The sequence below is a fragment of the Vigna unguiculata genome, chromosome 7, assembly GCF_037176805.1.
Source record: "Vigna unguiculata cultivar grain cowpea cultivar isolate G323 ecotype 2 chromosome 7, ASM3717680v1, whole genome shotgun sequence".
NCBI lineage: Eukaryota > Viridiplantae > Streptophyta > Magnoliopsida > Fabales > Fabaceae > Vigna > Vigna unguiculata.
Genome location: NC_140798.1, coordinates 15,056,450 through 15,128,538, shown reverse-complemented (window position 1 = coordinate 15,128,538; position 72,089 = coordinate 15,056,450). Strand labels below are relative to the sequence as shown.

At 29.8% G+C, this 72,089-nt stretch overlaps 2 protein-coding genes across 3 annotated transcripts; one reads left to right on the top strand and one right to left on the bottom strand.

The window, feature by feature from the left end:
- Window positions 1-44,383: 44,383 nt before the first annotated feature.
- On the bottom strand, window positions 44,384-45,587 carry LOC114192507 (uncharacterized). The gene has a single exon (XM_028082249.2). The coding sequence runs from the start codon at window positions 45,186-45,188 to the stop codon at window positions 44,733-44,735; it is 456 nt and encodes a 151-aa protein (XP_027938050.2). The 5' UTR covers window positions 45,189-45,587; the 3' UTR covers window positions 44,384-44,732.
- Window positions 45,588-61,396: 15,809 nt separating this feature from the next.
- Window positions 61,397-66,743, top strand: NPGR2 (no pollen germination related 2). Of its 2 annotated transcripts, none has more exons than XM_028080821.2 (6): window positions 61,397-61,688; window positions 62,254-62,538; window positions 62,861-63,113; window positions 63,474-64,678; window positions 65,749-65,902; window positions 66,147-66,743. In XM_028080821.2, exons 2-6 carry the CDS (start codon window positions 62,338-62,340, stop codon window positions 66,464-66,466), a joined length of 2,133 nt encoding a protein of 710 aa, XP_027936622.2. In that variant the 5' UTR covers window positions 61,397-61,688; window positions 62,254-62,337; the 3' UTR covers window positions 66,467-66,743. The 2 variants fall into 2 exon arrangements, with proteins under 2 accessions (XP_027936622.2, XP_027936624.2); XM_028080823.2 differs by having other exon boundaries at window positions 61,406-61,688; window positions 62,219-62,538.
- Window positions 66,744-72,089: the final 5,346 nt, after the last annotated feature.

Here is a 72,089-nt window from a genome sequence, read left to right as displayed (position 1 = left end):
GCACTTTTGATTAAGTTTATTCTTTGACTTCAACACTCACCAAAAAGGAAATTTGTTATGGTTCTAAGCATTTATTGTATGCATGCCCTTTCTCAGTTTCAACAAGGTTAAAGTTTTTAGTTACAGTAAAATTTCTCTCAATAAATAAATGAATTGGTAAAATCTTTAACCTAACATCCATTGCGATTTGAAATTTGAACTTTAAACCTTTATTGCAAATCTTTTGTCGCAATCTCAAGTTGTTTATAATTTAAAGTATGGTTTTCGTTATTGTTCTTACCAGATTTGGCTAGTGGTCTCCTAGGTAGGGGAGGGATCACACTTGGTTTGATAACCTTAGGTTTTAATACTACAAAAATGGGGTTAGAATTACATTAAAGAGTACTTCTAGGAACGCTAAAGAAAAGAACATAACTTATAGAGAATTAAGGATACAGTTGAGTGAAAGAAGTCAAGTTTAATCCCAACATCATTTATCTTTGTTATTTATCAAACTTATTTTCAAAATTGCCAAACCTTTATCACTATTTTATTACAAACTTAAATAGATCATAATATTTTTCTATCAAACCAAATTCCTGTGGATGCAACCTTGTTGTGCTACAACTGAACCAGTGCACTTGCTGGATAATTTACACCCTTAATAGGAGGTCAACAAGTACTTAGAGTGTTGTTCAAGTAAGTCAATGGTTGAACACTCGTAACATAGTTGTTATGCTATAACTGAACCAATGCACATGTTGGATAAATTACACCTTTAGTGGGATTTCAACAAGCACTTGGAGTTTTTTCCATGCAAGTCCATGGTTAAACACTCGTAAGGTACTTGGAGTTTTCCAAGTCCATGTTGGACACTCGTCTAGGAGTTTTTTTCAAGTAAGTCCATGGTCAAACACTTATACGATACTTAGAGTGTTTTCCATGTAAGTCCATGGTCAGACACTCGTAAGATACTTGGAGTGTTTTCCAAATAAGTTCATGGTTGGACACTCTAAGGTATTTAGTATGTTTTCCCAATAGGTTCATGGTTGGAAACTCGTAATGTACTTGGATTTTCTAAATAGGTCCATGGTCGTACACAATTGGGCTCAGATCTACTGAGTATCCTCCAGACTAGGTCTACTTTTTGGAATACTTATGTGTTATAATGTAAAACCCGAGAAAAATAAATAAATAATTAAGAATTAAAGAATGGAGATTGGAACAGAAAAGTAAGTATATGAAATTGATGACTCATGATATGGATATGGAAGCAACATGTAGCTTAGTTGGTTAGAGCTCTTTGTTGGGTTTGGGGGGTCCTTTATGCAATTGGTGTGTTTTTGATTTAATTAATTTTAATTAATGTTATATGTGTGTCTTGTGCATGTTTGTGATATTTATTGTGTGTATGTTCAATAGGAAAATTTTAATAGTTTGTTTGGTTTGGAGTTTTGTTTAGAACTTGGTGGTTTTGTGTTTAAACCTTGGTTAAAGCAAAATTATGATTTTTTATTTTTTAGCTTTAATGGCATTTTTCGATAGGTGAAAAGTTGAAGGTAGGTTTAATGAATCTAGATGTAGAGAAGTTGTTTAATTGGGTTTAAATGGAAAGCCATTTTCATTTTTCTGCCTGCTGGCATTGTAGTATCACATGATGTTTCATATTGGTTATGACAATTGATGTTTTTTACGATGTTTATTGTGTGTATGTTTAACAAGAAAAATGAGATAGTTTGTTTGGTTTGGAGTGTTGTTTAGAACTTGGTGGTTGTGTGTTTAAACCTTAGTTAGAGCAAAATTATGATAATTTATTTTTTAGCTTTAATGACATTTTTGGGTAGATGAAGAGTTAAAGGTAGGTTCAATGAATCTAGATACAAACAAGTTTTTAATTGGGTTTAAATGGAAAACAATTTTCATTTTTTAGCTGTTATCATTGTAGTATTGTGACGCCCCGACTACTATACTAAATAATTATTATTTGATAAAAAGATAAGGAATTATTATTTTTTTCATAAGATTATCCTTGAGAGAACATTAATAATAACATAACTTCATATTCATATATATAGTTTACATCTATGTAATTGTTCATGAAATATTACAAAAATATATATATTTGTAAATATTAAGAGTCCTACATCAGAATAAAAGATTGTCTATATTTTTAATATCTCCTAAAGACATTAATAGAAATTATCCATGAGTCAATCTTCAGAAGATCCACCAATAATATCTCTAACAACTCTCATTGAGCAGGTCCCTCTTCTGCTCATGCAACAGATACATATGAAAGAAAAATATGAAAGGAGTGAGGTCTTTATAAGCCTTAAATATCAATCTTAATAAACTCAACAAACAATACAGATACCGGGGGCCTAGATTTGGACCTATAACCACAAAACTTGATCTTGTTTTACCAGACATATGGATCCATATTCCACTTCTAATGATCCAATATGAACATCAAAAGTTACTTTGGGAAGTGATTAGGTAGTTGAGTATTTCTCATAAAATATTGGTACAATCATAATTATTTCTTTCTCGAGAATATTAGCCATTCATCGGCTCACAAAAGAGATATATACTCACTACCTATCCAGATATTCACCTACTTGGTAAAACTTCCTTAGACCCCACCATGGTCCCTGCCTTTCATCCCGTAGTGTACCAAACTGTGACTTCCCAAATACAACCACTCTAACACTGGTTTAATCTCAACTTATTGAAACCAGACTTAACTCTTACTTAACTGACATACTCTTGGATATTTTCAAAGTTCATAAAATGTGATGACTATCAATTCATGTCATTGTATAAACTATACACAAAGAATATAAAACAACGATAAAATGTACATGCAATTTTCTTCTATCCAAGCTCACCGAATAAAATAATATTTACTTTCACTTCACATTTATTTATTTTTAATTATAAAATAATGATAAAATAAGAATCAAAGCAAGAACATTAAATAAATAATTAGATAAGGATTAGAAAGTTATAAATAAATATAGTAACAAAATATAAATTAAACAAGACCAGTGCGTAACTGGAGATAAAAATAAATAAAATAAATAAATAGGACCAGTACATAACTGGAGATAAATAAAAAATAAAATAAATAAATAGGACTAGTGCGTAACTAGAGATAAATTAAATAAATAAATAAATAGGATCAGTGCGTAACTGGAGATAAATTAAATAAACTAAATAAATAAGACCAGTGCATAACTGGAGATAAATTAAATAAAATAAATAAACAGGATCAATACATAATTGGAGATTAAATTAAATAAATAAATAAATAAGATCAGTGCATAATTGAAGATTAAATAAAATAAATATAAAAGGATAATAAATAAAAATAAGTTAAATGAAAGTAAATAGAATAATATATAAGTCAAAATAAATAAAAGTTTAATATAAAACCCATGAGTTTATCAAGATTAATATAAAAAGAGCTTAACCTCACTCCCCCTTACGTTATTGATTGAAGGGCACACTAATAATCTTTCAAGAAGACTAAGATCTCCTTGAATCTTTGCTCTAAACTTTCTTTCCCTCTCTTCTTTCTCTTCCTCTTTCTCTCTCTTCTTTCTCTTTCTCTCCTTTCTTTCTCTTTCTCCTTTTCTTTCTCCTTTCTTTCTTTTACCTTCACATAACCTCATTCCATCTATATATATATATATATATATATATATATATATATATATATATATATATATATATATATATATATATATATAAGCAAGCCATGTGCTTATCCTTTTTTTTTCAAAAATCATGATTACATGCATTAATGAAGAGATAATCCTTATCTCTTCATCTTATCTTTTTTTTCTTCTTTTCTTCTTATCTTTTCTTCTTATCTCTTCTTTTTCTTTTTCTTTTTTTTTCTTTTCTATATTTTTTTTATCTCTTTTAGAAGATTCTTCATATATATTTTTTCTTACACACACCTATTTAAGAAAAATATTTTTACCTAATATTTATATATATATATATATATACATATTTTATTTATTTTGTTTTGTTCTTATTGTTATATTTAATAAGTAAAAACTACATGATGATAAAATATATTTTTATTGTTTAAACTACATTTAGATAAAATATGAAACATTAGTAAAACCATAAGATTTTCTAATTGTTTTATTTAAAATAAATAATACAGTTTATTAAAAATAGGGATGTTACAAGTATCACATGATGTTTCATGTGGGTTATGACAATTGATGTTTTCTATGATGGGTTTGAGGTTTGGTTGATCATGTATAGGTTTGGAGGCATGACAATTACTATTATTTTGGTGAAAGCATGATGCATATGAATGTTCTTGTGAATACATTGCTTCCTCAATCTTTAATTGAACCAGCATTTCTATCTCTCGCTTTGTAAAGCACCACTTTGCAATGTAAAATTCTCCTTACTCATATGGAATTATGTGGAAAAAGTAATAAATAAAATACTGAGTAGATACTAGAGTGGTAAGTTATTGTGGATGCTGGAATCATTCTGAATTATGAATATGAATTGCAAATAGCCTAGGGCTCCAAAAACAATGTATTATTAGTCAAATTAAAGATATTGAAGTCTAGTTTCCAACCCAAAAAGAATCAACTCAATTGAACATATGTAGAAAACAATGTGAGTAAAACCGTAAAATATATTTTTGTGTGATGTTGACACTATTTCGCAAATCTGTTTGAAATTTTCCAAATTAAACTGCAACTTCTACAAAACTTCAAAAATTATGTTCTAGTAATTGAATTAAAGATAATTGAGTATATGATCTAAGAAAAAAAAGAATCAAATCATTTGGAGATTTTCTGAAAAAGTTATAAGCAAAATAGTAAGAAAATGTCAAGGTTTCCATAATGCAATTTTAACTAACTTACATTCTATGACATTGCTTGTAGCTTTCGTTTTATGATATTGCTTGTAAAATTGAGTTTGATTGCATGATTTGATGTTATGGAATGTGAATTTCATGTATTTGGTTTTGGAATACATAAGTTTAAGTCAGTGCATGTGGGATTTCGGATGTATTTTAGATGCTGGTACTGTATCAGAAATTTGATGTTGTTGTTTTAAAAATAAAAAAATGTTGTTGTCGTCGTAAAAATATTGTTGTTTTGTATTATTTGGTGCAGAATTATGGTTGGTTTTTGTTTAATTGTGTTCAAAAATTTTTGGGAGTTATATGTTAAAATCCTGAAGTGCAAAGAAATAATGCTTAAGTTATGTTATGATGATGATTGTATGATGTCGATGTATTGAGATACATGTGATGATGAGGCCTTCAGGTGCCTATGTGATTGTTGATCATGAATGTGGATAATCATGTGATTATTGATTGATGCATGATCATGATAAGACAATGTTATACTTGGATGCGAATGTAATGAAAGGTAACTCTGAGTAATTGTACTGGAGGAGCACTTCATCAGGGCTCTCGATAAGAGTAATAGGAGATTGCATATCTCGTTGGAATCTCAATATGAGTAATGAGAAATTGCATATTTTGTTGGGGTTCGTGATATGAATAATGGAAAGTTGCGTACTTTTTGGGGGCTTTAGATATGAGTAATGGGAAATTGCGTATTTTTTCGAGGCTCGTGATATGAGTAGTGGGAAGTTGTATAATTCGTCGCGACTCCTAAGAGAGTAATAGGAAGTGGCATCCTTGGTAAGTTCGTGTGAAAGTTACAACTCATGGTTCCTTATGCTGGGTTGCATAAACTGTTGATATTAGGGAGGTTTGGTCATGTTGTACCATGACATGTGAATATGTTTTGGTAATCTCTACGTAGTTGTACCGACAATGTACTTTGTCGGGGCTCTCCAAGAGAGTAATCAGAAGTGGCACCATTAGTAAGTTGCATACGAGAACTTTGAATCAATTCTTTGATGAATTCTTGACCCCAACCAAAGATGGAGGTACATATTTAAGAAGACTAAGTGTGTTTACAAGGAAGTTCCATAATTCTTCATCCCTTTCATTATTTTTCATTATGTTTGAATTTCCCTAAGTTGACTTGCTTGACTTAACCTTGGTTAACTTGTTGACCTTTGACTAAGGTTGACTAGTTTATTAGAGTTGACTTAACCTACGTCAACGTGTTAATCTTTGTTTATGTGTTTTGTCAATTTAATTAAGGTTAAGTATGGTCGATGATATGGCGCATGCAAGGTGGAAAGTAGAGATGACTTGGCACCTAGAGGGAGGAGAGAGGAAAGCATAAAGTAAAAAGCATAAAGCAAGTGTACCTTTGTACCAATTGGTCTCCTTAGTCTTTAACACCTTTTTGGCCTTTTTGGAGACATATGACATACATTCCTTGGTCTCCTTTAGAGCTTGGACAAAATTTCCTTTGCATACACCATAGTTAGCTCCTTTTGTCTCATTTTGTAACCTAATTTTAACCTAGTTTCTATAAGCTAGGGTTAGGTATTTGTAGACATACCCTTGTACAATTTTGGTTATTGCTTAGAGGCCATTAAACTCTTCTATATAAGGGGTGCTCTTAGACTTGTAGAAGGGTTGATCATTTTGAGTTATACACTAAGTGTTTCAACCATTTTTCCATGAGGTCTTTCTCCAATTGAGTGAAGGCTCTCCTTTGCCTTATCTTGCATAACAAGTGGCAGCTCCATCACTCATCTTTAGGGTTAGCCATATGGCCCCCCTATGAATGGCGTGCTTCACTTCTATCCATATCATCTTCTATGCTTTCCATTTTTTTAGCTTGTTCTTCTTGTTTTCTATTTGGTTTTAAGGTTATGCTATCCATTTTGTTTTGCTTCCTAAATCAATCCATTACTCTCCTTCTCTTTGAGCCTTTTGAAATGCACATTCACATCTAGATAACTTGTTATATTAATGTCCAATGGGAATCTTAACAAGGTTTTCTTAAGCAATTCATCACGATATTAAAAAATATAAAATGAACCAACTCACTTCTTCATCATTTAGTATCTAGAGCCTAGGTTATCTTGAATATAGTGTTTTTCATGTGCTAACAATTGTGTTCTTGGGTTTTTTCTCTTGGTGGATCTCTCAGCATTTTGATGTTGAAGTTGGTGTGCAAAAAATTTTCCCACTTGACATGAGGTTTAAGTATTTAAATCTCATCTTCTTGATGCATGTTTCTTAGTGAAGTGAGGACATGAAATTTGGTGCCTATTTTGTGTTTGGCAGAGAGTTATCTATGTTGTTACCATGCCAAATTTTCTTCACATGTGAAAGTGTCTTTAAATGTGCTTAGCTTTGATTTTGAGTCTATTGTCATATGTTCATTTGAAGTTTTCTTGTTGTTGTTCAAAGTATTTGAATATTGTATGAACTTCATATCTTGTTTGGTGTATGCTCCATGGAATTGATTTGTGGCCTAAAAATTAAGAAACTAAGTGTCCAAACCACCTTAAACACCTTCTTATCATCTTTGTTGAGCTAGTTGTGAAAGAAAAAAATTTCAAATTACTCCTTGGTGAACTAAAATCTGAAAATTTGTTGTGTTATGATCCTAATGATGGAGATGTGACAATGAGCAAGGACAAGGATCCACTTGAAGAACTTAGAGGACCTATGACAAAGGCTAGAGCTAGGAAAGCAAAAGAAGTTACGCAGCAAGTGTTGTCCATAATATTTGAATACAAGCCTAAATTTCAAGGAGAAAATACTAAGGATTTTAATTGCATCATGGCCCAAATGGAGGACTAATATACCAATTTGTGGTCCATAGAGGATCAAGCACAAGCTGATATTAGTGGTAGGATTTTTGGAGTATGCCAATACTTGGTGGCGTAAAGTGTAACATCCTGGTCGGATATTACTAATTTAAATAAAATAAAATAGAAAAAAAAATACAAACTCGCGTTTATTATAACTTACCTTCCCAAAACGCGGGAAATTTAAAACATTTATTACATCTCCAAGCAATTCAAAATCCACAAAAGGAAAATAAATTCCACTACGAGTTCCATGTCTGTAAAAAAAATAAAGGTTTATAAAATCATGAAAATCCGCAAAATATTAAGTTTCCATGAAAAGCTTTCCCATGCTAGCTCTTCTCCGACAATATGCTTCACCAGCACCACCTGCAACATCATCTGCTCCCGTGTAACGAATTACATGATCATCGCCAAACACAAGCAGATAGGGTGATCTAACAGGTAAATTTATAGACAATTCAAAAATATATGCATACATCCATCAAAAGAACTCTATCCTTTAATTCCATGCCACATGGCCACAACCATGTTATCCATGTTCTACGTCTTTAGATTATAATCTCAAGCTACCCTTTGTTGGCTCCACCTACAAGCCACAACTTGTAGAACACGTGCAGGAAACCTGCTATGGACCACACTTTGTAACACCAGGTGGAATTTCCAATACGAACCATAATTCGTATTTGTCCCAAGACTAACAAACTCGTCGGCTAACGCCGAGAAGGGCAATCTTTTTGGATCCATCCATACGAGTCACAACTCGCACACTCACACCAATAACACTTGCCAATCCGAGCCACAACTCAAGGAATGATCGTGTTCATCCGCTATCCCGAGCCACAACTCAAGGAATGCCCACGTGTTTACCCTCTATCCCAAGCCACAACTCAAGGGATATCATTCTGAGTCATAACTCAAGGAATGTCATAACAAAGTTCATCCTTAAGATATCACTCAAAGCCTTGTAGACCACGCACATCCAAAGAAACAAACCACAAGTCGTGTAAAACTCTAAGTCTCATTATGCTCCTGAAACTATTATTCCAAGCACACCATACAAATACTTGACCATGGACCCAGGATATATCATGCTTCCACGAACCTGCCCGCTCGTGGTCCAACTTCTACAAACCTCCCCGCTCGTATCCTCACACGAGAGAATCATTAATATGAACCTCCTCGCTCATATTCATCATGCGTTCATCACCAATCATGAACCTACCCGCTCATGACACTGTCAAGCATCTCCTAGTCCAAGTCCAACATCATAAACACACAAAACACAAGCCAAAAGAACGCATTGTCCTCTAAGTTATTGCCTGACGCTGCGTAAGCACCGCCATGCGACATTCTGATGTAAACCACCTAGCGTTGTGTTTCTCCCAGAGCTTACCCGCACCCACTATCGCCTAGCGACTTACCTCGTGCCACTAGGCGCGTCAATGCTACTGGTTTTTGGCACTCCAGAACAGGTTCTAATGAACCTACTCACCCCACACGCAATCCAGAACACCAACAACATGTTGATAAATATACCAAAACTCAACGCATATTCCACAAGTCATAAGAATCAAGCACGTATATTTTTACACAAGGATTCATGCATTTATACCATGCCAATACTTGATTTAATACGAACCATTCATGTTATAAGGAACTCAAAATCAGAACCCAATATGCACCCAACTCATAAGCTTTACAAAATAACTCAAACATTAGTTATAACATTCTCTTGAATCTCACATACAAATTGATGAGTGCATATTTTTGCCCTCATTTAATGTTTAATTCTGGATTTTTAGTTGAATTTTATTCTTAAAAGATTGATTTAATTGAGATTTCTTATAATTGGGTTTATTAAGCATGAGATACAAAAAGATGTTAAAAATAGCTTTTTAGTTGCATAAATGTTCTTTGGATATTTTGAGGTGTGTTAGTGCAATTGTAGCTAAGTTGAGCTCATGGAGGTGTAGAAATAAATTGCTTAAAACTTCATGACACCTTAAACATAAATCCAAGAATAAGAAATTACCAAATTACAAAAATCCAAGTCAAGCAATGCATGAAGACGATAAGAAAAGCTTGAAAAAGTGAAGAAGTTTGGCTAAGCCAAGAAGAAGGAACATGCAACAAAAATTGGACCTTGCGGTTTTCTCTATCTTTTTCCAGAACAAGGGCTTTGATAATTTATAAATATTTATGATAAAAGATAATTTGCGAAAATATATCTTTAGATATTTTATTTGATATTTTTAAATAATTGTCTTATTTAATTATATCATAAAATATAAAAAGATAATAATTACCAATCTTTTTAAATATGGAAAGATCTTCTTGAATCTTTAGATCTCCACAACAAACAAATATATCTTGAAGATATTGGATTATTTAGAATATAATTGGAGGAGATTACAAGAGGGGCATAATTGGAAATTGGATCGAAATTAATTTGCTGAATAATTGATTAAAGATTTTTGATTAATTATCTTTGATATATCTCAAAATTATCAACAAAGAAAATCTTCCAAATATTTTACAAACTCATAAAATTTGTTAATTATTTTAGAGATATTATATCAAAAGATAAAAGATTCCAGCAACAGAAGATTCAAGTCCAATCAAAGCCTATATAAAGAGACCAAAGGAAAGCAGAAAAAGCTCGGCACTTCGGAATTTAGGAACCCTTAGGGGAGCCTAATTTCTTTCTCTCTCCTTTCTTCTTCTGTTTTTATTTTATTTTGTATTTCATGGAGTGTTAAACTTCTTGGGTTGATTCCATTGTAATTTCATTATGGATTCTGAGGTTAGAATGAAATAATTTCTTTATTCTTTTTGTTATTGTTGAGGTTTTAATTCATCTATGTCTTTTATCTTTAAATCACGTGAAAAGTAATGGTTTTTACATCATAGCTAATTAGTGATATGCTTTAATCTATATGCATATCAATCATATGAGTTCAAATGTTTTTAATTTTAGTTGAGAATTTACTTTGATTAAATTTAGAAACTTTCATGTGATTAAATGAGTTTTTACCAATAATTAAGAATGTACTTTGATTAGAGGTGAAAACTTTAACTAGAATTAATCAAGAATGTATTTTGGTTAATTAGCTTTTTGCTTGATTTTAGAGGTAAAAGAATGAACATGATTAAGGATAGTAATATTTAATTGAGAATGTACTTTGGTTAAATTTACTATAATTAGTCTACAAAGTTCTTGATTTTGATTGAGAATTTATTTTGGTTAATATTGAGAACGCCAACAAATTAATTGAGAATTTATATTGATTAATTTGTAAATCTACAACAATAATTAATTGAGCAATAATCTTTAGATAACTGATGATGGATCTATTTTGAAAAAGCAATGGAATCAATATATTTTTCTTTATCATTGTTTTTTTTATCTTTTTATCTTTTTAAAATTTTATTTCTTTATTCCTTATTTTATTTAATTAACCATTTTGTATAGTTTTTATAACAATTAATTTGTTAAAAATCAATTTCGTGTTCGTTGGAAGACGACTTTGGGTTACTTTACCCTTTCTATTTTGTTGGCTACTTTCTTAACAATACTGAAGTTGTTATAGATAAATAGTATTAATTTAATCGCGTCAACGACAGCGATATCACAAACCCAAATTTAACCTTGTCACATGGCAATAATTTCTTACTTACGAATCCCACAATAGAAATCTATTCATTTTACAATAATTTCCCATGCATTATGTCAAGCCCACAATTTATCATCCCTACATGATCATGCACTTTAAAGACTTCCAAACCAACAATCATGCATAAAATATATCTCTAGCTACAGGCGTCCAAATAACATCTCCACCGTTCAAAGTAAAGAACATCATGTTATGGATCACTTGTCAAAATTTCACCTAAATCGGACGGTTAACGAACCAAGAAATACAGATTTACTAAAACTACACAGACTACAAAACCAGTGGCGCCCAACACCCAGAAATTAGGGACCTGGTGCCTAGCGGTTCCTGTTGCACGAAAATATGAAAAACAACATTTTTCATGAAAATAACACCAGCACACGTCACCTGACGGTAGCTCTTCACTGTCAGGCAATTCTTAACAGAATCCCAAAAATTGGGTTCTTTTAATATGAGTCACCTGGCGACTTTGAAGGCCCGACAGGCGGTTTCTGAAAAACATCCAGAAACTTATCATAGTCCAGAAAATCACGTACACAATAAATTCATGCTTATCATACAATTCAAAATTATGAATTTAAAATCAAGAAACACGATGAACAACTCCTCTAACATGGATTCCTTGCTCAATTACCAAAACCTTGGTCTTTTGTGTTAGCAACGTGCCCTCCTCCTTGACTCCTTCTAGTCTTCTTCTTCAATGTGCTTCCAATCTCCCTCCCAACTGTTTGTTTTCAATGCTAGTTGTGTGCTTGTACCAAAAGGACACTATATCTCTCTAATCTGCCTATTACCCTCCCTTTACACCTTAATTTTAATTCCCTTCATAGCCAAAACGAAAATTGACATTAAAATGGTTTTAATGGTTATTCAATGACTGTTTTAGATGCCTTCCCAGCTCTTGCAATTGATCTCCCAAACGGTTAGGGTTTTCTGACCCTTCACGTTCATGCCAAAAAGAGTTTTGGCAAAAATTTCCAAAAACTTATCACAGTCCATAAAATCACGCACACAATACATTCATGTTTATCATAAAATTCAAAATTATGAATTTAAAATCAAGCAACGCGATGAACAACTCCCCTGACCTGGATTCCTTGCTTAATTGCCAAAACCTTAGTCTTTTGTGTTTGCAACATGCCCTCCTCCTTGACTCCTTCTAGTCTTATTCTTTAATGTGCTTCCAATCTCCCTCCCAACTCTATGTTTTCAGTGCTAGTTGTGTGCTTGTACCAAAAGGACACTCTATCTCTCTAATCTCCCTATTACCCTCCCTTTACACCTTAATTTTAATTCCCTTCATGGCCAAAACGAAAATTGACATTAAAATGGTTTTAATGGTTATTCAATAACTGTTTTAAGATGCCTTCCCAACCCTTGTCGCTGATCTCCCAAACGGCTAGGGTTTTCTGACCCTTCACGTTCATGCCAAAAAGAGTTTTGGCAAAAAGAAACCTATTTCACGTAGGCCAAGGTTCAAACACACAACTAGTCAATGTACAATCATTTAACCAATTCATGTTTCATGATAATTCTTATAAATGTATGATTATATTATCATTCATCATGATAAATCATTTTATCAAAATAATACATAATTAAAATACACTCAATTTGGCATACACAAGACTTGAACCCAAGTCCTCTCAACACATACAAGTACTCCCAATCATTTAAGAGAGTATTTTTCCACATTATAAAAGTCAGCAGTAATTGTCATAAAGGCTTCCACCACCCGCATTTATTAATTATTTATGTATTTATTTAATTAAATTTCTTGGTTCTTACATAAAGTTTGTAAGAATTATGACCAAGGGTCACCCGCGACTTCTTGGATGGACATTAAAACTCTTATGCGCGTTAGATTTGTTTCTCCCTCCTATAGGAAGGAACGTTTTTTGAAGCTTCAAAGGCTTCACCAAGGTCATATATGTGTGAGTGTGTACTTTAAAGAATTAGAGTCTTAAATGCTTAGGGTTGGAATCAAATAAACTAACAAAGAGAAAAGAAGGTTTGTGAGTGGTCCTAGGAGAAACATACAAGACCAAATAGAGTTGTATGAGTACTCCACTCTTGAAAATGTTTTTACGCTTGCCCTTAGGATTGAAATTCAATTGAAAATAAAAAGTAGGGCAAAGAAGAATTACTCACCCAACCACTACTATGGCCACTCATGGAAGGAAAAGAAGAAAAAGAAACATGATACATCCCCTTCTAAGTTTCACCAAGAACCACCAAGAAAAAGTAAGTCACAAAGTGGTCATACTCAGTATTCCACTTCTCCAAGATCAAGTTTCATTAAATGTTATAAATGTTTAGGGTATAAACACATTGCTTTGAATTGTTCAATCAAAAGAACCATGATCTTAAAGAAGAGTAATGATGTTGTTTGCATCTCATACCAGTGGAGATACAAGGTCAACAAAAACATGGCATTGAACTCTATTCCTAAATAGTTGTTCAACTAACAACATTCATGGCACCTTACTAGAACAAGGATCCATGTCAACCTACATCATCTTCTTAGCAATTTGTCTCGTAGTTACCTAAGGCAATGAAGTGATAAATCTACTTGATTTGCTCTTTTTGCTGCCAAATTTGGAGTTCGCCATCATCCTAAAAAATAACAATCTTAGTAATTCATTTAAAAAAAATTTAAATACATTATAATAATAAAAGCATGAAAAAAAATAAATGAACACCTATTAAGAAGTTATTATTTCCTATATTCCTTCACTATGATCACTTTAATTTGCATGTAATTCGTCCACTTCATTGTCCACATTGATAGGTGAGAAAGACAATGTTTCGTGCATATTTAGAGAGTTGTCATCATGAGTTTCGAGTAACTTCTTTCTTTCATAACAACTTACCATTTATCATTACATGGACTAGTCATGTAGAGTATTTATCTTGCTTGATATGTCATAACAAATGATTCATCTTTATCACCCACTTTATTTAGATCCACCAAAGTAAACTCGTACTTCCTCACACAGATATTATCATCTACTCATCTACACTTGGATACTAGGACTTTAAATGTCACATAATCAATTTCACACATTGATGTATCTGATTTAGATAACAAATGCAAGGACAATAATATGCTTCATTGATAGGTTTTCCATTTTTGGTAAGTAAATTGCAAAATCTCACTAACTTCCTTCTTATACTCTACATTAACATGATGTTCATTCATTCAACTTTGTTCCATAACTATGTACGTTAAAAACTCCATCATCAACCATGAAATATGAAATTCTCACTTCTATAATTGAAGGTGAGGCTCTATCCATTTGGAAAAGTATTTGTCATAATTCGGTAATACATACAATAAAATCTATTATCCTGAATTTGATAAAATTTTGGCAACATTTTATGTTGGTCTCTGAAGTACTTAAAATGAAAATGGTCACAACACACTATCAAGTATGCATTTAGAGAATCACACAAAATATTTTGAATCAAAATATTATCAAATTTAAGCATATTACAATTTGTATGCATTAATAAGTTATGAAAAATAATTTTCCTAAATTGTCCAATTGGGCAATCATTTAATACAAATATTACTCCTTGACCACTTGCACTAAATCTCATACAGAAACTAAGTGTCGCCCAATATGTACATGAATAGTACTTAATGTAAATAACGTTAGTAGAACAAAACATACATACAGTATCACTTAAATATTATATGGTACATTTTACTTCTATGATCAATCTAAACTATATCTTTCCATATAATTTTCTTAAAATATATTATATAAATAACCTATAATTTAATCTTTTAAAAAAAATCAAACTAATGACTTAATAATTAACTCCTGGAGACTAAAATAATTAATTAGTCCTCGTAGTTTTACTATTTCTAAATTTTAAATTTTAATTTTAAACACTTAATAACACTAATACTTTGTATTAAATTAATTTTAGCAAATTAACTTTAATATTAAGAATTTCAAATTTAAACATTTGAATAACACATGGTTTCGATATCGACATTATTGTGATCGAGAATCTCCAAAATAACTGTGATATCAATTTGAAAAACAAAATGAACGTTTAAATCACTAACCTGAGTGAAGAATGTTAACTATAATTTAATCAGAAAAAAAGTTCATTAGTCCAAACCATTCACATAGATGGAAGAAAAACAAACATTGAGTGAGTAATGCATAGTCAAGAATAGGGGTCACAATGTGGGTTGACTCAGCCCATTTAGACCCGACTCACATTTGACCTCCACAATGCAGACTGGCCCGCATCACCTCGCATAAGAGTGGGCCTGCTAGCTAGCCCACTTTTTTTTTATTTTTTTATTTTTATGATAAGATTTTTAATGTTAAAAAAGTTGGAAAACTTTAAGAAGTTCACAAAATTAAGCAAAAACTTTGGAAGTTGGATGATAAATTGATAATTCAATATTTTTATCATATTCATATTTTTACTTTGACATACACGATGTATTTTTTCAAATTTTAGCATATTAAAAAATACATAATACTTGTCTTTTCCAGTTATACAATAATTTGGAACGAAATGCAAGAGTTTAGAAAAAAAAGTAATTAATATACACAAGTGTAAGTTTTTTTTTTATGCAAGATTGTAGATCAATTTGTGTAGACTGCGAACTTTTGCAGGTCAAGCCACTGCAGGTTCACTATCGTGACTCGTCCCATGGTATTTTTACGAATCTGTATACCAACACGACATACCATGCCCATATTACCACCCATAGTTGCAATCATTATGATTACTTACGGTTAGTGTGGGAGAAGAGCAAAATCATCATTTTCATGAAAAAAGTGAAGAAAAATAAACACTTGTGTAGAGATATAATAATATTTACGTCATAATCTACAGTTTTTTATGTACAAATTTTGTTTTTAATTACAAAAATATTATCGTGTTTCTTTTAACGTTGTGTACTTCAAAGTCGAAGATTAATTTTGTAACGTATTTTTTTCTTTTCCACCATCCGTAAATGATATATACATTAAATTAAAATGAACATGACAACAATGTACATACATCGGAAACAAGATAAAAAAAAATCCTACAATTTAACTGCTAGTACAAACTAAAATATTTTTCTTCTTCTATAGACTTGTGGTGGACCATTTTATCATTAAAAAGACTTTATTATCCATATATTAACCCAATATAAATGATAAATGAACTCTAATTACAATTCGAAAATATGTACTTATAAAAATCACTGCAATTTTGTTCTCCTATATTAGTGTTTGCTTCCATATTGAATAAATACAAATAAACTTACTCAACCCTTCTTTATTTAAATAACTAAGATAAACTAATTTTACACAAAAACAAGTTTATCCAATAAAGTCCATCAACTAAGATTTATTTGTTGTTAATTAGGAAAAACAATAATACTTTAGCACCTCTTAAAAGAAATACACTCACTTTATAACTCATTTTAGTAATATAATGATATATATTTAAATTTTAAATTAAAAAAAATAAAATAAATATATTTAAAATATTATTATTTTAAGTTGTGAAAGATATATATTTTCTATTAAGTGAGTATCAAGATATTATTACTCATTAATAGTTATATTTATTATTGCATTAAAGCAAATATTATGAATACTTAAAAACACCAAATAGTTTTTCTTTGTTTTTTTTTTTGCTTAATTACTGTTTTGATATCTTAATATGTTGGTTTGGTTCATTTTGGTCTCCTTTTTATTTTTATTTTTTCAATTTGGTCCTCTAATCTTTTAGAAAAGGTTCAATTTAGTCTTTCTTGTTAAGTTGACGTTAACATCGTGTCCGTACATGTCACGTGTTATTTTGTATAATTTTTAATTTTTATTTATTTATTTTTCAATCTTTTTTAACATTTTTTTAAAATTAAACTGTCACGTTTCACATCATGGTTGGGACACAGGTCAATTTGATTTTTTTTTAATTTTAAAAAAAAACTGTCATGTGATAGGTCACGATGTGTCACGTGTCAATTTAACTGTGAATGTTCTCAAATTAGTCCCTTAATTGGTCCTTTTATTTAAAATTTTGATTCAATTTAGTCCTCTTATATCTTAAAATGATTCAATTTTGTCTTATCGAATTTGAGACCAATTAGTAATTAACCTTAATTACATCTTATATATGCATGTTAACATAATTTTTGATCATTTATAGATCAAATTACTCTACCTAACTATTCAAATTATTTTACTTTTTTACATGTATAAAAAATTTCAAGTGTAAAAGATTACAAGTGAAAAAGATGTAAGAAATAAAATAACATGAGTATTTTGGGAGTGATTTGATATATAAATGAAAAAAAATAATTAATATGAATATATAAGTTGTAATTAAGCTTAATTATTAATTTGGTCTCAATTTGGAGATGATAAAATTGAATCATTTTAAAATGTAGGGAACTAAATTGAATCAAAATATAAATAAATGGACTAAATTGAAAACAACCATGAGCAACTTGACACGTGTCACAATCATGACCTGCTACATGATAGTTTTTTTTTAATTAAAAAAATCTCAAGTTAACACATAGCACAACCATGACGTGACACATGATAGTTTAATTTTTAAAAAGAAACTAGTATACTGTACGCACAAGACGTATTTTTTTTATTTTGTATATTAAAATAATAAAATAGTGAAAATATCATGTAATGAAATATTATGAAAATGAAGTTATATTGTTGTAAATGTTGTTATTAAAGTAATGAAATAGTAAATCTAAATGATGCAGTAATAATTTCAGTTTTAAATATAATAAATAGAATTGATATCACACTATAATATATTTTACAAAATAATTATAATAGACTATGATCCATGCGAACATTTATTTTTTGTTTTTTTTATTTAATTTTTTTTTTAGAATAATAATATAAATGTTATTATATTTATTTAACCATTAAAAATACTAATAATAATATTAATATAAATTATGAATTATAAATTATAAAAATTTTAAAACATTAACACTCTATTTAGCAATAGTATTTAGTATAACAACGTTTTATATAATTAAAAAAAACACTTATAATAATAACACCATTATGAATAGTAATAATAATAATAATAATAAAAATAATAATGATACCAATAATAATAATAATATTTATGCTATAAATATTAATATTAATGCTAACACTAAATCTATTGTCAACTATAATAATCCATAATTACATATAAAGATATACATTAACAACAAAATAAATAAAAATGATAAATAATTGAAATATGATCACGTAATAAGTTAATTTAATATATGTGTTTAACTATAATGATAATAATAATAATAATAATAATAATAATAATAATAATATCATTATAATAATATCTCGTAGTGATAAAAAGAATAATAATAATATAATAACTATATATATATATATATATATATATATATAAGGAGATATACATTTGTTGTGTCCTTTTTTTTTTATACAATTTTATCCTCTTAATTATTATTTGTTAAATTAAAATAATTATTCATAATAAAAACGATTTGTCCATTTTATTATTTTAATAATTTTAGTAACTATTTTTTTAATTCAAATAATTACATAGATATAAAAATAAAATGAACAACAAAACAAATAAAAAGTGCAAGTAATTGAGATATGATCTCGTAGTAAATAAATATAAAATATGTGTTTAACTATAATAATAATTATAATAACAATAATAATAATAACACTAAAATAATATTGTGTAGTGATAAAATAATAATAATAATAATAATATTATTATTATTATTATTATTAATAATACAACTACGTATATAAAGAGATAAACATCTTTGGTCCTTTTCTGTTTTTTCAATTTTATCCTCTTAATTGTTATATTTTGAACTTAAATAATTATTTAAAATAAAAAATTTATTTTTCAGTTTTATTATTTTACTAATTTTGGTAACTATTATTTTGAATTGAAATAATTATTCAAATGTAAAGATAAATAAACAACAAAACAAATAAAAAGGTCAAGTAATTGAAACATGATTCATAGATAATAAGTAAAAGTAAAATGTGTATGTAACCTTAACAATAAAAAATAATAATAATAATAAATATTATAATAATTATAGTTCTAATTAATAATAATAGTACTAATAATAATAATAGTAATATAGTAATAGAAATAATTGTAGTTAATAATGATAATAATAATACTTGTTAGTAATATTGATCATAATAATTATAGTTGATAACAACAATTATAGTTAATTATTATTATTATTAGAGCTTATAATAATAATAATAATAATAATAATAATAATTAGAGTTATAATTGATAATAATAACAATAATATAAAAATAAAATAATAAATATCATGAAAATTAGGTTATATGGTTGTAAATATTACTATGAAATAAAGTTGGAAATTCAGTTTTAAATATAATAAATAAAATTAATATCACAATACGATGAAGTTAATAGATTTTACAAAATAATTATAATAGTATATGATGTTTTTTATTTATTTTAAATATATTTAGAATAATAATATAATTGTTATTATATTTATTTAACCATTAAAAATAATAATAATAATATTAATATAAATTATAAATTATAAATTATAAAATTTTTAAAAGATTAAAAATCTATTTAGTAAAAATATTTAGTATAATAATGTTTTTTATAATTTAAAAAAGCACTTATACTAATAACATCACTATAAATAATAATAATAATAACAATGATACTAATAATAACAAACAAAATGATAATAATAATAATTTTTATGCTATAAATACCAAGGCTAATTTTGACATACTAATAATCTATAATTATATACAAAGATATACATCAACAATAAAATAATTAAGAAGGACAACTAATTGAAATATGATCTCGTAGTAAATAAAATTAAGATGCGTGTCTAACTATAATAATAATAATATCATTATAATAATATCCTATAGTGATAATAATAATAATAATAATAATAATACCATTATAATAATATTTCATAGTGATAATAATAATAATAATAATAATAATAATAATAATACACTAACTAAATATATAAAGAGATATACATTTTTTATGTCTTTTTTTTTACAATTTTATTCTATTAATTATCATTTATTAAATTTAAATAATTATTCATAATAAAAAAATATTTGTCAGTTTTATCACTCTACTAATTTTACTAACTATTTTTTTTCAATTCAAAAAATACCAAGATATATAGATAAAATAAATAACAAAACAAATACAAATAGCAAGTAATTGAAATATGATCCTGTAGTAAATAAAAGTAAATTACGTATCTGACTATAATAATAATAATAATAATAATAATAATAATAATAATAATAATAATAATAATAATGATAATAATATCACTATAATAATATCGCATAATGATAAAAAAAAAATACTATTACTACTACTAATAATAATATTAATATTAATACAACTATATATATATATATATATATATATATATATATATATATATATATATATATATATATATATATATAAAGAGATAAACATTTTTGTTGTCCTTTTTATTTTATCAATTTTATCCTCTTAATTATTATATTTTAAATTTAAATAATTGTTTATAATTAAAAAAAATATTTTTCAGTTTTATTATTTTACTAATTTTAGTAACTATTTTTTTAAATTGAAATAATTGTTCAAATGTAAAGATAAATGAACAACAAAACAAATAAAAATGACAAGTTATAGAAACATGATTCCTACATGGTAAATAAAAGTAAAATGTATATCTAATAATAATAATAAAAACAATAATAATAATAATAAATATTATAATAATTATAGTTTTTATTATTAATAATAATATTAGTAATATAATAATAGAAATAATTATATTTAATAATAATGATAATAATATTTATAGTTGATAGTAATAATGATTATTAATTATAGTTGATAATAATAACCCGTGACGGATCTTAACCAATAATTTTGGAGCAGCCAAAACAATGTATAGTAAAAAATTTTGAACTCATCAATAATTTATTCGGAATAAAAATCTTCAGTCTTTAGCTATTTCTTTTTGAATGTAAATAATCATATTGTGTTCAAGAAATCCATCTTTCATCTTATTCTGAATTTTGTTTTGATAATCTTCGCTCTAGAAAATGAAACATTAATAGTTAAATAAAATGAATTAGGCAATCAACCAAGTAAAATATCTTTAATTTGTTTGTTGTTGTCAAAGATTGACATAATTCAATAATGATCGACAAATCCTTCAAATTTGAATGGGTATGAACATCGACAATGAAATGTTGGAGTGAAATTTTATACTAATCATATATTTATCAATATATCTATTTTTTTTAAGACAAAAAAATAATTTATCATAATCTAATAAAAATTGAGACATAATTACTAACAAAAATATATAATAGTAATAATATTATATATTACAAATAAGAGTAATAAATTTACTACTAATAATGTTAATAATACTAATAGTAATAATATATAATAGTAACATATAATAATAATAATAACAATTATTATTATTATAATACTAATATTTGTTATAATTTTACTACTATCACTATGAATAATATTTACAATAATAATATTATTAATAATTAGAAATACTAATATTTATAAAAATATTACAAATAATAATATTATTTATAGTTAATATTATAGTTAAAATCATAAATAAATGAAAAAATAATAAAAACAAATTAAATTTTGTAGAATTTAAATCCGAGTCCTTTTGTACCAGAATTTTAAAATAATGAAAAAACTAATTTTTATGACGCGTGTCAATAAAAGAAAATAGATAATATAGTAATTTTGGTAGTATATTCTTTTTTTTCTTAATATGTAATAGATTAAAAAAAGTTCAAAAAATTTAAAAATAAAAAATAAAAAATAAAAAAAATTGAGAAATTCCACAAGATGAGACATGTACTGTAAGGCTGCTCCCTTATTTTTAAGGGCTGCCCTACAACAGTTGGGCTTAAAGGCTGGCCTATAGGATAAAAGCCTTTTCGTGTTGCCCTAATTCACACTTCTTTTTCACTTTCAGGAAACTTAGTCGTCATCTTCCCCTCGCGCCTAAAATTTAGCTCTGCTAGGGTTTAGCTCCCGCTCGTTCATACTAGCTCAAGAGTTCGCTTCATTTCATGTAAGTTGGTCTTGAACCTTGCTTTCCTTTCCGAGTTGTCTTTCATGGGTTCAGTTAAAGTTCACATGGTAACCCTATTATACTTCTGTACCACTGTTTTTCCAGCTCCTAACCCTCTACTCGGAGCTGTTGTGCTCTACGTTGCTTGTCAAAGCCTGTGTTAAACCCTTCCAGGTATGGGAAGCTAGAATCCCTCCAAAATGTCTGAAATATTTGTGGTTGATGGTGTTGGTCTTGCGTTTGATTGCATTTTGAGCACTATTATAAACGTATAAAATGATTGGATCACTGTTTGGTATGCTATGTTATCAGCTGTAGGAGAATACAGTGGCGAGAACTATTAAACTCGCCTAAGCGGGCATGTCTCGCCTATGCGAGGTTAGCAGGAGCTCGCCTAAGTATTTTTGGCACGAAGGGTCGCCCAGGCGACCCACTGGAATTTTGAGCGAGCGACGTCTCGCTTAGGCGAGGAGAGTCTCGCCTGAGCGAGAACACGCGTAAAATCTCTGTACTGGAAGTCGAGCTCTTGCCTAGGCGAGGGAAGCTCGCCTGAGCGAGGGTCCTCCTCGCCTGGGCGAGATCCTGCTGCCTGAGCGAGAAGCTGGGCGAGAAGGTGGCTAGCCTTGAAGTTTTCCTTGATTTAAAATGTGATTATGTGCTTGGATGGTTATTACCTTTAAGAATATGAGCTGAATGACTTTTATGAATGGGATGGTATAAGAGTTATGATTTATGCGTTTTAACATGATGTGAGTATGATATATGTATGAGATGATTCATGAAATTGAGATGATAAGTTTGACATGAGTTCGGCATGAGACATGAAAGAGGTTGGTATTGATATGGCATGGTAATGATATGAGACAGAGTTCCATATTCTGGTTTCGAGAATAATGAGTTGGCATGGTTTGGTTGGGAATACGAAAGAGGTGAATTATGAGAAATTGTATGAGACGTATATGTACATATATTGTGTGTATGCATGCCGAATCTGTTTGATTGATTTAGAAAGTTTGGTCCGTGTTAGTGCGTAAGTCCTTGGGATCTCTAGGTGAGATTCCCAGGGTCGTGCTTCAGTGGTCGGGACGTAATCCCATGGCCCCTGTTAGTGAGTGTCCATGGTGGTGCCCCATCTGTATAACTAGGTAAGGATTCAAGGTAAGGTTGCATCCTGACACTCTAAGGAGTCAGTTAGTCTCACTTAGAGCGAACTGACTCCTGTGGTGAGAGTAGCAGGAGGCCCGAAATTCATTAAGGGCTAACCTTGTGGTGAGGGAAAATTTATTCATTATAACACTTGTAACACATAGCTCGGGGGTGAGCAGCTCGAGGGGTGAGCAGAGGTATCCACCACAAGTGCAAGCATCCGCTGAATCCGACCAGGTTACATGTATCCGGATGAGCCGAGTCGAGTCGTAGTGTATTGCTTGGGAGGTCGTGACATGTTTGTGTGATGTATGCATAATGGGCTGTGAATATGTATCTGACTTCATTGATGAAATGTTTTTGGCTCTAGCTTACCCTGTTTGTTGTATGGTTGTCTTGTATGTGGCTCTTCTTTCTTGCGATGATCATCAATTTGATTGATGGGAGCAGATGGGCGAGGTTCTCGCGGTCAACAAGGAAATGACGATTCCACTGCTTAGCCATCTAGACTGGACTTTATTTTCTTCTTGGACCTTCTTTAGGGCTATGGCCCATATATTGTTTTATGCTTTACTACTCTATTCTTATTTGTTAGACTTTTATCTGGTTTCCCGTTGGTATCGTGGTGTGTCCAGGTTGTTGTAGGGATTGTGTTAAGGACCCTAAATTACGCTACAGTATTATCTTTGTATGACGTTTCCTTTAATTTCGTTTAATAATTAAATAGAACATTACATGTACAGATATAATTTTATCAATTTTATCAACTTAACGACAAGTACTAAATGGAAGTTTTTTAATAAATTAAAAAATCAAAATAAACCGAATAATAATAAAAAAACAAAAATAAATCAAATCAACAAGAACCAAAATAATCACCCTTTGTAATTTTTCTTTAGGCATCTACGGATGCCCTGAGTAATATTTATTAAAAGATGCGATAATCATTTAAAGGCTTGAAAACTTTTTCTGCACATAACTTTATCTTTCTGTTTATATTTTCTCTTTATCTTTCTGTTTATACTTTCCCTTGCTGAGATTAAAATTTATGAGAGAATATCTAACCGGCTTTGCCAGATTTATATTCTCATAAACTTTACCTCTGTTATGTTTATATCTGTTATGTTTATATTTCCCCCTCTCTTATTTCCCTTCCTCTTATTTCTTTCTGGTATTAGAGCGAGAAATCCTTGGATACCTTTTTGAATATACGTGTGATTGAAGTGGCTTGTATTCGCTAGGATACCCTTTGTAGATCGGGCATGTTAAGGCTAGTAGAGCCAACAGAACTATAAGTCCCTGATGATCTTCCTTTGTGGGTTGAGGAATACTTTGCATATTGCGGCACTCTTTACACTTATGTTTTCTTGTACATGACAAAATTTTATGTTTTAAATCTGACAGAAACAATCAAACACTGCGCGTATTCTGGGTTATATTGCTTGTAGTGGGCATATAACTACGGAGTATATATTAAGAGGAGTGCTAACAGCACTTGGGTATAACAACCCCTTAGCTCGCAGTTGAGGTACACGAAGTCAGAGATCAAAAAAAAAAAAAAAGAGTTTTTGAGCCTTATGATTATTTATATTCTTTTATAAGTATTACTCTACAGTGTATTCCGTAGATTCCTGCCTTTTTATCTCCTACTACTGCTTTTCCGCTTTGCCTGCTTACTACTGCTTTTACTACTGCTTTACTCCAGTTACACTGCTTTCTTACTTTTTCAGTATAAAATTTCTTTAATGGATAACATACAGCCATTTTTAGGCTCAGACTACAAATCAGCTTTAACAGCTGTTGAAAAAATTACAAACTCTCCTCCTATAGGTTATAAAAAGCCTACTTCAGAAGTAGACTCTGTACACACAGTCCTTATAGGACAAAATAACACTATAATAGCTCTTCTAGAAGAAGTTTCTAGAAAATTGAATCATATGATTGATTCTACTAAAAAGACGAACTTGTCCGAAGACTTAGATGGTCTTATAAAGCAAATATCAAAACTATCCTTAGGGACAAACACACCTATAAAAACAACTTCTAAAAATTCACAGAAATTTATAAAAGTCACAACTAAAAAAGATTCAAAAGCTGCAAGTACCAACGCAGCACCTGCCACAAACAATAATGATAGTTTATAATGATAACACAACCCAATACTTCTACACAAACACAAACTGATGATATTAATATGAATAGTACAACAAATAGCACACAAACACAAGGATTCCCTGGAATCCCCAGAAGATTAAGAGAACACCAGACTAGGAGTCAAAATCTTATACAACACCCAGGAATTTTAGACAGATTCTTAAATAGACAAAGAACTACTAATATTAGAAGATTAGAAGATTTAGTAGATATACAACAAAATACAGATATAGGATCTAACTCAAGGATAGATTCCCTAAATCCTAGACAATTATACAATATAGGATGGTTGAGCTCTGAACGAACCAGCCTTTACAGGTATAGGAGAATAGAAGATTTTCATCTTCCTGACAACACCTATGAGATAATCCCACTAATATCTCCACAAACAGGGAGACAATTACAAAACCAACAAGGAAGATATGTCCACATGGGATTAATTACCATAGGAGTCAGATCCTTAGCCAGACATATGATTGGAGCTAGAGCTTTGATAGTTCTACACGATTCAAGATTTCAAAATAATGATTCACAAAGTGTAATAGGGATTTTAGAGGTAGACTTAAATCAACCTTTTTCCCTTATTTATCTTGCTCCAAATTTCACATTAACTTTACAGGATTTTATAAATCACATAAACTTAGAAGTACAAACAATAGGTTTTGGACCCTCAACCCACAAAGGAAGATCATCAGGGACTTATAGTTCTGTTGGCTCTACTAGCCTTAACATGCCCGATCTATAAAGGGTATCCTAGCGAATACAAGCCACTTCAATCACACGTATATTCAAAAAGGTATCCAAGGATTTCTCGCTCTGATACCAGAAAGAAATAAGAGGGAGGGAAATAAGAGAGGGGGAAATATAAACATAACAGATATAAACATAACAGAGGTAAAGTTTATGAGAATATAAATCTGGCAAAGCCGGTTAGATATTCTCTCATAAATTTTAATCTCAGTAAGGGAAAGTATAAACAGAAAGATAAAGAGAAAATATAAACAGAAAGATAAAGTTATGTGCAGAAAAAGTTTTCAAGCCTTTAAATGATTATCGCATCTTTTAATAAATATTACTCAGGGCATCCGTAGATGCCTAAAGAAAAATTACTCCATAAAAACTTACTTAGATTCCAGTGGGAGGGGGGAGAGATCTGAAATTCCTCGTTTATTTATGGTTGAATATACAGTAGCAGAGGGAGGAAAGTTGAGAGAGGAGAGAGAGAACTAGAGAGAAGGCAGAGGAAAGAGTAAGAGAGATTAAGAGAGATTAAGAGAGAGGGAGGGGTTCTGAGTTTTCTTGCCCAGCATAAGGGTCTTACAGACTCTTTTATAGAAAAATGTTTGACTTGTAACCTGTTGAATCGGTTTTAAATGACCGATTACTTGTAGTGTCGGTCATGTGATAACTGTGTTGTTTTACCCTTCAGTCTATTACTCAGGTAAGAGTAAAATTACTGTGTCACAGGTAAAACTTTCTTTATTGTCCTTTTCTGGAGACCATAGTGGATGTTAAGTCTTCATGGTCTTCTTCAAGGATTTGATCCGAGTCTTCATTGTCTGAAGGGAAAGAAGATCCAGGTGTTCCTTGTCCATGGCTTCCTGTTTCTTCGTAGATTTCTCTGTATATCCTTTCTTTTTCAAATCTTTTTACCAGTATTGGACTGGCTTCAATAGGGAAAGGATGAAATTTATTTCCCATAAACTTTTTCCAATACATCTTGGTGTTTATGGTCTCTTTCAAAAGGATATATTCTGAGTTATCCTTCCTAGAGAAATTCCAGTTTGATCCTTCAACATATGCCTTCCAGAGCTGGTATTGGTAAAGCTTTTCTTTGTTTAAAGAAAGTCCTTTCAAGGTTCCGTGTTGCAGATGGACATGAGCCTCAGGATTTGACTCTGTGTATAGTTTTATCACATGGGTTGTCATGCTGTCAGGGTTCATGGCGCTCTTGGGAGAAGAGGTAATTTGTAGGCAGATGGTGGTCATATATTCTGCTTGTATCTCATTTACTACCGAATTTATTTCTTGGGTAAGAGAGTTAAACTTTTCGGTAGGGGGGATAATAAGTGTCTGGAGACATCCTGCCTCTAATAATAAGGAAGGACATATGACCACGTCTCTGTATAGTTGGTTTTTGAAGGTCTTTAAATCAATTTGGGCCTTCCTAAAGATAAACTTGATCTGGCAAGTACATTTTGTGGACACTGTTTTACAATAGTCGGAGGATTCTTGACACGGTGTCTTTGTATCAAAATATGTTTGGGGTTTAACAAACAAACCGTTGTAATTTTGTGTTTCAGAGTGTACCTCAAACAAGAATTCTTGTATGACATCGAATTTTGCAAGGAAAATGTTTGGGTTTATTTGTGGTGAAAAACTGCAAGAGGCAGCATAGGTATGTGTTTGGGTCTTGGGTTCGAATGCCATCCCAGTCTTTATTTTTTCTTCATCAATAGTTCCTAGTTTTAAAGCCATTTGAGCTTCTTCTAGGGAATTAAAACCTTTGTATGTAGACCAGAATTGGTCTTGTTTTGCCTCAGAGAGGTCTTTGTATGAAGTATAAACTCCTTTGTTTGGCCCTGTGATCAAGGCATAATGTGTAAATCCCTTCCCAGAGGGAGAGGATGGTGAAGTTAACAAAACTCCTTTGTTATCTGCATTGCAGAAATTGTATAATGCACTAATGATGCTTTGTTTCACCTTAGTGACTTGTTGTTCATTCTGAACTGTGTATTTTGGAATATTCCAAATGTTGTCAATTAAAACATTTAATTTGACATTTGTGTTGTCTCTACCGGGGAAATGGTAGGTATTTGTAAGTATTGGCAACTCTTGTTTGCCATATTTTGTGTATTGGTCCACCACAAAAGGGGATTTTACTGTTTTAGGACCTGGAGGTCCCTTCTTGGTATTTTGTATAAATTCCATTCTAGGATTTTTGTACCTGCAATAAGACAAAAGTGGTTAGGCAATAAAATGTCTAAATGTTTGAAGGTGTTGTTCTAGGACCATGATTTTGGCTTTATACGAGGCAAGTGTATAAGCGTATTGAAAGGGGTTGTGTGGGAATAATTCATTCCTTCTTCGCCTTAACTTGGCTAATTTTCTTTTGAATCTTTTTATTAGTCTAGATATTTCGATGGCAGGATTAGGGCTAAAATTAGGACTAGTTCCTCTTGGTGGTAATGGTTGTATTCTGATCCTGACCCGGAATCCGGGAGGGATCTCAGGATCTTCAATGTGTATCATATCCATGTATACGATTGTATAGAAGATTCTTTTGAGTCTTATTTCTGTATGATGTACCTGGAAAGGATATCAGTAAACATATTGTCAGATCCTTTGATATGTTCAAAATTTATTATTTTTCCGGAGTTTATATAGTCTCTGAAAAGTAGCCATCGTCTGTGAGGCTTTTTGTCATTATTTATTTGGTTTTTTCCATAGGAAACAATTGCTTCGCAATCAGTTCTAATGGTTATTTCTGGTTTATTTATTAAAAATAATTTAAATGCTTCTAAAGCATGTATGATTGCATTGACCTCATAATCGGTGCTAGTTTGGTAAACTTGTGGTTTTACAGTATATTTTCCAGAAGCATATCTGCATATTTGTTCATCCTTTTTAGACAGATATTTATTTTTCTTTCTTTTTAGGATGACTCCCCATCCTGCTTCACAACCATCACATTCGACTACTAAATAATCTGAATCTAATGGTAATTGTAGAGTAGGTAATTTATTTACCTTTTGTTTTATGTTTTGAACCAATTTTATATCTTCAGAATTAAACTTTCTTTCTCCTTTTAGGGAAGTTTTATTGTATAAAGGGGCAGTGTATTTTCCCAAATCTGGGATAAAATTTCTAGCATAATTTAGAAGTCCTAAAAAGGATCTTAGTGTTTTTATATCTTCCATTTTGTCAGGAAAATCTTGTATTTTTTTAGAAATATGTGGTTGGAGTTTGATAGTTCCATTACCTATTTCTGTTCCAAGGAATTCAATGAAATTTTTACAAATTTCCATTTTTCCTTTTGATATAATTAAACCATATCTTTCAAGTTTGTATAGCACTTGTTTTAGATGTAGATAATGGTCTTCTTTTGTTTTGGAAAAAATAAGTATATCGTCTATATAAACACACGTAAAAGTTTTGAAGTCATTAAAAATGTTATCCATTTTTCTTTGAAAAATTGCTGGAGCATTTTTAAGACCAAAAGGCATGACATGCCATTCGTATAATCCTTCAGAACAGGAGAATGCTGTCCATTTTATGGATTATGGTTCCATTTTAACTTGATGAAATCCACTTTTGAGATCGAATTTTGAAAACCACTTTGCGTTCTGAATTCGGTTTATAAGGATTTCTTTAGATGGAATCGTATATCCATCTTCAACTGTATTATCATTCAAACGTTTATAGTTGTAAACCATTCTGGATTTACCTCTTTTTTGTTCAAAAGATTTATTTACTATGAAAGCAGGACTCCTGTGAGGGCTTTCACTTGGAGCTATTACTTTTAATTTCAGAAGGTGGTCGATATGCATCCGACATTCTTCTTGTTCCCAGTTATTGAACTGTATATCCTTAGTTTTTATAATTAAATCTGGGTTAATTATATTTAATTTACAAGTAATGGGATCACGATCCCAAAATTTTGTGGGATCTTCTCCTATTATACTGGTTTTATTTAACCTATCTAAAATTTGTTGGATATTATCAAAAGTAATTGTTTTGGATATTTTTATGGATGAAAAAGAGTCCATAGTGTCATCTAGACAGTAATCTATGGATTCTAAATCTTCTTTCATACAATCACATTTTTCTGAGGATTTATTGTTTGTACATGAACACTCATCAGGGGATGGTTTTGTATAGCTGTCTCCACTAATTATGGGTGACATTTGTGTTTTGTCGCTAATAATGACATAATCTTTGTTTATAGTGATAGTTCTATTATGGCCTAGAATAAAATCTAACCCAATAATCATGCTTTGTTTTGAAGGAACTAAATTTTCTACACGCATGGTTCTAAGGTGTATTTTTTGGCCAAATAGGTCACAATTTGTACTAAATTGAAGAGAAATATTGTTTATTTCTTCATCATTTATCATTACTATTCCAGACATAGTTCTTGTTTTTTGTATATGTTTACTTTTAGTAATCATATATGGAGGTACTTTTGTTTTGCAGACGACTGTCTCAGAGCATCCTGTGTCTAAGAGGGCCTGTATGATTTCTTCTTTAGCAGGGTTTTTGTTTTGTTTTGGGAAATTTAATTTTACTAATACTTTAACAGATATTAGTTGTTTTTCATTACAAACTAATGGGATACATTCTGTTGTTCCCATCATGTTATTTTGTATGTTGCCTGATCCAGAATCTTGGATTATTTGTTCTAGACGAAGGATTTTTTCTTCTAGGTTATTTACCCTGGTTTCTAAAATTGAAGTCCTAGTATCAATTATATTTTTATCCTTTATGTTTTCTTTTTGTTCTAAAAAGATTGGTATTTCTTGTATTTTTAAATGTGTTGTAATACATTTTATACAAAAATTTTTGTAACATAAAGGACAATGAGCCCTTTGTGATTTATGAAAATATCTATCACAGTACTGGCAGGGAATGGATGTTGGTCCTGAAAAGTATTGTAATGTATGAGGACAAATATTTGTTTCAGTTATGTTCATTAGATAATATCCAGAATCATCTAATATTTCGCCTAGTTCGTTATATTTGTCATTTAATTCGAAATTGTATTCTTTAGGGTAAAGTTGGATAAATTCATTATTTGTGAAATCATTTATTAAATCATAATTTTTGGGTTGTTTTTCTAAATTAATTTCATCATTGAATTCTGTTATACTAACTACTGATAATATTTCAGAATCAGTAGATACATCTTCGTCGATCGGAAGAAGATTCATGTGGCAAGATTTGATTAGCTCTGCTTCTTTTGTGTAAAGATTTGCTATGTTTGGACAATCTCTTGAGAAATGTCCAGTTTGGTTACAAGCATAACATTTTAATGCTTGTTTGTAATTTTTATTTTCTCTAAATTTTCTGACGTGCCTGTCAGGGTTTAGAGTAGGTTTCCTAGAATTTGAGGATCTTACTGTATAAGTTTTTCTAGAATTTGAAGGTTTTTGTATAGAGGATTGGGTCCTTTGACTGTAAGATTGGTTATATTTAGGTCTTCTTTTGGGAATATATTTTCTGTTAGGTCTGTTTTGATGGTACTGTTGTGGAGTGTATATCTGTTTACAAATTCCAGAATCGGAATTTTTTAGCTGTTTTTGTATTGCAATATGTGTGCAGGTGTCTTCCATTATTTTCATAATGTGTTGTATTCTTATTGAGAGGTTATTTAACATGGGAGTTACCTCATCGTTTTTCCAGGATTCTCTAATTTTCTGACCTAATTTTCCTGGAAGTTTGAGGAACATTTTTTCTCCAATACTTATATCATGAAAGCATCCAGCTATGGAGGCATACATGAGATAATCTTGTAAAAATTCTTTAATCTTTCCAAAATACGTTATAGACAACCTTTCTAGATGTCCTAGGTAAATTCGTTGTCTGAGTGTATTCCCATCATTTGCAGATTGGGAGGTGAGTAATCTTTGTATTAGAGAACAAAAATTATAGATATTAGGACCGGGTTCGATCACTAATGTATTTAATTCTGTTGGGTATTTTTGTTTAAAAGATTCCCAACATGCTCTTGCTATATCACCTAAATAGGTTTCACCTTTGGCAATCATTTCTTGTGAAGATTGGACTTCTTTTTCGTAATGGATACCGTAATCACGGATTACAGTAGCAGTTCATTGTTCAATGTATGTTGGTAATAACTGAGGGTCAATTCCTCCTATATTTAATAAAAGATTTGGTAATGGGAAATTTGGTTCTATTGGGAGTCTTTTTCCCTGTGTTGTATATTGATTATCTGTAAGAATAACACTTGTTGGAGATTCTCTGGGTATGAACCCAGTAGAATAGCTTTGTGTACCAACATGTTCTAACTGATAACTGTTGGGGTTTACTGATCCTATACTTTCATTGACAAGGCCTATTGTAGATAGAGGTTCTGATTTTACTGAAGAATTATCTTCTTCTTCTAAATACAGACTATCAAGAAATTCATTTATGATATTGTTTGTTTCATCATAAATATCTTCAGAATTTGTGTTTGTAGAGGGATTCATAGATCCTTGTCTATACATGGCTATAATTTCTTGATGATGATTCCACTCTTCGTCAGTCATTTCATCATCTTTATCTTCTTCGTATTGTAAGATATTCATCATGGAAATGTGTTCGTTGTCAGGTATGGCTGAGGTGCTATACCTATTTTCAACTAACCTATCTTGTTCTAAGTCAATTTGTGGTATATTTGTGTAATCTACAAAACTTAGACTAAGTCTTCTAGACCTGTTATGTAAAATGGCAGATGAAGGGGCTGTAATTGGGTTATTTTCTTCTCTGGGTAAATGTGTTTGCCATAAATGTCCTTCATTTCTTCTTGTGAAGGCTTGAGCTGGCAAGAACTGTGTACCATAAGAGCTAATGGCTTCTTCTAATGGTCTAGTGTTTATTCTATACATAGAAGAAATTTGGTTACTTATCCTTCCTATGAAGGTTATGTCTAAATGTAGATTTTCACCCATCCAATTGGGTCCAAAACCTATTGTTTGTACTTCTAAGTTTATGTGATTTATAAAATCCTGTAAAGTTAATGTGAAATTTGGAGCAAGATAAATAAGGGAAAAAGGTTGATTTAAGTCTACCTCTAAAATCCCTATTACACTTTGTGAATCATTATTTTGAAATCTTGAATCGTGTAGAACTATCAAAGCTCTAGCTCCAATCATATGTCTGGCTAAGGATCTGACTCCTATGGTAATTAATCCCATGTGGACATATCTTCCTTGTTGGTTTTGTAATTGTCTCCCTGTTTGTGGAGATATTAGTGGGATTATCTCATAGGTGTTGTCAGGAAGATGAAAATCTTCTATTCTCCTATACCTGTAAAGGCTGGTTCGTTCAGAGCTCAACCATCCTATATTGTATAATTGTCTAGGATTTAGGGAATCTATCCTTGAGTTAGATCCTATATCTGTATTTTGTTGTATATCTACTAAATCTTCTAATCTTCTAATATTAGTAGTTCTTTGTCTATTTAAGAATCTGTCTAAAATTCCTGGGTGTTGTATAAGATTTTGACTCCTAGTCTGGTGTTCTCTTAATCTTTTGGGGATTCCAGGGAATCTTTGTGTTTGTGTGCTATTTGTTGTACTATTCATATTAATATCATCAGTTTGTGTTTGTGTAGAAGTATTGGGTTGTGTTATCATTATAAACTATCATTATTGTTTGTGGCAGGTGCTGCGTTGGTACTTGCAGCTTTTGAATCTTTTTTAGTTGTGACTTTTATAAATTTCTGTGAATTTTTAGAAGTTGTTTTTATAGGTGTGTTTGTCCCTAAGGATAGTTTTGATATTTGCTTTATAAGACCATCTAAGTCTTCGGACAAGTTCGTCTTTTTAGTAGAATCAATCATATGATTCAATTTTCTAGAAACTTCTTCTAGAAGAGCTATTATAGTGTTATTTTGTCCTATAAGGACTGTGTGTACAGAGTCTACTTCTGAAGTAGGCTTTTTATAACCTATAGGAGGAGAGTTTGTAATTTTTTCAACAGCTGTTAAAGCTGATTTGTAGTCTGAGCCTAAAAATGGCTGTATGTTATCCATTAAAGAAATTTTATACTGAAAAAGTAAGAAAGCAGTGTAACTGGAGTAAAGCAGTAGTAAAAGCAGTAGTAAGCAGGCAAAGCGGAAAAGCAGTAGTAGGAGATAAAAAGGCAGGAATCTACGGAATACACTGTAGAGTAATACTTATAAAAGAATATAAATAATCATAAGGCTCAAAAACTCTTTTTTTTTTTTTTTTTTGATCTCTGACTTCGTGTACCTCAACTGCGAGCTAAGGGGTTGTTATACCCAAGTGCTGTTAGCACTCCTCTTAATATATACTCCGTAGTTATATGCCCACTACAAGCAATATAACCCAGAATACGCGCAGTGTTTGATTGTTTCTGTCAGATTTAAAACATAAAATTTTGTCATGTACAAGAAAACATAAGTGTAAAGAGTGCCGCAATATGCAAAGTATTCCTCAACCCACAAAGGAAGATCATCAGGGACTTATAGTTCTGTTGGCTCTACTAGCCTTAACATGTCCGATCTACAAAGGGTATCCTAGCGTACAAGCCACTTCAATCACACGTATATTCAAAAAGGTATCCAAGGATTTCTCGCTCTGATACCAGAAAGAAATAAGAGGGAGGGAAATAAGAGAGGGGGAAATATAAACATAACAAATATAAACATAACAGAGATAAAATTTATGAGAATATAAATCAACAAGAACCAAATTAATAATTAATCTTTGTTTTCTTTATAAGTGAGTCTATTATATAAAACGTGTCTCGATATGTGTGTTACACAGCTGATGCAAAAGTTACGCTGATAAGACTTTTGCTTCAATGCTAATAAAACAGAAAACAAAATATAAAATAATTGTGGTAGAGTTTGTACCAGTCTTCCGGTTCGTTTTAATAACAATCACACTTTATCCCCTTCCATACCTCTCATTAAATAACATTAAGGAATATTTATTAAAAATAATGATTATTAGTTAATTAATAATAAATATATATATATATATATATATATATATTAATTATTGTTAATAAACTAATAATCAATTTTTTATGTTCACATTTTCATTACTAGATAAACATGTGCACAGGGACATGTTTTTCCATTAGTCATCATAGTATTTTTTTTAGATATAATAATATTTTCATACATAAAATAAATATTAAATATTAATATATATATATATATATATATATATATATATATAAGTAAATATAAATTTTAGATAACATTAGAATCATTTAAACTTCACTTCTTCTTAAATCATATAAAAATCACTTAATATTTTATTCTATTTAAATTTACTATTTATTATGTTTATCACACCACATATTATCAAACTGTTTATGTATAAATATCTAATCACACATAAAAAAACTTACCTATTTTGACCTAAAACAGTATATTAATTTAAAATGTAATTCTTAAATCAGAAAATTAAATTCTAAAGTGCTAACAATTCAATTATTTACAAAAACAAACCAAACTTTATTCACATCGCCATTAAACCAGATTTAATTAATAATATTGGTGAGCATCTAAAAAATGACATGACCACCAATTTCTCCTCCAAAAGTGAACACAGACAAGAACTGAAAAAGTGAAATGGGGTAGCAAAAAGAAATAAGAAGCATTTACTGTGAATAAGTAAAAGTATCGAAAATATATGGTAACACAATAAATAGTTTTGCATCCATCAACAGTTTTTGCCTTATTAAGAACCATGGATACAGAGTTGAAAAAGAAGTGTGTGTGCCTCTCTTTGACAAATAATCAATAAATGAAGGATGTAAATGAATATTTCAAAATTTGAACATAATTCTAAAATTTTTATACAATTTCAAGAATGGTTAAAATATGACTTACATTATATAGTGTTCCATTTATTTTTCATTCAATTGTCTAGGTAACTAAACGACAAGAAAGTGGTTGAAATTTTGCACTTTCCACATTGAAAATTTAAGATATTCTTGTAATCACACTTTGCAAATTAAAAATGAAAATTATACAGGCACGCCCATTTTTTTAAGTATATGGGTAGAAGGAAGAAAGAGGTAAAAATATAAAGATATTGAGAAGTATGAAAATTTATTTTATAAAAATTAAGAGAGAGATATTAAAGGATAAAAAAGAAGTGTTATTTGTTTTGAGTGCAAGAAAATTTTGATAGAAACATATGGGAATGTTTTTTATTTTAGAAATTCATATCTCTATTTCTTTAATATGTCCCATTTATGTTTTGAGTGCATAAATTAATAAAAACATCATTTTTTATAATTTTCAATACATGTTTAATAACATTTTTATCATAATTTTGACATTCTTTTTACAGAGACAATTACTCATAATTAATAGTATCTTTTATACAAATTTTTCCTTATTGTATGATAGTTTATCTTCTCTCTTTACAATAAAGTATCCATTTTGTTTTCTTTCCACTAAAATGCAACATGTAAAATAGAGTAGGTAAAGCATTCTTTTTTTAATCTTAATAAAACAAATTTCGTTTATGATTTTTAATCTCAAAACCACCATAACTTGAAGCATTATTAGAAGACTTTTAATATCACTCATAATCTTAAATTAAAAAAATATTACTCCATATATCCATAAAACAATTAATTGATACAAATTGCCGTCTACTAACATTATGATATTTTGTATTAATATAACAATGCAAATTCCGATTTATTTAAAATCTCATAGAAGGAATCATTTTATTTTCTTTGAATTTTAAAAAAATCAAGAATATAATTAGTAAAATAATAATTAAAATATTTTTCAACACATATAAATAGAAACACAATTTAATAACAATTAAAATAAAAGGAGAAGATGGAGTATATAATTAAAAGTTTACATTTTCTTATGAGCAGACCAACTTCATTTCTACCTTATTCTTTTCATTTTCATTTTAAAAAAAAAATCAAATGCAGAGGAGTTTTCTAAAAATGGAAAATAAACCCTCAATTTATTTTCCTCCAAACATGTCCAAAAATAATTATTAGGGTACTTTAAATAATGACCAAGTATTGTTTGTAACATAGGTAGAAGATAAGAGAAAGCGACATAATGAGAAGCGAGAAACACGTTTAATATGATTTTTTTTTTTTTAAATCTTGTAAAAAGAAAAAATAGTTGTTTACTTATTCTTCTACCTTCTTCTGGCTACCTATTATTGCATTAACTTACCTATTTGAATCTATAGCATTTTTTTTTTTTTGTAACAGAATCCAAAGCATTTATTATATTTATAGCACAGTGACGCATATACGACCGTTAAAATTCAATTATTCAAAGGTCTAAAACACTTTATCTTATTTTAGGGTGGAGTATGCTAACCCTAGGTCATCAATGTTCCATGAAGTATCCCATAGAATGAAGAAATATTTCATGACTAATCACTAATTAGAATTATAGCTTCATAATATAAGGTTAAAATTACAATAATTAAGAAACACATTGCACACATGTCTCAAACGGTTCAAATCAATCAAATTCATCAATATAGTTTTTTGCATTTGGTTTTGTTAACAATGCAGTTCAAATGTTTGATTAAATGTCTGAATGAATATTTACATGTGATAGTAATAGTCTAAAAAACGAAGTAGTATGCATATTGGATCTCCTTTTAACGGTAACTTCTTTTAGCATTATAAAATCATAATAAAATGAAAGATTAAATATGTTTTTAATCTTTTAATTTTTAATATATTTTAGAATTAGTTTATTTTAAAATTTTGAATTAATTTAGTTTTTTATCTTTTGAAATACGTAAATTTAATATTTTTAATCAAATTTTATTAAGTTTATTTGATATTTCAAACATGTTTCATAATAGTATTTGACTTAACGTTAAAGTCAGAATATGTCCATCAGTGTAAATAACTCAAATGCAATCCTAAAATGCGTACGAAACATCAAATAAACCTAACAAAATTAATTTAATTAAAAGAACTAAATTCACATATTTCAAAAGATAAAAGACTAAATTAGTTCAAAGTTTCAAAATGAACTAATTCAAAATTCACTGAAAGATAAGAGACAAAAAATATATTTAACCATAAAATCAATAAATTTTTCAGTCCGGTATTAAATATTTGGTAACATGAATAATTCCTTTTTTATCAAGAATAAATATTAAAAAAAAACCATAGAACAATATTTATGACTAGATACCGCAACAATCGCCTGCTAAATTCTTGCTTAATTGAAAATAAATAAATAAAAACGTGACTTTTACTCTGATATTAATAATTCGATAAAATATTTTGCTTATTATTAAACGGATAATTATAGACCTCTCTACGTAAAACGGTAATAATAACTTCTAAAAAATCGAACAACTAAAAACAAACCAATAATGTAAGGGATATAATGAAGAGCTATTATAGATTAACAAAGTGTTTTTAACAAAGTTTTAGCAAAGTTTCTCATCTAGGTAAAAAAATATTATTTTATTATTTTATTTTAATTAAAAAATAAAAATTAATCTACTTTAATTCCATTTTTAAAAACTTTGTTAAGATTGTCAAAAAAGAAAATTTGTCAACAGGTAATTTATGAATTATTTGTTCTGAAAGTGAAATATTTCATCTTATATACTTCATACCGATATTCTTCGTGTATTGTCGTATATGTTTACATATAAAAAATAAATTGAAATACATGTTTTGATTTATTTAGTTGATATATTACGTTGTTCCATGTTTTAAAATAAGGTTAAAATACTCTATTGGTTTATGTTTTTGTTAAAAAATCTCAAATAGGTCCTAAGATTTTTTTTAGTCTCAATTAAGTCCATATTTTTGAAAATGTGTAACAATTAGGCCCATTCCGTTAGTATAGAGTTAACGGTGTTAAAGATGTGCCACGTGTCAACTCCACATTTTTTTTGAATTTTTTTAAAAAATTTTTAATTTTTTTTGAATTTTTTTGAATTTTTTTTTTTTGAAAATTATTCATGCCACGTGTCACGTCAGTATTGTGCCACGTGTCAAGTCAGTAAGGTGACACGTGTCAAATCATTGTCTGAATCTCAATTTGGTCCATATATTTGTTATTTTTATTACATTTCAGTCTATTTTTTTAAAATTTATTAAATATATTTATTTTAACTTTTTACAAAATTGTTTTAAAATTTTATATTTAAATTTATAAAATTGTTAATTTTAAACCAACTCTAACATTTGTATATAAATTATTTAAAAAAATTTTGTAACAAGTTAAAATAAATATTTTAAAATTTTAAAACAAAATATAAAATAAACTTAATATTATTAAAATGTTTAATAAAAATATCATTATAAAATTTATATAAAAGTTAAATTTGATCTCAATTTGGAGAGGATGAAATTAAAAATTAAAAAAAAATGGATTGAAATATAATTAAAATAACAAATATATGAACCAAATTGAGATTCAAACAATGACTTGACACGTGTCACCTTATTGACTTGACACGTGGCACAATATTGATGTGACACGTGGCATGAATAATTTTCAAAAATAAAAATTAAAAAAATTAAAAATAAATTAAAATAAATTAAAAAAAAATTAAAAAATTAAAAAAAATGAGAAGCTGACACGTGGCATATCCTTAACACCGTTAACACTATACTAACGGAATGAGTCTAATTTTTACACATTTTAAAAAATATGAACCTAATTGAGACTAAAAAAAATCTTATGACCTATTTGAGATTTTTCAACAAAAACATGAACCAATGGAGTATTTTAACCTTAAAATAATAACTTCAAAGAAAGTTGGAATGTACCAAAGAGAGTTAACTTTTTTGATTTTTCAAAATACCCTACAATTTATGCACTACACATGAAGTGAAAAGGTAAACGAGTAAAATGTTTTATAATATGATAGATGGGAAATTTTTTATTAAATGAATAATGTTATGTAATGATTTTCTATTCATGTATAGAATAAAGAGTTCAGTGATTAAAAGTCTAAAAGATGAAAAACAATAAAACTTACTCTACTAGATATACTTGAATGAAACTTACATTAGAGTTTCAATTCCTATTCCTATATATGTAAAACGTTGAACGCAGACTTAGTTTGATTTAAAGAACAATTGGGCCAAACTAGTAATAATTTGAACAAAAGAAAAGAATATACATATATTACAAGTATGACAGTGAAACTTGATGATTAATAAAAACAAGTTGATGATAAAAAAAGGGACTTGTTAATTTAGACTATTAATTTTGTTCATTATTATTTTACAAATGGATAATGAATGTTCTTTGTTGATTTTTTTAGTGTTATTTCTCTAATGTTATTTTTCTAATGTTATTTGTCTACTACACCTTTAAAATAAGCTAATCTTGATGTATTAATTTTTTTAATATATTTTAAAATATTAAAATTGTAACATTCAGTGGAAACTATTAAGTACAATATTAATATTATAATAAAGTAAAAAATAGATAGTTAAAATTATATAAAATATTAATATAGTTATAAAATAATAATCATATATATATATATATATAACTATTCTTAAACATAATCAAGATATAACTTTATTGAGCAATCTCAATATTGTCCATCAGAGAAGCATGCATCCTTAAGTGTGTCCTCCTCTAGTCACACAGTGAAGTGATCATTGCAAAAGAAAGTCAAACAACACATAAATCACAGGGTAAACTAATATAGAAAGAGAATTGTACATAAGAAAATAAATCATATCACTTTAGCATCAATATATTAACAATACATGATTATACACAAATAGTAGTTGACACTAAACTCAATTATCCCGATACATGTCATTGATATAGGATTCATCAAAGTGTGCACTTGTGATGGTTTCTAGACTCCGCAAAGTTCAAAGCCACATGGGGTTATCAGTCAACCACAAAAGATTAATCCCTTTCATGCTTAAGACCAAAGAACAAGTCCAATGGTTAAGATTTCTTGATACTCTCACTACATAACTTATTATACTCTATTTGAGTGTGAATGATTATTAGAGTTCAAAATACCTCCTTCTAGACATCTCATTTATCAATGCATACACTAATAATACCATCACTAAGAATTTCCCTTGAAATCCTCCAACTTCATCTTATATGCTTACCACAACAGATTCTATTCAATTCATCATAACAAGAACCATAAATATGCTTCATTTCAAACACAAAACACCCAAATACAACCAAACAATGAAAAACAGGCAAAATAAGACATATTTGACACTAACCGCCATTTGCCTTGTAAAAATGGGCGCCTAGTGCCAACATCTCAGCACTCAGCGCCATTTGTCTCATAAAAATGGGTGCCCAATGCTAGAATGTCAGTGCTCAACGCCATAAAGCTAAAATGCTCCCAGGTCTACAGTGGTCTCCAACGCTCAACGTCACATATCCAGCGCTCAACGCCAATCAACTTGTAAAAATTAGCGTTCAGCGACAACATTATGGGGCTCAACACTACATAAGATTTAAAAAAATGCAATTTAAGGTTTTTGGACAATTTGGACTTGTTTCATAACTCAAATTGGTACTCCTCCTTTAGGTATTGGTTTAAAAATTGTTAATCATAGGATTTGGTACCAATTTTATCAATGACTCAAATCCTAAATTTCCCCAGTTACCTCAAAATAATCAACCAATCATACATAATTCATCAAACAATTCACATACTAAAATCATTCATACTAACAGTAATCATTACCAAACTCAATCAACCACAAGCTTGCAAATATTAATGTTTATCAAACTTACACGCAAAGACAAAGACTAGTTTCCCTTACCTAGTGAAAAGCTCGTCTGACTCTAACAACACCAAAACCTTCCCCAAACCACGTGATACTCTATCTATACATAGAAATACTACAAAAATGATCAGATCATACCTTCATCACCATTGATCAAGAGAAAACCAAACAAAAGACTAAAGGAATACATGCAACCTCAAAGAGAGACACATGCAAGCAAGGATGATAAAAAATTACACAAAAGAAAAAGTTGAAAATCAACTTACTCAAATGGAAAAATTGATCGGATAAACTTGAAGATCTTGTTGCAAGGATCACACAAGCGGTCTCCGATCTTCAAACAAATGAACAAGAAATCAGGTAGCTTAGAGAGAGATTTTTAGAGAGATAAAATATTTTGAAATAAAAAGATCTCTTTATAAAATTTTTATTTATAATAAACATATCATTATTAAAATAATATGGTCTCGTTATTTTAAAACACTATTACTCGTAAAATACTATTTTTTGTTCTCAGAAAAATCATACGTCAATATATTTTAATAATACAATATATAGAAAATAACAACAATAAAAATTAGAAAATCCAAATTTAGTGTTTGCTGGTGCTATTGTGCAAGTTGCATTCTTAATGAACAACGAAGATGAAAAAGTTTCATATTTGTTCTTCCTTCCGAGATTTTAAAAAGTAAATGAAATTTTTGTTATGGCACATCAAATTCCAAACATGATGACATATTGAATCATCATGAACATGCATAGCACTTTAGTTTAACAGAGCAAACCATAACAATACTAGAATGATACATTTTTGTGCCAAAGGAGGAATAAAAAAAATAATGTTCTAAATTTGTGAGATTGATACAAACAATATATCTTATTTTAAAGAATTAAAAAAAAATTAACCCTTTAAAACTATATATCATTTATAAAAAGTAATATAAATTAGTCTAATGGATTATTACTACTTTAAATACAAAATAGGAAAAGAGGTAATAAATATTTATTAAACATTTCAATAAATACTTCAATGACATTAAATTGTATACTTATTATTATTATTTCTTAATTCTTTAATCATTACCATGAATATAATTATTAGAAAAATTGATATAAAATTTGTACATTAAAATGTTATGAAAATTTTTAATTATTACAAGAAAACCTCCTTCTCTTGAACCCTACTGTGGAGTGGGTAGAATGTAACTGTTTCTAAGTTATCATTAAATCAGAAATTGTGAAGAAGTCTATTTACAAAAAATTAAAGTGTAGTTATTATAAAATTTAAATAATTACTGGGCTTTCAAAGTTAAATCTATTTACAAAAACAATCTTTTCATCACAAAAACTATTTTAAAATAATTATGCACCAGTCCAAACCCATTACTATAAATTAACTTCTACTTCACTTCAGAAGTCAGATTTAAATTGAAACGATGTAAAGGCTTGAATTAAAAAATAGTCTAATAAATAGAATTTGTCTAAAATCTAACATAAGTCGGAAGAAAAAAAAAACTGAATCAGTTTCCCAATTGAATGCATTGAATTGGTTTCAAATTAGATTTAGACATTATCCGAAACACATACACAAACTCTACAGAACAGATTCAATTGCGATAAATAAAAAAAAAGGGGTAAGTACAGTGACAACTACCCTAATCAGTTCTAAAAATCTTGCATCAGCAGATAAGAAAATTCGCAAAGCATAACACAAACACTTAATTTTCATGCACCAAACCGTCATACTAATAATGAACACTCTTTGTTTATGTAAGTGCGTGAAACAATTCAAGAAAAAAAAACCACACACACTTTTCCTTTCCCGCATCAGATTCCGTGTATGCCAGAATAATCAACACCGTTTCAATTAATAGCATCTTTCTTCACACATTTAAATGAGGCATAACTGAAACTCCATAACCATCTTCTTCTTCCTTATTACAAGTGTTTTATCTGGGCGTTAAAAATGTGGCACGTGCGTTACTTGAATCAACTATGTATCATCAATGCTTAAACAGAGTCTAATTAATTGTACACATAACAATCATCTAATCAAACCAAAGAGCAGAAACAGAAATAAACAAAGTAAGATAATTAGATAAACCATGAAGATTTGTTCAGCAGAGAAGGAGTAATAATAAAACAGAGGAAACAAATGAAATGGTTGAAACTAAAAGCATGTACTTTGCATGAGAATGCATACATCAAGAGGATGACATACATACAACTTGCATGCATCAGAAAATTTTCCTTTTCCATCTGTCTCAGATTAAAAAAAAAAGAAAAAAAGAAAAAGAAAAGAGAGCGATGGAGGAGAAACTTCTCTCCCCGGTTTCGTTTTGTCTCGGGAGGAACAAAACGGGGAGAGCGAATGGGATCGTTCCACGTGTCCGATAGGACTCTCCCAGTGGTTTTCTAGCGTTAGATCACAAGTGCAAGAAACGGGCGAGTTGGGTGGGGTTCACCACGCCGGGGAGCTGGGTCCCACCACCCTTCAACAAACTCGCCACTTCGGCGTACCTTTCCCGCTCCTGCTCCGTCCGCTGGTACGGCGGCGGCGCCGCCGTAGGCTCTGCTTCTTCGCCGCCGTCCTCCGTCGACTTTCCTTTTGGTGGGGCCCAGGGCTGACCCAGTAGGGTGCCTTTGGTGAGGAACTCGTGGGCCAGGTAGCCCGCTAAGAGTTGGTTGGAGGGCTTGGGCTCCACGAAGACGGCTTTGCTGGTGGCGGTGATCGGGTCGACGGGCCTATCTGGCTTGAGTATTTTGGTGGTGGGTGGTGCGGGTATGGGCTTGGGCCTGTCAAATGGGTCATCTCTCTCTTTGCGCTTATTGGTAGGTGTCAACACACGACGTGGGGGGAGACGCATCGTTTTGGTATTCATGGCTTTCTATCCGCATGCCACGTCACTACCAAACCACCCTCAAAACAAAACTGACACAAATAGTTTTGTTTTCAAACAATAAAAAAAAAAGAAAAAAACAACGGTAATTATTTATCTATCTTCTGGTGAAAAGTGAGGGGTAAAAAGGTAAATTTTGAAAATACAGGGGGTAAAAGGATAAATTGACACAAAACGGATGGGGCACGCTATGGTGAAGACGATGTGATGGGAGAGAGAGACAGGGACGAGAGAAACTTGTGGCCGGAATCTGGCAATTATCAAGATTTAATAAAAACAAAATAAGAGATGAGGTAGAGAGAGAACAGAGAAGATGAGAGAGAAGGAAGAGAGAGAGAGAGAGCGAAAAAGAGAGAATGTAAGAGAAAAATGTGAGAAGAAGAGAATGCGCAGCGGGTCAGGGACTTCGTTATTTATAGTGCTTCTTCTCTCTAATTGCCCCTATGAAGTTCAGCTAATTACTAAAATACCTTGGTTGACCTAAATTACTCAATTACCCTCCCGTTTTATAATTATCTTCCCAAAATGAAGATGGAAAATTTTCCCCTTTTAAGCTTTTTCTCATGCGCCGAGGATTGGTTCAGATTGCATTTGCTTCCTTCCACCGCGGCGGACGGCGATTGGTTGAACGGGAGGGGGTAATTAATTATTCGTTCTGTTTATTTTATTAATTTTCTGGTAATTATTTAATTCTTGGAGTGGTTTGATTATATGATTGGGTTTGGGTCTCAAGCATGCCATTGCTATTCTGTGGAATTGCATGAGATACGAAGAAGGTGAAGAGTTGTCTCATTGAAATTGTTTTGTTTTGCTCGATTTTGCAGTAAGGCCTATTCAAGCTTTATTCACTTGAATGTTTATATTAAAAATACATTATTACCACTGGTGATGATAGGGTCTGAAAAATGAATTCCCCCAAATATTGCTTCAGACACGTAGGTTTATTTTGGTGACTATCTTATAAAGTTCTTCTTTCTGTTAATTAAATAGAATGTTGAAATGCAGAGAGATATGTATTTAATCTTAAAAATTGGAGAAATTGTGACTGATTTTAACCTTAAATTTTGTTCTGCCAGGTTTCCTGGTTCATCCACTATGATGGCAGGCACCATATTCTGCAAATAAGGAAATTAGTAATTGAGTTTTAATCCCAGAGTAAGTAATTTCATGAACAGTCCTTGGATATGATTATTTGCCATGAAGCTGCTCAAGTTTAAGTAGCAGATAATTTTCTGGAGAAATTTTGTTTTTATGCTGATCAATATTCAACTGTTACGACTTCTATATCTTACCCTGTTTCACTTTCCTGCACTACTTTAGTATAAATTTCTGTTTTTATTAAAAGAATGCCTTTTTTTCTTGTTTTGCCATGTTAATTAGTCTTCGCGTCATATTCATTCTAAAGTGATTTTTTTAGTTATAATCAATTTAAATATATACTTTACTTGTGTTTAGCAATTTTACATTAAATAAATTAAAATAAAGGTTATCTTATAACTCTAAAATAAGCAAATCTATATTTGAATATAACTTTTAATCACTATCTAAACGCGTTTAAGTAAAATGCTATTCAGCCCAAGACGCGTAGCCATACACATTTCCTTCACCCATTGGAAACTAAATTTAATGAAAATTATAAAATAACATGATAAACTTGTTTTAAACATAGTGTTCTTTCTTTCTTTTTATTTTTCTGGAAATAATCTGAATGCTTATTAAAACGCAAGTTAACATGTTGATGATACCACTAAGATTAAAAATTAGAGCTTAAGTTTGAAGCATTACCTGTATGAGAATTTTGACTTATCGTATATAATTTTGATAGTGAACTTCTTTAACCAGTATTAGAATTTTCGTATTAGTCAATTATTTAAAACTCAGATTGTGTAAGTCAACTCCTTTATTTACTAGGTGGGCAATGTATAATTAGGTTAAACTGTTAATAAAATACTAATTTAAGTTTATGTAAATAATGATAGACTCGTGTTGTTTAATCAAAGTGATTAGGATTTGATTCTTAATTTTTGAAAAGTGACTAAATGCTCCTTCCTAATGAACAAAACAAATGTTAATAAGGTTATTCCTTTGATGAATCCATTTTCTTATTATAATAATCATATAAAAGTTTAGATCTAATCCTTTATACAAACTAGTCTCGAGTATTACCACCAATAGTTCATAGCCCAATAATCTTCATAAACGTGTAGAGTTCATATTGTATTCAAATTTTCTTGCTATTGCAGTTACTTTTTTTGGTTAAGGCACTCCTAACCTTTTTATTGTTGAATCTTTTGTTGCTATTGACATTTACGTTTTTAGTTTCAGTAATTCTTTTTTTCCAAAAACATGAACGATTTGAAAATCCTTGAGAATTTTTTATTAAAATTTCTTTTCTTATAGAAAAAATAATTGTTATAAATCTCCACATATAAAAGAAAATGTCAATATTTGTTTATTTCTTAGTAGAACTATTATAATTAAATAGAAAAGACTACATTGTTGCATTAACAAATATTAAGAAATTTCATTGAATAATTTGTTTATATGTAAATGCGATTAAGTTAAACAAATAAAATTAGCAAATGAATAATGTTATATAATACTATATTCTGATGTATGATATGGTTCGGTTAATGATTAAGATGATAAATGGAAAACTTTTACTATATATAAAGAGACAACAAAGATACTAAAGATGTCTTTTCTCTTTGAAAAACAAGTAGTATTTGGATGAGGAAGATTTATTTTTATAAATAATTTGAAGTGTTTTGTAATAATACGTTATTTGGATAAATAGTTTAAAAAATTAAAATTTAATTAATATCAATTCAACACTTTACCAAATTCTGAGTAAATACAATAAACCAATTTCAATTATATTTTTAAAATTTTGAAATTCAATTACGTTGTTATAATACATATATAACGTATAATAAGTAATGTAAATTTTTATACATGTCAATCATTTTATGAAGCATGTGTAGACGATAGACCATTGAATTTATTCCCTACTATCTCCGGTGGTTTGTTATGCTGAAAAGATATTTATAAAATAATAATAATAATAATAATAATAATAATAATAATAATAATAATAATAAAATACCACAAAGTTAAGCAATTGACGTGGTAGAAAAATGACAACTCAAAAGGGATAAAGCAAGCATATGAGTTATGAAAACATCTCAAATAAACTTCTAAAAGAAAAGACATGTTAATCTGAGTTCTATAATTATAAGGAAGCACAAATCAACACTGCTGAAAACTTGTTAAACTATTGGACGATTTGTTCTTATATATAAAACTTGTAACAGCTTAAGTCAAACTAAACAAGAAAAACTTCTACTTATTATAATACAAATCTTATTTCTAATTTTCAAACTCAACCTAATTTATAAACGTTACAATGGTGAGAAAAAGATACATATGATCTTAAACTCAAACTCACTGTTTGATTGAGATTTGATTAATGACATTCATGGTACCTGATTTACTTTTGTAATATTTTTTTTCTTCATTAATTATTATGTTAGAAATAAAACTGGTAATATTGACTTTGATATAACTACGAGATCAAGTACTTGCTCAAAGTTATAACTTTAATTAGAGTTCAACTATTTTTCTTTAAAAATGTAGAATTAAGTGTGAAAAGCTTGAATCTTGAAAACAAGTATTTTACTTTGGAAACATGAATATATTTGTTATTCTCAAGCCAACTTTTCCGAAATCGAAGGAACACTCTTTTAGTTGTCAATTTTGAGTATTAAAATATCTATTTCTGTTACCTTTCAAAATTAGTTTTATAAATATATTATATTTTTTTCTTAAAGATAGGAAATAGAAAAAAACAGTTTATATATATGAAAATATACTTTACCAAACATTAGAAACGAGATTGAGGTTTTCCTTTTACGATACAAAAGTAAGAAACCTTTTCCTTCTTCTTTTCCACTTTTTGGGCATTGAGAGTCTGCAGTTCCAACTCCTTCCACGAGTGCATGAGGGTAGGAGGTGTTGTGTTAACCTTGGGGAGCGATCTGTGTTAATCGGTTGCACCTCGGCCATGCCGGAATTTCGCTTTCAGGGTAGTGGTTCTTCCATGACACAACTATCTTGATTTCTGTCTTGATAATTTGTTATATTGCTAACAATCTGCTATTTTGATTTCTCTATTTTGCTAAAAATCTGAAAGTGAAACCCTATTCCTTTTCAAAATTCTTCAACGATGGTTGTTGCGTCTGGTTCTGTTCTCAAATCACTGCCCGATCTCTCCAAGCTTGAACCTTTAGATGGAATCAACTACAAACGTTGGTCCCAAAAGCCTTTAATCTTCTTCGAACGGCTTGAGGTTGATTATGTTCTGTTCACTCTTGTTCCCGATAATGATCTCGTTGTTCTTGCTACTCCAACAGTCACACCTTCAACGGAAAAAACGAGAAAAGATGATGAGGAGTCAAAGGCAAAATATGTGAAGGATAATAAAGTTGTCAGGGGTCATCTTCTCAATCACGTGACCAATGCTCTCTTTGATATTTTTGTTGAACAGAAATACGCAAAGGAAATATGGGATAACTTGGAATCAAGGTATGGTGTCGATGATGTTGGAAGGAAAAAATACGTGGTGGGAAAATGGATGGAGTTCTAGATGGTAGATGACAAGCCTATAATAGAGTAGATTCACGAGTATGAGAACTTGGTTGCAGATGTGCTAAGAGAAGGCATGAAAATGTGTGATGTCTTGTAGGCTAATGTTTTGTTGGAAAAATTTCCACCTTCATGGATGATTACAAGAACCATCTGAAACACAAAAAGAAGGACTTGTCTTTACAGGAGTTGATAAGTCACATGAAAACTGAGGAGGCTAATCGTTTGAAAGATAAGAAAAATTTTGTTTCTTCTATTTTTGTTAAAGTTAACTTGGTTGAACCTTCTTTTGCCTATAAAGACAGGTACAAAGCCAAAGGAAAGAAATTCAAAAACAACAGATATCACAAACACCCCAAAGGTGATAAAGGGAAGAATCACAATGGCAAAGTGATACTCTGTTTTGAATGTGGAAAACCAGGCCACAAGTCATACCAGTGTTGGAACATGAAGGATAAGAAACCTATTAGTAAGCCCAATAACGTTGCACCACAAGCCAATGTTGTTGAAAAGGAAGATATAATTGTTGTTGTGGTGGTAGAAGCAAACCTGTTGGAAAACAAGGTAGATTGGTTGCTAGACACTGGTGCCACCAGACATATTTGCTCCAACAAGGCTCTTTTCCAAGAATTTTATGATGCAGTAAATGGTGAACATGTCTTTATGGGCAATTCATCCACAATTATGGTGCTTGGTAAAGGAAAAATATTCCTAAAACTTACCTCTGGAAAAACTTTAGCTTTGAATGATGTGTTGTATGTTCCCTCCCTTCGTAGGAACCTAGTTTCTAGTAGTTTGCTTAATAAGGTTGGTTTGAAACTTGTGTTTGAGGGTGATAAAGTGATTTTAGCAAAAAATGGGGATTTTGTGGGTAAGGGATACTTGTCTGATAAGCTGTTTATTCTGAACTATGTTCCTATTATTGCTAATGAAAGTACCTTTAGTTGTGCTTATATTGTTGAACTGTTAGCTTATGGCATGGTAGGTTAGGCCATGTAAATTTTGGGTCCATCAAAAGATTGAAAATATGCATCTTATAAATACGTCTAATGAAAATGAGTATTCTAAATGTACGGTTTGTGTTGAAGCAAAATTTACAAAGAAACCTTTTAAACAAGTCACTTCCAGAAGCACTGAATTGCTTGAATTGGTACGTTCTTACTTGGCTGAATTTAAAAATACAATGAGTAAAGGTGGCAAAAAATATTATATAACTTTTGTTGACGACTTTTCCAGATATACTAAGATTTATTTTTTTAAAGTCAAAAGATGAGATTGCTCAAATCTTTTTAAAGTATAAAGCTAAAGTAGAAAATCAATTGGATAAAAAGATTAAAAGACTTAGGTCTGATAGAGGTGGTGAATATAATACAAATTATATTAAGGAGTATTGTGATGAAAATGGTATTATACATGAATCTTTTGCCCCTTATACACTTGAACAAAATGACATAGCTGAACAGAAAAATAGGACACTGAAAGAAATGATGAATGCTATGTTATTAAGTTTTGGGATGCCTGATGACATGTGGGGTGAAGCTGTTTTGTCTGCATGCTATATTCTGAACAAAGTTCCTCATAAGAAACTAGATAAAACTCCTTATGAACTATGGAAAGGTTTTTCACCCAACTTAAATTATTTAATGGTTCGGGGGTGCTTCGCTAAAGTTGCATATTCAAAATTTAGAAAACCTAACATTGGACCTAAAACCTTTGATTGTGCATTCATTGGCTATGCTCAAAATAGTGTTGCATACAGATTCGTGTTTGAATGATAATTTTATTTATGAATCTAGAGATGTTGAATTCTTTGAACTTGTGTTTCCTCTTAATAAAACGATAACTGAAAATGTTGCTTTGTCAAGGGTTGATATGGTAAATGAATCTACTTCTACTGATCATGTGAATGAACTTAGAAGGAGTAAGAGGAAGAGAACTAAGAATATCTTTGGGCCTGATTTTTTGACTGCGTTTATTGTTGAAAAACCTCATAAAATCAATGAGCAATTTGTTTCTATATTTTTGATTGGTGATGATCCTAAAACCTATAAAGAGGCATTAAGCTCTATAGATTCTAGCTTTTGGAAAGAAGCAATTAAAAGTGAATTAGACTCTATTATGATGAACCACACTTGGGATTTGGTTGATTTACCTAAAGGTAGTAAACCTATTAAGTGTAAATGGATCTTCAAAAAAAAAAAAAAGATTAGATGGGTCTATAGAAAAATTCAAGCCTAGACTAGTGGTAGTGGGATATACACAAAAGGAAGGTATTTATTATTTTGACACTTATTCTCCTATGACCTAAAATTGCTACTATTAGATCTTTGATTGCTCTTTCAGCTATTCGAGGTTTGATAATTCATCAAATGGATGTAAAAATGGCTTTCCTTAATGGAGACTTGGAGGAAGAAATTTACATGGACCAACCAGAGGGATTTGTAGTTGCTGGACAAGAGGCCAATGTATGCAAGCTTATAAAATCTCTCTACGACCTTAAACAGGCACCCAAACAATGGTATGAAAAATTTGATCGTACTTTAGTAAACAATGGGTATGTTGTGAATGCCTCTAATTCATGTGTTTACTCTAAATTGTTTGGTTCTAATTGTGTGATTATATGTTTGTATGTTGATGACATGCTCATTTTCGGCTTTAACTTGGAAGTAATAAATGATACCAAGACGTTTCTAATTGCTCACTTTGAGATGAAAGATTTAGGTGAGGCAAATGTTATTCTTGGTGTCAAAATAAGGAAAACTGAATTTGGCTTTTCATTATGTCAATCATACTACATTGAAAAGATACTTAAGAAATTTGATTGTTTTGATACAATGCCTGTAAGAACTCCTTATGACCCTAGCATGAGTCTTAAAAGAAACAATGGTGATAGTGTTTCATAAGCTGAATATGCTAAAATTATAGGAAGTGTTATGTATCTCATGAACTACACAAGACCTGATATTGCTTATGTTGTAAGTAGACTAAGTAGATACACTCATAATCCTAATAGTGAACATTGGAACACACTTCATCAATTGTTAAAATACCTTAATGGAACTATGAATTTATGTCTGCATTTTAACAATTTTCCTACTGTTTTAGAAGGTTATTGTGATGCAAACTGGGTGACAGATAATAATGAAGTGAGTTCTACTAGTGGATATGTGTTCACTTTAGGGGGAGGAGCTGTTTCATGGAAATCTTCCAAACAGACCTGTATTGCTCGTTCCACTATGGAATCTGAATTCATCGCTCTTGAGCTAGCAGGTCAAGAAGCTGAATGGTTGAAAAACTTGTTAGGTGATATTCAATTATGTGGTCTTCTGTACCAATATCATTGCATTGTGATTCACAAGCTACTATTGGAGTTGCCAAAAATTATGTATATAACGACAAAAGAAGACATATTCGTATAAGGCATGGTGTAGTTAAACAACTTTTGAAGAATGGAATAATTTGTCTAGAGTTTGTGAGATCAGAAAGAAACCTAGCAGATCCTTTAACAAATGGATTGAGTAGGAGAGTCATTCAAGAGACTTCTCAAGGGATGGTACTTAAGCCTTTGGCTTGAAAATATTGTGATGCACTACAGTCCATCCTTGTACCTATGGTAGTGCTTAAATCCATAACTCTATGTGTTGAGTGGTCCTCAATAGGACTTGATGAATGATTGTGATATGAGTCTAAAGGACTTAATAACTTTATAGCTCTATTTGTTGAGTGGTCTATTGTGATAGACTTGATAAAGTTATTGTTTAGATGAGTTTGAAGGTGGGCCGCCTTCCATGAAAGAATACAAAATTTACTTTCTAGAGCACTCATGGAACCAAGGAATATGCGCATGGCCTTTAATAGCGCTTGTATTGTATCGAGGAATAATAGACATCAATGAATTGATACGTGTTATGGGGGTCTCAACCTAAGCCTTTGAAAGTTCAAGAATTATTTCACTTTCATTAGCTATATATTTACCTCATTTCACTATACATTAATTCAATCGAAAGATATTAATGTTTAAGTAACTTAGTTCCTTCTGCTTGCCCAGGAATGTATTTTTAAACATATAGTCATATGTGGGGGATTGTTGGGAATATGACTATATTTGTTATACTTAAGCCAACTTTTCCGAAACTAAAGGGAGCACTCTTTTAGTTGTCAGTTTTCATTATAAAAATATCTCTTTCTATTACCTTTCAAAATCAATTTTATAAATATATTATATTTTTCCTTAAAGATAGGAAATAAAAAAAAGCAGTTTATATATATATATATATATATATATATATATATATATATATATGGAAATATACTTTACCAAACAGCAGAAACAAGATTGGGGTTTTCCTTTTATGAGACAAAAGTAAGAAACCTTTTCCTTCTTCTTTTTCACTTTCTAGGCATGTAGAGTCTGCAATTCCAACTCCTTCCACGAGCGCGCACGAGGGTAGGAGGTGTTATGTTAACCTTGGGGAGCGAACGACGTTAATCGGTTTCACTTTCAAGGCAGTGCTTCTTTCACGACACAACTGTCTTGATTTTTGTCTTGATAATTTGTTGTATTGCTAACAGTCTGCTGTTTTGATTTCTCTATTTTGCTAACATTTTATATATATATTATGTAGTTTTCATATTCTTCATTTTTATTTTTATTTTTTAACTTATTTTCTTCTTACAAAAGTAATAAATTATGTTCATTGTACATTTTTTTATTTTATATTTTCAGCTCATTTAACATTTGCTAATTGTTTTGATTATATTTTTTGTTATAAATGTTTTTTAGATACTGATTACATTAGATTCTATATTTAAAAGCCTTCAAAATTTATACATGTTTTTATGGATTTGGAGTTTTATGTAGGAATGACAATCACATGAGATGGGTTCCGTTTCATTCTTCCATTCCATCTTTAAAGTAAAAATTTACCTTCATATTCAACGAGTATAAAATTGTTGTTTTATCTTCATTCCCATTGAATAATGGATATACAAGTACCTGCATTTGTATTTAGTTTCTTATTTTTCAAAATATTAATTAACATAGATTTTAAATACCATGAAAGATAATTTGTTGTTATGAAGATAATGGTGTTAGTACTTATAAATTTTGATCTCTAGATTCTTTTTTCAAATTAATATAGGTAATATACGATCAAAAGAAAGAAGAACAAATGAAGTAAAGTTGACGAAGTTAAACAATGTTTTTAAAACATTTTTTATCTTAAATTTGGCAAGTTACATAAGGAATTGGAGTTTATCAAAGGAATATAGGTTCTTTTCACCTAATGAATTAGGGTTTTGGGTAAATTTATGATTGATGTTAATGTTGAAAGCCAAAGTAGATGTTTAGTTAAGTCTAACCCTAACAATTTACTCCTTTTGCAAAAACTCAACCTATTAGTTTACTAATTTTTCATAACACAAGACAGAACAACACTGGAAATAACTTTGGACAAAAACGTTGGTCCCAGACAACGGCGCCAAATTTGATCAAGATCATACCCCGACCAAATAGAACAATTTAAATGTAGTACTTAGGAAGTGATCCTAAGGTCGTCTCCCAATGACCAATATTATCAATCAAAGATTCTCAATGCAACACAAAGGGGGGTGGCAGATTCAATACATAATTCAAATCGTAATTGCAAATTCATAAAATAGTGAACAAAAACAATATTGATTCCTTGATCCAATTGAAATTCCACCAATCACATGTCACGAAATTACTTGGTTATGTTAACTCTCATAAAACTCATGATCATGCAACTAAGCGAAGCTTAAAAACGAGTTCATCATGCAATTAAGCAAAACATACATCATTCAACTTCTATTGCACAAATTAAGCTATTGTGATACAACCCACACTCATTGAGCATGAACAAAGGTTGATGTGAAATGCACAACAGAAATGTGAAATTGTGATTAAGCATCTACCAATTTTGCATTCCTTCCAAAGACAATGAAGAGTAAACAAAATTGAAATTGAAATACGAATCAACAACCTCAAGGTTTCATTTCAATTTCTTCAAGGAATCAATACAAGCATATTAGCTAGACATGGAATCCAAAATACAAATCAAGGGAAAACAAAAATGTATCATTCAATTGAAGAAATGTTGTAGAAATGTTAACCAATGACAAAGCATAACATGAAAACGTGAACTAAGCAAGAAAAATGAAAACCCAAGGTTGGGTGTTGTTCCAAAGTGAAAACAAAACTGAATAAGCTTCAAAGAGAGACTAATTCAAATTTTCACTGAAAGTTGAAGGACCAAAAACATTTTAACCCTAAAATAAATTGTAAAAATGAAACATTCGATGGTGAGCCAACCCACTAACTCACCAACATGTTACAAGTTGAGTCAAATTACAAAATTTCTAGCTCACCAAAAAGTGAGTCGAGTTGAATTGTCCCTTTTAGCTCAAGCCGTCGTGTGTAAATCCCTATGAGTCAAGTTAACTCACTTTGACACCCCTAGGTATTGGATTGAACTAGTATGGTTGGTATAGCATAAATATGCATATTTGCGTTTTCTACAAAATTATGCAAACTTATTGGGCAAGAGATTGTATCACTAGGCAACGTCAGAGTTAGAGAGTCACTGATTTGATATAGTCGTTGGGTGAGGATATTCTCACCGAGCAACTCTAAAATCAGAGAGTTCACTGATTTGATTGTCTAAACAAAAATATTATTATTTTAGTTGAAAATATGTTTTAGTAGCTTATTATATTTTGTCTAAATTATTTATACTAATGGTGGTAAGAATGTAATATATATATATATATATATATATATATATATATATATATATATATATATATATATATATATATAAACCCTCATGAATATAAAAAGTAAGGTTTAGTCACATGGAAGGTTCCATTTTCGTTAAAAAATTTTAATTGGGTACTCTAGTTTTAAGTCGTTCCAATTGGGTCTTATTTTGAAATTTTTTTTCAAATACCAAATAATAAATACAGGGACCAAATCGAGATTTTTCACATAAACAATTGACACGTGACAGAACCATAATTTAACACATGGCAGATTTTATTTTTTGTTTTAATTAATTTTGTTAATTAAAAATATAAAAAAAAAATAAAAAAACAAGTTGACAGATAGAAAAATCCTAATTTGACACATATAAGTTATTTTTTTAAAGTAAAAAAATCATGAATTAACAAGTGACACAAAATTAACGTCACAATAATACCCTAATAGAAAATAATCAAATTAAAATAAATTTTCAAAAATAATACCTAATTGAAACGACTTAAAACCGAAAATCCAATTAAAATGTTTTAAGGTGATCTTCCTATGATTAAAACTAAAAGCAAATAATTTTTTATCTGTAACTAAAACAAAGTAGGTTTATATTTATGAAGAAATTTTAAAAATATATCGAATCCTCGACTAAAAAGAATTTATTCCATATTTAAGTAATTATATTTAAATAAACTATAAATAAGGTCTTGTTATAGTTTGTTTTTCATCTTCTTTCTATTTATTTTCAATGTGCATTAATCATATTCGGAGGGGAGTTATGGGTACCCTACCTAGGTCTAGGGTGTGACATAGGCCAATAATTTTGGGTACCCTGCCTTGTGCTTGGCCATGTTTTGGTATACACAAAAACATATTTAATTATATAAAAAAAATCAAATGTTTTAATTAATTAATTGATATTTTAAGTAGATAAACTGACACCATGTCTCTAATCTATTGGATTGGTGACCAAAAGAGATGGGTTAAAGTGGATAATCACTTTCATTATTCTACAATCACAGTCAATATTATGTTAAAATACAATTATAATTATAATTTTTCTGATTAAATCTATTGTTTTGAGATAAACCATGTTAGAAAAATATATTTTCTCCAAAATTTATTTTGAAAAGGTAGTTAGAACATGCCAAGCCACAAGAGGAAAAGTTAGTTTTATATATTTAAAATGCTACTAGTATTATGTTAATTTTGTTTTCTATTAGTTTATACCACTGCGACTTAACTAATTTATTTTGGAAATTCTTTTTATAGTAAAGTGAGGCGGTGGTTGAGGTCATGGACTTAGATTAGATATTTTATTTTGACCGGCACTCACGTAACCAAATTCAAAATTCATATAAGAAATTCTCTGACTTTCGTTTCTATTTTAAAAATTCTCTAGGATGGTAATTAATAAATCTAATGTGAATTATAAAAAAAATAGCTGCTAATTAATTGCGCCAAAGCTACTGGTCATTCAGTGCAAGTTTGATTTTTATATGGAATAATAAACTTTTTGTTTTTCAGTTTTCATTCATGTATCAATCTATACGCTTTTCTAATCCAGTTAAAGTGACATTTATTTTAAATTTTAATCGACTTAATTTTACAATATTTTCTTAAAATTTTGATAGTTTAAACCTCAATTATCTAATTGACTTAAACTTTTGGTATACTAAACGGTTTTTTTAAAGTTTTTTTATATTTTCTTTTTAAGCTTTTGGTAGATTTAAACTTTCTAATTAAAATCCCAACACACGCCTTTCCATCATCGTCATCATCACTATCTTTTCAACGTGACAAATCAATCTACATATTGAACTTATATTGCTTAAACATGTGCATAAGGTTAATTAAAAAATGTAATATTTATAAAATTAAATTAATAGTCTATAAAATTGTTACTCATAATCAATCTAAATTAAATTTAATAAGGTTTAATATACAAGAATGAATACGGATTAAATTATACATCTAATTAGGTATACTCTTTCAAGATAAAAGGAATTGTATTGTGAATTAATATAAGGGTTAAATATGATTTTTGTCCCCCAAGTTTCAATAAAATTTGTAATTAGTCTCTCTTTACAACTATTGATCAATTTAGTCCTTTATCTTTAAAAATGCGTGAATTTAGTCATTTTAACCAAATTTTGTTAAGTTTATCTAATGTTTCAAGCACATTTCATGATAATATTTGACTTGTTTACACCGTTTGACACATTTTTGTTTTAATGTTAACCAAATATAATCATAAAATACGTTTAAAATGTCAAATAAACTTAACAAAATTTGGTAAGAAGGACTAAATTAACGCATTTCTAAAGATAGAGGACTAAATTGATATAAAATTTCGAAGAGAGACTAATTTCAAAATTCATTGAAACTTAAGGGACAAAAAATATATTTAACCCTTAATATAACAATAGCCTTGATATAACTTTTAATATAGTTATATTTGAAATTAACAAATTTATCATTATCATTTATTGGAATTTATGGTTGTATTTATATGGATGCTTATCAACTAACTCTCTCTCTCTCTCTATATATATATATATATATATATATATATATATATATATATATATATATTATTCACTTATGTGAATGCATCTCGATAATACATATAATTGTATTAATTTGTGTTTTTCTTAAGATTGATATTATATTTTAATCATGGCATCTAACATCTAATCAATTGAAAATAAGTGGTGAGCATTAGTGTATTTTGAACTTTGTTCCATTTTTACTATGTAGCATCTTTAGGGTATAGTATACCCATGTTACTTGCCGAAACAAAGTTCCCTAAAAAGATTAAAGTTATGGCCTATGATTCTAAATTAGGCAAAATTTGGATTCAATAGAAAATGTAGATTAATGTTCATATTTTTTCCACTCTCACGTACAATCACATAGTATTCTCTTACATCTTGAGAATTTACACAGTCTTAGCACCAGCATGTTCAACAAAATTGAAACACGTATACTTTTTTAATATATATTTATGTTTATAAATTTATGGCAACTTGGTTCACGTAATTTATATTCTTGTGATTTTAAATTTATTTGTTGTTTCATACAAATATATATCAATAGCATGTATAGCAATGTTATTACATAGATTGATTTGGTAATAGAAATTTGAGCAATAAAAAGAATGGTTTAAAGTAATTTTAGTGAGTTGAATGAGAAAAGTTGAAAAAAAAATGGTTTGAATAATTTATTGTAATAAATTGATGAGTGTGATGGAAGGTGTGAAGAGTAGTTGATGACGTTTTAATGGAAAACCAGCGCAACACATTCAAATCTTTTGCACGTCGCAACTACCAAAATGACATTTTTAATTTCTAAATCTTGTAATAGATTTCAGAATTTTATATTAAAGTTTTCTCCAATATTAGTTTTTAAAATAATATTTCTTTCTTTCTATTTATTATATTTCCTACCAAAGCTAGAAAGCTCCACCAAATATTTCTTCTAAAGCTTCACCACAAACACCCACTCTCAAGAAGAATATATTGAAGAAAATACTCTTATCTCTTAAGAAAAATTAAATAGCATTACCTGCGATAATACATAGAAGATTTCTATTTATTTTTTATTATATTTTGAATTGTTTGACTAGTTTAAACATACAAAATAAAAAATAAATGATTATCAATTTATAAAATAAAAAATTATTAATTATTAAAAAAATTACTATTATAAATAAAATATTATAATTAGTTTTTAAAATTTAGTTATCAAGATTTTAACTATAAAAGAAAATTGGTCACTAAATATTAACTATTTCGATTTTTGTTATTAAAGAAATTGATAGTATTTAGTTAATTAGTAACCATGACAAATTATATTTTTTTATTTATAATAATAATTATTTTAACAATTAGTAAAATTAGTATCTGTAATGATTAATAACTTTTAGTCACTCAAATTAGTTGTTAATATGATACATTATTTTATATTAATATAATATAATAATAATAATAATAATTAATAATAATAATAATCATACATATAAAATCTTCATCTAAAAATACCTAAATATATATTATTTAATTGTTTATAATATGATTGTATTTTTTTCTTTTATTCATTTCTAAATTATATATTTGTCATTCAAATTATAAATTACATATGAAATATAAAAAATAATCATACAATTTTTTTTTAAATAAATTTACAAATGAATATAAATATTAAATTTAACTCATTGAAGCAAGATATTTATAAAAGAAACGCTTATTATACTTCCTCTGGTTTATATAGAAGCCATTTCTATATATATATATATATATATATATATATATATAAAATATTAAAATACGTTTTGCATACATATCCCAAAATATTGAATAAGCCTATACTTTTTTAATTAATTTTAATTTTTAAAACTTAAATATATCTTTTGGATCTTTGTTAATAAAATTGAGATCATTCCGAATTCGTATCTTTCAATATATTTTACTGATATTAGTAGTAAAAAATATTTAATGAAAAATACAAACTCTATCCTAAACGACAAAATTACTAGGTAATATTCTTCATTTTTTTAATGTAATATTATTATTTTGTAAATAAATTATATCAATATTTTTATTTATGGTAAATTGCACACGTCTTATTTATTTATTTTTAAATAATTAATGTAAACAAGTGCATAGTACGTAGTTGTCCTCTCTGCTGTTACACCGGTAATAAAACATTCAGTGGGTCCCACAACACGAACAGTAACATTCATCACACTCAGCCATACCATAACATACATGATAAATCCCTCATTTTCTGATTCCTCTTATTCTTCTTCTTGTCAGATCTTCTTCTTCCTTCCTTTTCTGTTCCAATTCCATTCTAAGTCTCTTCTCTTTCGACTTCAATTTCACTTCCTGTAAATATCATAATCAAACACAACAAAAGGGAGAAAAGCAAAACAACCAAAGCTTCTCTTTGGATGCTTTACTTTTTTGCTTTTGCTTGATTCGAAGGAGCCTTTGATTTGATTGCTCAAATTCAGTAATGGGTGTCGCTGTTTGCACCCTCTGCTTTTCTTGCCTCAAATTCAAACGGTGAGACTTTTACTCGTCTACTATGCTGGTTTCTACGGTTCAAGTTCAAACCTTTTTTTCAGCTTACCTCACTACCATTGTTTTATGGAAATGTTTTGCCTTTTTTCCGCTTTCTTCTGAATTTTGTTGGTGCTTACTCACTGTGGGTCGGTTTCAAGGGATGCTGCTTCTGCTATCCTTTTTCTTCACTTTTATTGGCATGTGCTTTTAAAATGTTTAAAGGGGTTTACACCAATACAACAGAGCCAAGATTAGGGAATCTGAATGCGTTTGACTCAAATTTTACTTCTTGTGGGGTTTGTGGTTGTTTACTTAAAGGGTTATACTGAAGTTCTAATTAGTTTGTAACTAAGGGGTTTTGTGGTGGGTTTGTTCTCCGTTATGGGATTTCGATTCCGCTGCATATAGAGCCTTTTAACTAGGATCACTTTGGTTGGAAATGCCAAATTTGCGGTGCTCTATATTTTGCTTAATCTACATTCATGAACAGGGAGCATTGAGTTCTGAAGTGGTTGTTTTTGTGATGTCAGAGTTTTGAATTATATGTGACGTTGCTGGTTTGCAGAATTTTGAGTGAAGAGGAGCAGTATGGGAAGCAGGATTAGAGAGAGGAGGGAAGGTGAAACTAGGAGAAGTTTGCAGGAAGATAATGAAGTGTCTACGGTCAGGAGAGTCGTTGGGAGGAGCTGATGAAGTGTTTCCTTCATCTGGATCTCTTGCAAGTGCAACCAAGGACTTTTCAGCTAGTGAAAACTCTTGCTTAGGTGAACACATTGATAAGAAGCCGGACACTGGGAACATAGAAGAAGCTGAATCATCCTTACGTGAGAGTGGTGTCTTGAACTATGAGGTTGATTTCATCATCCTTACCTTTTGTTGTTATACTGAATAATCAGATACTGACAGAATCCTTTATCCTAATTGAATATAGGACCGAGGAATTGGTTTCTAATTACTATACTTCTGTGAAACCACCACTATTGTCAGTAGTTTGTCTGATGGTCAATTTATTGAGTTTAATCAATACAATTTTTTTGGACTTTAGGATTTGAGTTAATAAATTCTGAAATTGTGTGTGAATTGTGTTGTTCATATGTGTTTCTTCTTATTTAAAAAAAGTGATTTTATGGTTACCATTATTATTTAAAGCAAAACATGTCCGTGATGTGCAGGAAGCTAGAGCTCTGCTAGGAAGATATGAATATCAGAAAGGAAATATAGTAGCTGCTTTACATGTCTTTGAGGGAATAGACATAGGTGTTGTGACTCCTAAGATCAAAATTGCCCTTTCCAGAAGCAGAGAACGCCGCAAGAAACATTCTCAAAATCATGCTGAACCGCAAATGTCTATACATTCTGTTGGCTTACTATTGGAATCTGTCTTCCTCAAAGCAAAATCTTTGCAGATTCTTGAAAGGTTTAAAGGTACCCCCACTGCTTTTATGATTCATCCTTCATAGTTTTTTTTTTTTTTTCTTACTTCAAACTTGTGGGCTTTTATTGCATATTAATGTACACAATAGTAAAATCTTTTCAATCAACATAAGATTTCCCCCTGATATACTGTGTTCCTTTACCTGATAATTGGGTTATCCAAAATGTTTTTTTACTTGAGAACTACATTACCTTGAGAATTCAGTACCACAATATTTACATTTTGGCAGAAATTGTGTAATGAAAGGATGCTTATTTTTTCTGATGTTGGGTAGTTTGAAAAACGGTGAAATGGCTAAACTCTGTGAGAGGTCAAAGCATATTCTAATGTATTCCCATTCATTCCTGCAGAAGCTGCCCAATCTTGCAAAGTTATTTTGGATATAGTGGAATCTTCATTACCCGAAGGCTTGCCTGATAATTTCGGTGCTGAATGTAAATTACAGGAGACCCTGAACAAGGCAGTTGAGCTGCTTCCAGAATTATGGAAACTTGCTGATTGTCCACGTGAAGCAATTTTGTCTTACCGACGAGCACTACTTCATCAATGGAATCTTGATGCAGAGACCATAGCAAAAATTCAGAAAGAATTTGTTATTTTCCTTCTTTACAGTGGAGGAGAAGCCACACCACCCAATCTCCGGTCCCAAATGGATGGCTCATTTGTACCTAGAAATAACATAGAAGAGGCTATACTTATCTTAATGATTTTGTTAAGAAAAGTCACTCTAAATAGAATTGAGTGGGATCCTTCAATTTTAGACCACCTCTCATTTGCTCTGTCAGTTTCTGGAGATTTGACAGCTTTAGCCAATCAATTGGAAGAATTGTTTCCACGGACAATTCCTAGAAGTGAAAGGTACTACACTCTAGCTCTTTGTTATTATGGAGCTGGTAGAGATCTGGTAGCACTGGATTTTCTCAGAAAGTTGTTGAGGAGTAGAGAGGACCAAGACCATGTTCCTGGTTTGTTAATGGCTTCTAAGATTTGTTCTGAGAACTGTTCTCTTGCAGAAGGAGTAAGCTTTGCCAAGCGAGTGCTTCAGAACTTGGATGGCAGATGTAATCAGCTAGAAGATCATGGTAATTTCTTTCTTGGTGTCTCACTTTCAGCCCAGTCGAAATTGGCAGTTTCTGATTCTGAAAGGGTTAAGGGACAATCTGAGGCACTTCATGCCCTAGAAACTGCTGCCAGAACAAGAAACCCCCTTGTACTATACCATCTCAGTCTAGAATATGCAGAACAAAGGAAGTTGGATGCTGCACTTCATTATGCAAAATGCTGCATAAAACTGGAAGGTGGTTCTAATATTAAAGGATGGTTGTTGTTAGCCCGGATACTGTCTGCTCAAAAACAGTTTCTGGATGCCGAATCTATCATCGATTCTGCTTTGGATCAAACTGGAAAATGGGATCAGGGTGATTTGTTGCGAACAAAAGCTAAACTTCAAATTGCACAGTGCAAGTTAAGGAATGCCATTGAGACATATACTCAGCTTCTTGCTGTTCTTCAAATTCAGAGTAAAGGTTTTGGTTCTGGAAAGAAGCTATATAAGGTTTGTTGTTGTAAATTGTAATAACTTATGCTGATAATTTTTTTTGAATCATTGGCCTCTATTCTTGTTATTTTTACTGTTAGAATTGGATGGGTGCAGTTTCCGTGAACTTTTAGAATTTATAAGATTTTTGAAGAAACTTGTGATCATGGGTTGTATAGCTTAGAGCAAAGGAACTGTCCTGCTAGTCTGTAACTGAGATTGTGAGAATATTAATAGGAACAGTAGTAATGAGGATTTTAACATCATTTTATTTGGTTTGAGATGAGACGGAACATTTCATGTCAAAGTAGAAGGTGGAATGTATAGAGTTCCCTTCAATTGAGATTCGAAAAACTTTAGCATTTGAATAGGAACAACATATTCTGATTGTGCAGTGCTTTATTTTTTCTTTTAAAGTAGTTTTTTCGTACTTGATTTTTTTCTTTATTATGCTAGCCAGATATTACCTACCTCCTTGAATATGGAATTTATTTGATTAAAATGGCATCCCTTTCAAGAGGGTGTTAGGTTTATATTGGTTTTACTTTCTTGAAGGTGTCATTTTCAAATCTATTATGTATATCATTCTAGTGTATCTCTACCTCATCTTTTGGAACTCAAACTGTCCCCACATTGTGCCTGAAGTAGTCACTCTTACTTGGCGAGTAACAGGATTAATAAGATACTGAAAGACCCCATTCTCTACTGATTCAAGCTTTTAAAGAGCTGGTATTATTAGTTGCCGCATATTGCTGAAATATAAATACCTTAGCATTGCCTTAAAAAAAAAAATCAAGCATGAGGATTTGTTGAACGATGTTTATTACTGAATTCATCTAATTTTTTTTTTCTCTTTATGGTCTTCTGCGGATCGTCGAACTATTTGCTGAAAGAATGTGTCCATTGATGGTTGCTTTTTTGTCTATTATTCATATCCTGTTTTTCGAAAATTCAAAAAATAGATCTTGTTCCAAGATAAGCATAATTGGATCTGGATGCATTTTATTTGTAGTATTTGTCATTGAGTTCTTCCTTTTCTTTTCATTTTTCTTAATGCTGCTTACCCTTTTTTGTCCTCCACACGACAGGACAATAGAGATCGTGCTAGGAACTTGGAAGTGGAAATATGGCATGATATTACTTATGTATATATCAGTCTTTTACAGTGGCATGATGCAGAGGTGTGCCTTTCAAAATCCAAGGCAATCAAACCACTCTCTGCATCTAGATGTCATGCAATAGGTAATAATATATCTCATTTTATTTCTCAGTTTCATTTTCTTTCCATTTAACAATTTCTCCTGAGATAGAAAGGAAGGAGGGGTCTAACATACTCCAGATTGGTAATGACAACACAAGCTACATGATTAAAAACAGCTTCAAAAATCAAAAACTTATATGTAATATTTGTGTTTTTCATTCTTTCAGCGCTGCACAATTATAGAGAAATTGCTAAAGTGGGTTGTTTGTTTGTTAAATTTCACAGGCGTAATGTACGAAGCTAAGGGCCATTACAAAGAGGCTCTAAAATCTTATGGTGATGCTTTGGACATTGATCCTGGCCATGTCCTTAGCTTAGTCTCCAGTGCTGTAGTTCTTAAACGATGTAGTAGTCACTCAAATCCAACAGTTAAAAGCTTTCTGATGGAAGCACTACGACACGACAGATTCAATGCTTCTGCTTGGTATAATCTTGCTCTTCTTCACAAAGCTGAGGGCACATCATCATCATTAGTTGAAGCTGCAGAATGTTTTCAAGCTGCACATTTTCTTGAAGAATCTGAACCTGTTGAACCTTTCAGATGACTCATTCTATACAGGTTGATCTTCTGGTAGAACCAATTACAGATTACCCTTCTGTTTCAGGACAGCTAAGAGAGATGCATTGATCATGGTGTGGAGAGCTAGTCCAAAAGAAATTATAGTAATAAACTAAACAAAAAAAGATGACAAACTCTCCAAGCAGTTTTGTGATGCAATTGCAATGATTCATGTTTCATGTATTCATGTATAATTTTCACATGTCTTCTTTATATGTCAATTCAGAAAGTAATAAATGCAAACGAACCATATTCATCGATTAGTGAGATGTTTCATGCGAGATAATTTATTTTAAAGTCATTGAAGGCGCTTAGATTATGATGCTTGACACGATCTTATGCACTCAGCGTGAGTGAGGTGTTGAATTCACACAATTATTTGATATAAGTCATAATTATGTAATCAACTTTTATCAGATTCGGTCTGCTGTGTCTTTCTGTAGTATCTTTTTTCTACACTTCAATTTCAAGAGAAAATTAATTTTGAGATAAACCATTCAAATGAATATGACATGTACGATGAATGATTATCATGGAGAAGTTATAAAATGCCTTAGCTAATGACTTTAGATTGTTATCATTATTACATTATTGATGTTATTGTAATATGTAAGTGAGATATTTGTTTGGATGAGAAACGAAACAAAGACAGAAGGAAGAAGAAATAAATAGAAAAGAATTGTTTCCACCAAAGTCATGGCATATCAAATACTTTGCTCCTTTGATTGCATGAGTTTTTGGATATATTTTTTTTTAAAGGAAAGATTTAAAAATTGAAAAATTAGCAAAAGTGATAAAAACTGGAAATTACAAGTTGAATGAAAAATATAAATGGATTAATAAAATACTCAGACGACGGTGGACCATTTATGCATGTAGTTTACGGTGGTCCAATAATCAAGAGGGTAGTTGGATTGATGACTAAAAACTTGAACATTGTGGATGGAAAAGATAAAATATATTTAAAAAAGTTTAGTTATTTGAATTTAATTTTATTAGTTTTTTTTTTTATGATGACAACGTTAACCTTTTTCTTAGATGTGTAAGAGATAAGGTGAGACATACTTTGTGCTTGAATAGATAATTTTATAATTTAAACAAATTAAATATACTAAACTTAAATGATTTTAGCTTATATATTTTTTAAAATTTATTAAATTTTAGTTTTTTTTAAAAGTTTTAGGTCTCTCACAAATTTGAATATTTTCAAAATTGAGTCTATTAAATTTTTGTCTTATTGAGTATTCAAAATTTTTATTTTTTTCTTAATTGAGTATATGTTATTTAATTTTTTCATTAAATGGAAAATATGGTTGCTATTATGTTTTGATATTTTATGTGTTTATTTGTCATCACATATTAAAAAATATGATGTTTTATTGTTAATATAAAATAGTATCATTGTAAATATGAAATTATGAATTACTTTTTTACTTTAATTAAAAATATATTTTAGTAACGAAGTTTTCATGTTCTCCAACGGTTTACATGCCACCACCTACATCGATTAAGTGATCATCATTGTCACCACATCAATGTAGGCGGTTATGCTGCTTGTGCTGGTTTGTTTAGAGAAAGTAAGGGAGATTTGCATGTAAATTGATTTCTCTTTGTTATGTTGATAACAACTTGCTCCTTGGTCTCTTAAATATGTAATTTAAATGTTCTCAAATTTTTAGAGAAGGTAATCATTGCATGGATAAGTTGTCTATGACTAAAAAGTAAAATAGATTCCAAATATTCTTTTATGCCATATAGAATAACTCTTAATTTATTTTATAATAGATATCAACTTTCAATATTTATAATTGTTTATCTTGTTGGTCGGAAGTCTCTTTATTATTTTGTATGTGAACTATATTTGGTCTCACCATATTTTATTTTTTATTTTAATAATATCCTTCATTTAAATGCTTTATGCCTAGCATAAATGCATAAATTTATCGATATTCAAAAAAATATGGTTTAAATATATATTTGGTCCATATTTTTGTTATTTTTATTCAATTTGGTTCTTATTTTCGTTTTGTGTTCAATTAGATCTTCATTTTCATCAAATTGTGGTCAATCTGACCATTTCCACTAATGTGTTTAAATAGTTAATGTTTTTGAACAGCATATGCCACGTGTCAGCTCCTGGTTTTTTAATTTTTTTTTTGATTTTTTTTAACTTTTTTAATCTTTTAAAGTTTTTTTTAAAAAAATTTAAAATTTGTTTAATTTTTTTTTTATTTCAAAAAAATTGTCCACGTGTTAGTGCTAGTGTCACGTGTCAGTTTGTGATAATATATATTTTTTGTTTAATTTAGTCCCTATATTCGTTATTTTTGTTCAATTTAGTCCCAATTTTTGTTAAAATAAATCAATTTTGTCCCTTTCAAATTGACATTAAATTTAATATCTTTTATAAAAATTATATTAATATTTTTTCTAAAATTGACATTTGAATTTATTATTTTTTAAATTCAATTATAAATTATTAAATTTAATTATAAATTGAATAAAATTCTTATATTTAATTGTTAAATATAATATAATTATTTAAAATATTATAAGAATATAGTTATTATTTTTTTTTTCTAATATTTATATTCTAAAATACTTTTAAAATTGATATATAAATATATTTTAAATATTCAAAATATTTTAGAAAAGTAAACTAATATATGTAAAATTAACATTTAAATATAAAATATTTTATATTTTAATATCTAAAATACAATAAAAATATTAAATATTTTAAATTTAAATGTGAATTTTACAAATGTTAATATATATTTTTAAAATTTTAATAATTATATTTTAATAATATTTAAATAATTATATTCTATTTAACAATTGAGTCTAAGAATTATAGTCAATTTATAATTAAATATTATAATTTATAATTGATTGTAAAAAATAGTTAATAATAATGTCAATTTTAAAAATTAAATGGTTCTATTTTAACAAAATTTGTGACTAAATTAAACAAAAATAACGAATACAGGGACTGAATTGAACAAAAATAACGAATATTGAGACTAACAAAAAGAAATAATACAACCATAAACTGACACGTGGCACTAGCATTGACATGTGGCACAATTGTGACTTGACTCATGGACAATTTTTTTGAAATTAAAAAAAAATTTAAAAAAATTTAAAAAAATAAAAAAAATCAGGAACTGACCCGTGACATCTACTGTTCATAAACGTTAACTATTTAAATATTGTTAGTGAAAATGACCAAATTGACCACAATTTGACGAAAATAAGGACCTAATTGAACACAAAACAAAAATAAGGACCAAATTGAATAAAAACAACAAAAATAAGGACCAAATTTATATTTAAGCCAAAAAATAATAAAAAGAACTCATTCAATTATATAACTGATTTAAAATTTAATTAAATCTTTCTTTTTAAAATAAAATATTTTATTCCATTAAAGTAAGAAGTAGTGTCGTCAACCTGAATTTTGAAAATGTTAATAAACAATAATCGAAGAATAACTATAATCTATGAATAAAAATTATTAACTAAAAATAATTTTTCTCAATACTTTTACATGAATAAAAGAATAGACTAATTAGTATTGATAAAAATACTTATTTGAATTTGATAAAAAGTAGGTTTAATTAAATTCAAGTTTCTCATAAATTTAGATATTTTTAATATGTCTTTATTAACTTTATTTATTCGATGAGTGATTTTTTTATATATTTTTTAATTGATTTTTAATAGTTTGATTTTTTTATAATTGTATTTGTTATTTTGTCCCATCAACTTACTTTCTTGTTTTTATATGTAATATGATATTTTATAATTAATAAATATTAAGCTTAATTAGTTTGATAGTTATCACTTTAGTTGAGTGTGCCAATTTGGTTTACCTTTTTAAAATATTTTTATTGGGTTCTAATTTTTGAAAAATATCATTTAAAAAAAATTACTAAAAGTGTTAAAAGCATGTCACCTGTCAATATATATATATTTTTTACTCCTTTTTGTAAATAAAAACTTTGTTATTTGTCAAATTTTTGATGTAACACGTGACACTGTCAGTATCACATGATAAGACAATGTCATGTGTCAATTTTATTGTCAAGTATCATTGTTTGATTTCAATTTAGTTCGTGCATATGTCTCCTTAGATTCAATTTAGTTTTTATATATGTATTTTGTATAAATGTTATATTACTATTTCCTTTATTAAGAACAATATTGTAACATATTACGTGCTTCTTAATTTTTAAGCCATGTTTGGTTAATCATGACTTTCATCATTAAATTTTAATATAAATACTGTAACATCCCATTTAATAGTTTTTCACACTATCAAATAAAACATTATATTATGATTAATCACAGCAGATAGTAAGAAAAACGACATTTAAGGAATACACATCTGATACAGTCATCCAAATACATATCTTGTGAAGGTGTGGTGAGGAACATAAGTATTTAAATACAAACTAAAACACCCCAAAACCACATGGCGTCTACTCCATGCGCCCTACCGCGGAACTACTCATCGATCCTCAGCTCCTACTAGAGGGAAGGACATCATCAACTGGACTCGGTCCTGCTCACACCAACAGTGGGTGATCATAGCAAGGAGAAACATAAGGAAGCAAACATGAACAATAAGGGTGAGCAACTGATATTTGAGGGAAAACAATACAATTCATATTTCACACATCAATCACAAATATATCGCAATTATACATGAAATTCTAGACTCGATATCCGGATTGTGTAAGCGACATTGGAGCTCTTGGTGGCTTGCACCTGTGAAGGTTTCCAAACTCTGCAGAGTTTGGACACAAGGGGTTATCACCCAACCTCTCACAGGGTAAATCCCCTTCGCGTCTAAGGCTCTATCGAGTCCCAAGACTAGGACCTCCTGCTACTCCTCACGACATAATCCATTCTACTCTACGTGAGTGTGAATGATTATTGGAGTTTCAGGATACCAACCAATACGGATTCCTCATGTTCTTACACACACTAACAACTCTTATGAATTTCCCTTGAAATTCCATTATAACCCAACTTCTTCATTTTCACAAACCATAAATTTTCACTAAGTTTATAACACATTTCAAGCATACAGGATAACATCTACACATAATTATAACACTTCATATCAATTCACTCATTAAAACAGAATCCCAAGCCCTCCAATGTAGGGACCCTCGCCCAAGCTAGAAAATCCAGCCTAGGCGAGAGACTGTCTCGCTCAGGCGAGTCCACCTCGCCTAGGCGAGACTCTAACAGTGGCAAAATTTAAAAACCTGGGCGAACTCTCGCTCAGGCGAGGCTGGTTCGCTTAGACGAGAGCAACTCTCGCTTAGGCGACTCCAGCTCGCCTAGGCGAGACTTCGCGTAAGAACAGGGGTGATTTCCTTAGTAGTCTCGCTCAGGCGAGAGTCACTCGCCCAGGCGAGAATATCAGTTCCCAAGCCTGTTCTTACATGCAGGAGCATGGATTCATCCCCAATTCATCAACAAACCATAATCAAACAATTAAATCATCAATTGACTAATTATACATGCAATTCAGGCTGATCAAGACTTATTCTAATTGAATTGGGTAAAAGTTCGTTGACTCCCCTTACCTTTGG

Bases quoted from the DNA above. Each gene is read 5' to 3' on its own strand.
- NPGR2 (XM_028080821.2), top strand. From the start codon at position 62,338: ATGAAGTGTCTACGGTCAGGAGAGTCGTTGGGAGGAGCTGATGAAGTG. The intron at 62,539-62,860 runs GTTGATTTCATC...CGTGATGTGCAG, and splicing joins GTGGTGTCTTGAACTATGAG to GAAGCTAGAGCTCTGCTAGG. The intron at 63,114-63,473 runs GTACCCCCACTG...TCATTCCTGCAG, and splicing joins GATTCTTGAAAGGTTTAAAG to AAGCTGCCCAATCTTGCAAA.
- LOC114192507 (XM_028082249.2), bottom strand. From the start codon at position 45,188: ATGAATACCAAAACGATGCGTCTCCCCCCACGTCGTGTGTTGACACCT.